Source organism: Gorilla gorilla, chromosome 8 (genome assembly GCF_029281585.2).
Source record: "Gorilla gorilla gorilla isolate KB3781 chromosome 8, NHGRI_mGorGor1-v2.1_pri, whole genome shotgun sequence".
NCBI classification, from domain to species: Eukaryota; Metazoa; Chordata; class Mammalia; order Primates; family Hominidae; genus Gorilla; species Gorilla gorilla.
In genome coordinates this window covers 17,567,931-17,640,019 of record NC_073232.2, presented here as the reverse complement: position 1 = coordinate 17,640,019, position 72,089 = coordinate 17,567,931, and the positions used below count along the sequence as shown (strand labels likewise).

The 72,089-nt window shown below is 38.9% G+C and overlaps 1 long non-coding RNA gene and 1 pseudogene across 1 annotated transcript; one reads left to right on the top strand and one right to left on the bottom strand.

Annotated features, from left to right (window-relative positions):
- Positions 1–19,201: 19,201 nt before the first annotated feature.
- LOC101138513 (MICOS complex subunit MIC19-like) lies at positions 19,202–20,378 on the bottom strand (annotated as a pseudogene).
- A 25,042-nt stretch (positions 20,379–45,420) lies between these two features.
- On the top strand, positions 45,421–67,141 carry LOC109028545 (uncharacterized). Its single transcript, XR_002007556.3, has 2 exons — positions 45,421–45,510; positions 66,488–67,141. It is a non-coding gene; the product is annotated as an uncharacterized lncRNA (long non-coding RNA).
- Positions 67,142–72,089: the final 4,948 nt, after the last annotated feature.

Here is a 72,089-nt window from a genome sequence, read left to right as displayed (position 1 = left end):
TGCCCAACGTGAGCTTGTCCGTTCAATACATTGTTTGGAGAAGACATAATTCATTGTTTCTTGCAGATGATTCCTCTGGAATTCTTTTCTTGGCTTCTAAGCCTCCATCACCTCATGACCTTAAATATTTCACTTAGCGCCTCGTTCCTTTGCCTTTGTGCCTTGCTCCTCTCTTCCATACATGGAGCTTCTGTTGATTGAAAAATGGAGCTATGCGGCCATTCAGACAATGACGACACTTCACCTGGATCTCTCTCACCAGAGCTAAGGTTCAAGCATCTATTTAGCACAAAGAAAGGTTTGCTCCTATAGTTAGGGACATGGTGTTCTGGCGATTTTTCTCTTGTGTTTGATCTCTTCCTGTACATTTGGAACCAGAGAGTCAAAAGTCCATCCGATGACTTATATGGGATTGGAATTTTGGCTTTCATACACTGCCTTGAGTTTCTGGGAAGTGGAGTTTAACACCGTAGAGGCTGAGCTGCTTGCTTGCTTGCTTGCCTGCCTGCCTGCCTGCCTGCCTGCTTGCTTTCTCCCTTTCTTTCTTTTTCTTTCTTCCTTTCTTTCTTTCTTTCTTTTTCTTTCTTTCTTTCTTTCTTTCTTTTTCTTTCTCTCTCTCTCTTTCTTTCTCTCTCTTTCTTTCTTTTCTTCTTTCTTTCTTTCTTTTTCAAAGCCTTGCCCTGTAGCCCAGGCTAGAGTGCAGTGGCATGATCTTAGCTCACTGCAGCCTTCTGCCTCCCATTTTCAGGTGATTCTCCTGCCTCAGCCTCCCAAGTAGCTGGAATTACAGGTCCGCACCACTGCACCTGCTAATTGTATTTTTTAGTAGAGACAAGGTTTCACCATGTTGGCCAAGATGGTCTTGAACTCCCGACCTCAGGTAATCCGCCCACCTTGGCCTCCCAAAGTGCTAGGATTATAGGAGTGAGCCACTGCACCCAGCCAAACTCTACTTTTCCTAGGTGAATTCCTAGCATGTGAAAAATAAAGGAAATATGAGAAGTTCGTGTGGGTGTCATGGAGGATGACCCAAGAAAATGATGTAAGAAATGATATAAAACTGTTCCTCTGAAAGAAACTGCCCAGCGTTCAGAAACACCTTTCTGCTTCCTGCAACTGGAGCCCTGCTCAACTGAAGGAACACCGTGCTGCTAGCCAGGAGATTTGAATGTTAGGCATGGCCGTTGACCGACTCTATTTCCTTTGGCAAATTGCTTCAGGTCTCTGATTCTCAACTGCCCCTTTTATAAAATAAGCAATTTGGAAAAGATGACTGCTGGGATCCCCTCTAACTCTAACAGTCCAGGAAAGCAGTAAAGTTCATTATGGTTCCCGAGAGTAAGGATTCTGCTCAAAAGATCTGTTTTGAATCCCAGCCTCTCTGTTCATAAGCTGTGTAAACTTGGCCTTGGGCAGGTTTATCACCTCTCTAAGCCCAAGTTTCCTCACCTAAGAAGTGGAGATAACCATAGTACCTTCCTCAAAGGGTTACTATGGGGATTAACTAGGATGACGCATGGTTGGTGCCTGGCACCTTGGTCATTTGCTTTACGATTATTCTGGGATCCTAGAAGCACCCTTTCAGATACTGTCAGTTGGGAGCAGTGCAGCAAGGGATTAGGAGCACAAATGATGAACAGTCTGCCTGGGCTGGCGTTCCATCAGTCACTGAGATGGCGACAAGGTGTCTGGTATTAAGTTGACAATGCCCATTCCCTATTATCAGTCTCTTATCACTAAAGATACACTTGTCTTTGGGAGGGGCAGGGTGGATTTGCAGAATTTTTCATTTCCATCTTTGCACTTTATATATTCCAAATTTTCTACAATTACTTTTAAAACAGAAAATAAGGCCCCTTTTGGTTGGCTTTAAATACCATAATCAACTAGATCAGGGCCCCATCACTAATGTATGCATAAACTTCTATCTTACAGACACTACTCATTTCTTTGATTGAAGTAAAAGTTTGCCTCCTCCTCATTCAAATTCTTATCATGAAAGCAAGTCTGGCTTCATGAATCATTGCAACAGAAATCAAACATCTGCTGTTTATGGAAATATTCTGAGGCCTCCAGGCCACACAGTATGTTTTCTCCCAGCAACATGAAATTTCTCCCCAGCGCTTAATTGCTGTGGGGTAAGAACTTGTCAGCATACGATGACAAATAAATTTCCCCGGAGAGTCCATGTGGGAATCTTAACAATTGTGAGTTCAGTTAGAGGCTCTAGGAGCAGGCACCATGGCCTGCAAAACAGGGACTCTCCTGTGTCTTCTGCCTGAGCTAATGACCAACTCTACTTGATACAGATGCAAGCTCATCTCCCTGCTAGAGGGTGAGATAAAGGGTCTTAAATAATACCTCTCAGCACTCCAGATTATTCTCTACAGTGGTTTTCCTTGTTTTTTTTTTTTTTTTTTAATTTTGGAGACATGGTCTCACTCCAGTCGCTGAGGCTGGAGGGCACTGGTCTGATCTCAGCTCACTGCAGCCTGGACCTCCCAGGCTTGGGCGATCATCCCACCTCAGCCTCTGGTAGCTGAAGTACAGGCATGTACCACCATTTTGTACTTTTAGTAGAGACGGGCTTTCACTATGTTGCCCAGTTTGTACAATAAAGGATTCTTAGAGAAGAAGGGAGAAAAAGATTCTAGGAAGAAAGCCAGAAAGAGGAAGTTTCCCAGAGCATAAGGGAAGAGATGCCAGTGGGTGGGAGTGTGGAGTGACAGAGCACAGCAGAAAGAAAGGGAGGAATTATTTACCCCAGGGAAGGACACTTTTCGTTAAAACTTTCCTATTAATTTATATACATACAACTTGACAGTTTATAAAAATGCTAACCTATATCAACATTTTTCCCCACCAAAGTGTTCCCAAGGGCAAAGGTAAGTGAATACATGTTTCCATGCTTGTGTCAGGGGCACACAGCAAGGGAAGGCAGAATGGGCATGGCCTAGATTAGATCCCAGAAGCCTTCAAATTCCTTATAAGACTTGGGAATGTATCTTAAAATAATATTTTTTTTATTATTTGATAATAAAAGAATGGAACCAAATCCTGCTTGTCTGATTCTTTGCCCAGTGCTCTTTCTTATGTCTAACACTGCCTCATCTTATGAATAACTCTGACATTACAGAGAAAGACTGTTGTTTGTTCAGTTCAACACTCAATTCCATAGGTGCTAGCAATTATGAAAAAGGCTGTTAGTATCCAGCGGAGAAAGCAAAGGATCCGTAGGTGGTAACACCCTACTGAGAGCAGAAGGGGATGAATGCATACAATTTTGCAGAAGCACGTTGGGAATTCCGCCATCTTCCCATAGCACCCCTGCAAGCTACGGCCGACAACCTGCCAGACTAATCAGACAATGATCACTACCCACCTCTGCTGATTCATGTAGGAACACATGATATGATCGTTAAAAATCTACCATGTATCTCTGGAGACTTTGATGCTCAGGTCAAGAAACAGAAACCTGGGGGCACAGGTAATGTCTGAATTCCTCTTTCATCATAAGACCTGACTTCAGAAAATATGTTAGAGTTGTTAACAATCAGTTCAGTCGATGGTAGAGTAATAATCACCATTTTTTTTCTAAATTAAGCCCTTGTGACTTATACTCAATGAAAAAAATACAATATATATAGGAAGAGAGATAATCCTTTCTCATGTTAGAGTTATGGTTTAATGGAAAGTATACTGACTGACAAGAGGAGTTTATTTTACAAAGAACACGTGGGAAATTTTTTGTCAGAGGCTCCGAGATGCCGTCAAAAAGAAAGGACACTGAATTCAAGGAACAGAGAGTAAGAAATCCAGAAAAAAAAAAAAAACAACTAAAGACAAATTGTATGGACAATATGACTGCAACAAAGTGGAAGAGCAGCTTCCAAAGAGGTGATTATCTTCGGAAATTTGTCAGGAACAATCTATGTATGCATATTAAAGACAAAGTAAATACAGAATTTAGGTTTCTAAAATGGGAAGTAAATATTACTATTTGTTTAAAAGAAAAAGATCTACTAGGAAGTAAAGCATAGTGGGTAGTAACATGATGAAGGTGTACACTTGTGCGGAATCTACCATTCTGAAAGTGAAAGACCATTGAGATTAAAATTAAAAATTAGAGAAACACTGTTATGGTGGGAGAATAAACCAGGCAGCCCAGATTTATGAAGGCCATGCATCATGCTTACTTTAATTTTATTCTAAAATATGAGATACCTGAAACATATGTAAGTGTATCTCACCCCAATAGGAGGCAGGGCTAAATTGGTCCTTCAGAGATGTCTTCAGCACGGACAAGAGGTCAGACCCTGTCATCTCACATATTGGAGACAGGCCACCTCAGGAAGGGAGGGTAACTTCAGGTAAGGCAGCTGTCTGCAGCTGAGAGACTCCTGCCTACAGCACTCTCAGCACCAGGAAGAGGGGATCCCTCTATCCTGAAGAGGGTCTGGGCAGTACATCACAGGGGCTGCTGCAATGGCTAAAATGTTTGCCAAGCATGATATATTTTCTCAACACTCCTATGGAGGAGTACTATGGTAAACGGTAATTTAGAAAGGGGAAACTGAGGCACAGAGTAATTTAGAAACTTACCTATCCAAGGTGACCCAGTCAATGGAGGTGGCAGCTCCAGGATTTGAATGGAGGCCATCTGACTCTGAGGCCTTTGCGCTTCTCTATACGTGATGGTGCCTTTGGTCATTGCCTGCTGTCATCATCAGTCCACACAGGAGCTGTTATTATTATTTTACTTTATTTATTGTTTATCCCAATCCCCATTCCTATTTTCTTCTTCTATACATGGTTCTGTGCTAGAGAGGTCACACTCTTCTTCTTCTTTTTTGAATTTGGCACTCTTTTTAACACCATTCCATGTTAACATATATGCCTCTACTTCATGGCTTCAAACTGCTTAATAATTCATCTCTTTCAAAAACGTTTATAGTCTCTTTCAGATTTGATTTTACTATGTCACGTTTTGGGGGTTAAGGGTAGTATTCTGATTTGTTGAATGTATAGACTTTTGATTGTGAGGAATTTGTTCCCGGCATCTCTTTAAATGTTGGATTGTGAGCTCATCTTCAGTGGGATTTTGTTCTGTGGTAAGTCCCAACTGCCTAGGTTGGGGGAAAGTCCCTCTGCAGCAACTTTGCGTGTGATGCTTCCAGATATCTCGGGAATAGCACCGGGTTTTGATCAAGTTTATGTTAATTTCTTAGCTAGAAATTCAGACTCCAAACCTACTTAAGGAACAAGACTTGGGTTGTGATTTCTTATAAGAAAATTTTGCTCTGCCTGGAAATCAGCAAGAAATAAGACCTTTTTTTTGTTGTCTCTCTCTGGTGGTGAGTAGATTTTTTTCTATTTTCCATTTGCTGAGTGTGTAGCCCCTGGCTGTAAGCTGGGGTTTCCGTAACAGCTCCCTCTTCACAAGGTCTTGTCTGCCATTTGTGCATAGTCAGTAGGAAAACAGTTTCTTGCTTTGTATCTTTGTATTGGAACCAACTTCTCGCCTCCCAATTTGTTCACCTACTTAAAGAGCACTTGTAGTTCCAATATCTGACACCTATAAAACCCATCTTTCACGTAGGCTTAGGTGGTGTCTTAAAATTTTTTTGCTATATTTTATTCAGTATTTCTAGATATAGTTGCTGGAATGTGTGTCTATTAGTTTAGACAATCACATTGCCAAAAGCAAAGTCCTCTCATCTGAATCATGCATTCTTACTCTATGGGTTCAATTGGGTGGGAATGGAAATGTTCACCTACCTGTGTGCCAATGGACTCTTGCTTTTAACAGCTTTATTGAGAAATATTTCACATACCATAAAATTTACCCTTTAGAGTAAATAATTTGATGGGTTTTAGCCCATTTATAGAGTTGTGCAACAATGACCGCAGTCAATTTTAGAACATTTTTATCACCACATAAAAGCCAAACCCATTAGTATTCACTGCCCCCTTACTCCTACCCAACCCAGCCTTAGGCAATCACTAATCTACTTTCTGTCTCTTTGAATTTGCCTATGTGGGACATTTCGTACAAATGGAATCATACAATATGTGCCCTTTCATGCCCAGCTTCTTTCACTTAGCACTGTTTCCAAGGTCCATCTATGTTGTAGAATATATCAGTACTTCATTCCCTTTTATTCTTGAATAATATTCCGGTGTATAGCTAGACCACATTTTGTTTATCCATGTTGATGGACATTTGCATTGCTTTCACTTTTTTATTATGAATAATGTTGCTATAAACATTTATGTACAAGACTTCATGTAAATACATGTTTTCATTTCTCTTGGGAATATATGAAAAAGGTAACTTTTAGATCATATAGCAACCCTATTTTAACTTTTCGAGGAACTGGCAAACTGTTTTCCAAAATAATGGCACCATTTTACATTCTCACCTGCCACGTAGTATGAAGGTTCCAGACCTTTCTTTTGATGCTAAGATGAAATGCATCCTATAGAATCTCATGTTAGGTTCGTTCTACAGAGTCTTGTGTTAGGTAGAACATAAGTGTTCTGATGCTTAGATCCTCCCCCTTACTGGATCATTCTCCTTGGATGTTCTACAAACACGTCACATCCAACAAGTTCTAATATCATTTCTCCCTTTCTCTAAATGTGCTTCTCTTGTATTCACTATCTCGCTCACTATAGAAATCTGGGAATTATTCTAGATGCCCAAATTTCACTCATGCCTTCACTTTTAACTAGTCAGTAATGCCTGCCTTTTCTTTCCCCAGAAAAGTTCACAAACTCATAATCCTTCTCTGTGTCACAGCCTCAGTTCTTTTTCTCACTTAAACCATTGCCATGGCCAGTGGCCTCCCGGCCACCCACCAACCAACCCACTGTGTGTGTGGTCATTGTACACTGCAGAATGCAAATCCAATCATATCTTTCCCCTGCTTAATCTTTCTCGTGCTTCCCTGTAAATTACAAGATAATAAGCAAACTCCACAGCAGAGTATCCAGAGCACTTTGAGATCTGGCCTGCTCCCTTCTCTCCAATTGTACAGCTTGCCATTCCCATCACACAACCTCTGCCCCTACCATGCCTAGCTCCTTCCACTCCCAAAGCTAACTCTGCTAACTCAAACTACAGTTTTTGGAGTACATTTATCCAATTTGATCACCGTATTTGAAGGATGGCCAACTTTTATTCTCATTTTATCAGTGATGAAACAGGCTTGATGAAGAGGTCTGCCCAAAGTTATACAAATGCTAAAGAAAAAAGCCTGGTGCTCATTTCCAGGTTTTCTGACTTTAAGGCACTTAGTGTTTCCCCACACTAAGCATAGAGCAATCACTGAGCTTTGCTCCCTCCTGAATCTCACTGTGTTCTCTCTTACCTGGGGTCCTTTAGCATGTCACCCTCATTCCCTCCACCTGTGCACTCTCTCTATTCCCTTGACTACCACATCATCAGACTTTACCATGCAAGTTCATTTTTAATTATATGTTACTTTGTGCTTTTTCATAGTCCTATGCCATGACCCCCATCTAGTTGAGGCCTGGCCTTCAGTTTGTGCCCAATGATAGGTCTTGGTAGGAACTCAATTACCATTGCTTGACTGATTGTTAGCTTTTTCCCTGAGCAGACTTCTAGACTTTAGCTATAAGGATTCCCTATAAAGCACAACACTATATATCATCTCACATTAGGACATTTTTACAGTTTCCACTCAACATATTACAATATACTAGTACTTTATATTACTAAATATGTTTAGGTTTTAGGCCTTAAAACATACTACTAATTATTATTTATTTACTGACATCAGGAAGTATTTATTGATTCTTAATGCACACAATTTTTTAAAGAATGTCAAGGAATTACAGTGACAATTAAAGTGGACTTTCACACTTTGAGTTCACACACCATTTTGCCAACCCCAGAAGCAGATGGTTCTTGATTTTCTTTAAAGAACTCTTGGCTTGGCATCCTCTGATAGTATCTTAAGTCTCACTGGAGTATAAGTCAGAGGTAAAACTTCTCATCAGTCACTGCTTTTCTATTGTCTTATATAGTACTTTTATTTGTGCCAAGTGCTTTAATATTTTGGGGCTTTGTTCTCTTTCCCAAAAGCTCTGTGAAATAGATAGCTCAGTTTATTGATGTGTTATAGAAAAGAAAAATAATAATCTATTCATCTACAATCAGACTGCAGATTAACACGGAGTCAGAATTAGAATCTGTAGCTCCCAAAACCTGTACATGGCCCAGTATGTTATAATTTTATGCTGTATATGTTTTCTCTTTTTTGATTTTTCTTGATGTTCATATCAAAGGTTTTAATCACCTCCCAGTTACTAAACTTTCTATTTAAAAAATGTAGGAACATTTATGAAAAAAGGTCACTGTTAAATCTCTAAAACAGGTACCAAATAAAAAGTTATATTGGATTGTTTATTATTAAACTTCCTGCAATTCTACAGAATATAACTGAATTGTAGCAGAATTTACTCATGGATATTCAAATGATGCAGAACAAAAGATCTTGACTAGTTTATTCTCTCCTTTGGAACAATTGCATGTTATAACCAGTATGTTATATAGAACCTTGAACAATGAAGTCTGTACTAACCTAAAATCATTGTCATAACTTACACATTCTTGCTCATAGTACAGGTCTGACATCATTTGATTGATTAGCACTCCAAATTTAGGTAGTATGCAATAATTGCATCAATGTTGAAAGTATGGTTCTAGTTAGCTGCTCAACCTCTTGGTTATCTATTAGTTGAAGAGACAAATAAATGTTAATTCAAAAGTTATTTCAGGCCACACGTGGTGTCTCATGCCTATAATCCTAGCATTTTTGGAGGCCAAGGCAAGAGGATTGCTTGAGCCCAGAAGTTTGAGACCAGTCTGGACAGCAAAGTGAGATCCCATCTCTATATTATACAATTAAACTTTTTTTTTTGAGGTGGAATCTTGCTGTGCCACCCAGGCTGGAGTGCAGTGGCATGATCTTGGCTCACTGCAACTTCTGCCTCCTGGGCTAAAGTGATCCTCCTGCCTCAGCCTCCCAAGTAGCTGGGATTACAGGTGCATGTCACAACACCCAGCTAATTTTTGTATTTTTGGTAGAGACAGGGTTTCACCATGTTGGCCAGACTGGTCTCGAACTCCTGACCTCATAATCCACCTGTCTCAGGCTTCGAAAGTGCTGGGATTACAGGAGTGAGCCACCACACCCAGCCTAAATATTTTTTTATAATTTTAAAATAATGCAATCTAAGTAGTAGATGACCAGCTAAATAAGTTGTCTGATTATTGAAATCCTAACTTTCAAACGCATCCTTAATTATTCCTCTTTGAGTCACTTTGAAAAATCCCTTTTAGCACCAAGACCTGTATGAAATCCCCTAATTTTTGATCTATGAAATATTTACAAGAATTGCTCAGAAACACCTGTGTTCTCTCTCCTTTCTCTCTATCTCTTTCCCCCTTTCTTTCGCACACACGGAATCCATCATTGTTTCATCATTACCTCCAAACAATCCTCTTGCTCATGAGCAAATGGCATCATGTCAGGTAGAACTCACATATTCAAGAAACAGAACTATGCTGCCTCCAGAACTTTAACTTTAAAAAAAGAAGTCTTTGTAATTAGGTACATATTCAACAACTGACATTGGGAAAATGGGAGGCAGTTTCACCAAAGAAGTCCGTTAGAGTAAGTTGTTTTGTTCCCTTCCAATGACAAGAATACAAATAATATTGACTTGTGATTATGGTGAAAAGGGTGTTTTGGTACTTGATCCAGCTATGATTGCTAACTTGAAACTTTGAGCTGTTGAATCAGATGATTTTGGTCAGTGCTATCCAATAGGAACTTAATGCAAGCTGCCAGTGCAAACCCCAAGTGTAATTTTAAATTTTATAATAGCCACATTTAATAAACCACCTATTATTAAGACACATGCATGCATATGTTTATTACAAAACTATTTACAATACCAAAGACTTGGAACCAACCCAAATGCCTATCAATGATACACTGGATAAATAAAATGTGGCACAAATACACCAGGGAATACCATGCAGCCATAAAAAAGGATAAGTTCACGTCCTTTGCAGGGACATAGATGAAGCTGGAAACCATGATCCTCAGCCAACTAACACAGGAACAGAAAACCAAACACTGCATGTTCTCACTCATAAGTGGGAATTGAGCAATGAGAACACATGGACGGAGGGAGGGGAACATCACACACTGGGGCCTGTCGAAGGGTAGGGGGCTAGGGGAAGGTGAGCATTAGAACAAATACCTAATGCATGTGGGGCTTAAAACATAGATGACAGGTTGACAGGTGCAGCAAACCATAGCACATGTATACCTATGTAACAAACCTGCACGTTCAGCACATGTATCCCAGAACTTAAAGTAAAATTTAAAACAATAATACATTTTAAAAAATAGGTGACACTGGTTTTAATAATACATTTTATTTAACAAAATATATCCAAAATATTGTCATTTCAACATGGAGTAAACATAAAACATATTGAGTTATCTTTCATTTGAAGTCTGTGAAATCTTGTGTGTAATTCGGACTTACAACACATTTCATTCGGACTAGCCACATTTCAAATGCTCAATAGTCACTTGTTGCTAGCAGCTACTGCACTGGACAGCACAAATATAGATCTTCTCTTGCCAGCCTTCTATGGAGTAGCAACCAAAAGCATTCCTTATTCAAGATTTGTAATGTATTTAATTTGTCCACAGTTCTCATTACAAAGAGATGCCCAGTCATAAATCAACCAGTTAGCAGCTGCAATAACAAACCAAAAAGAGGCCAGCATGGTGGCTCACGCCTGTAATCCCAGTACTTTGGGAGGCTGAGGTGGGCGGATCACAAGGTCAGGAGATTGAGACTATCTTGGTCAACATGGTGAAACCCCATCTCTACTAAAAATACAAATATTAGTTGGGCGTGGTGGTGCGCACCTGTAGTCCCAGCTACTCCAGAGGCTGAGGCAGGAGAATCTCTTGAACCCGGGAGGCGGAGGTTGCAGTGAGCCGAGATTCTGCCACTACCTCCAGCCTAGTGACAGAGCAAGACTCCGTTAAAAAAAAAAAAAGAAAGAAGAAAAAGAAAAAGAAAAAAAATTTGCTTGTCTCTCTCTTTTTGCTTCCAATAATAAGGTTTTATCCTCCATGCCAGCCAAAGTACTTAGCTAAAAGGATAACCATCAAATGACTCATTTCATCTGTTTTCCTCCTCTGAAGCAAACAAACAAAAACAATGGCAGAAACCAGTCTCTGCTGTCTTGCAACCACCACCTGGGTATCTCCCTTTTGTCATAGAGATGCATGTCAACAACTTGAATGACAGCCACGTAGGAGAAGTGGGGAAGAGTGGAGTGTGATTCACCAAGCTCAGCGCCCAGGGGCAAAGATTGAAAACCCATGATATGAGCTAGCACAGAAATCACATTGGAAGGTTGATTCCTTAAGTATGTTCCACGTTCCATCCTTCGTCCCATTCAGAAACGTTACTCCCAAAATACACCTAACTGTGCAATCCAATATTCTGTGGAGGGAAAAATACTTCCTGATTTCATGCTCTACCGCATTCAGATGGATAGGCCTGTAATTTTACCCAAAGTGGAGCAACCACAAATGCTCTCTTTTTTTTCCATATATAAATGTTTAATCCCTTCTAGAAACATGCTGTGCTGCAAACCAGAGTGATATCTCATCATCATGGGTTCCACAGGTTAATTACACACTGCTAAAAAAAAATAAAAAAGAAAGAAAAAAAAGCCTAATTTATTAAGTCATGAATATAAGACACTTCCAAGAAAAAATAAAAACTCTGTATTCCTATTGCTAAGTAAGGAGATAATAGAAAACTTAGATGTGTTTGGGTGGTTGTGATCAGACATAAATTTGGGGTGTGGTGCAATTTTCATATAAGTGGGTTGTTGTATCTGGTTTGAGTTAGTGTTAGGCAAGTCATTTATCTTCACTCATCATTCCAAACATATAAGAAAGACGAGGGAAGGAGGCATAGGAGAAATAAATTGTAAGAGAAACTTGTGAGTTAAAGAAATTGGCTGTACTGCGTTGAAATCTAATAGAATGGTGCAGTGGAATTTGGTTTGCTCTGCTTGCAAGTTATACTTGTATTGCTTTAGATATATAACCTATGAGCTACTCTGCTAATGTCAGTTTCCTTGAGTGGTAATACATCTATCTGTTGTCTATTCTGATTAAATGGGGAAGTATGGTCTCAAATTTTTTTTAGTAGTATAAAGGTGATCAGAATGCACTCATACTTTCTTGAACAATAAGTGCAATACACCAAATTTAAATGAAATTTTAGGGCCAGGTGTGGTGGCTCACACCTGTAATCCCAGCACTTTGGGAGGCCGAGGCAGGTGGATCACTTGAGTTCAGGAGTTCGAGACCAGCCTGGGCAACATGGTGAAACCCTTTCTCTAGTAAAAATACAAAAATTAGCTGGGTGTGGTGGTGCATGCCTGTAATCCCAGCTACTTGGGAGGCTGAGGTGAAAGAATTGCTTGAGCCCAGGAGGCGGAGGTTGCAGTGAGCTGAGACCACACTACCGTACTCCTGCCTGGGTGATAGAGCGAGACCCTGTCTCAAAAAAAATAAATAAATAAAGTAAAATAATGAAATGAAATGAAATTTTTGGTGGTTTTAATTATGTCAGAACTTGATCCTTTTCATCTTAATACAAGAGTTGAAAACAAAAACCAACTTTCATATAGAAAGATGTCTTAATGAGTCTGAACTCAGAATCAAGACACTTGGTATGACAAAGTATTAGTTTCTGATTAGTGAAAACAGAGATGAAATTGGGATTGCCCTAGAAATGATAATGGCAAACAGTTACATAAGCACATGCATCTGGCATTTACTATTATTCTAGGTGCTTTGCATTATATTAGCTTTAATTCTTACAACAGCCCTCTGATGTAGGTACTCTTTCTTTTTCCTTCGTTCTTTACATATGAGAAAATGTAGGCACAAAGAGGTTAAATAACTTTTTCAAGTCCACCCAGTTTTTAACTTGGAGCTGAGATTCAAAATCCAGGCTGGAACTTGAGGCTGGCCCTCAACTGCCTCTGTAACGTGTGGTCATTATGCCCATGAGTGGGCAGAATAGCATTTCTACAAAGTCCTTAGGTTGAAAGTTATATTGCTCTTTAGAATATCTTCTTCACTTTGCCCCAAATTTCTATTAGTAGGGTCCATCCTTCCAATAAACAACTACCAAGGATTCCCTAATTAAGTGCAAATGGTGTCAGACATTAATGTTTCTATAGCTTACACTGTAGCCCAAAATGTTTAGTAGCTATGACGACAATTTTTAAATATTTCTTAGCTATAAGGCATAAAATCCTGAGGAAGTTCAATACAGGAGAGATAAGTTTCTTGGATCAGAAGAAGGGGATCCAGAAAAGTATGGAATCAACCTGGGGATATCAGGAAAGAAAAGTATATGTAAGAAACAAAGCAAGAAAGCAAAAAAAATGATAATAATACATGACCCTGGTGTATCTATATTCAGCCGAAAGTGAACCCTGTCCAAAGCCCAATGAGGTATTAAAAAGTCCAACCCAATGAAGAGTAAACAAAAATTGACAGCTAGATGTTAATGTAAGCATCCCATTTTTACATTTCTCTATTAATTACTCTGCAGATATAATAATAATAATAATAGCAAATATATTTCAAACATATATGGACCAGGCTGTGTTCCAAACATTTTGCTAGGATTATTTTATTAAATGCTCATATAACCAACCCTGTACAAAAGTTAGTATTAGTTTCATCATTTTAAAGATGAGAATACTGATTTATTTATTTATTTATTTATTTCGAGATGGAGTCTCACTCTGTTGCCCAGGCTGGAGTGCAGTGGTGAGATGTCGTCTCGCTGCAACTTCTGCCTCCTGGGTTCAAGTGATTGTCATGTCTCAGCCTCCTGAGTAGCTGGGATTACAGGCACCCACCACCATACCCAGCTAATTTTTGTGTTTTTGGTAGAGACGGGGTTTCACCATGTTGGCCAAGCTGGTCTTGAACTGCTGACCTGAGGTGATCCACTTGCCTCAGGCTTCCAAAGTGCTGGGATTACAGATGTGAGCCACTGTGCCTGGCTTGAATTATAATATTATATTATATTATGATATGTATTGATTTTTAGCATAATCAAAATTCTATGTGGTATGCAAGATGACTAAAAGTGAAACAGCAGACTTAGTAAATAATAGGAAAAATGTTTAAGGGATCGTTAAGATTCCCCATTTCTCTTCAATATCTTTCTAATATTTGATCTCTTTACAAACAAGCCACTAGCCTGCACTTGTAACTATGGCATTACTTTTAAAATAAATAATCCTTTTATTGGAAAGCTTTATAGTGTAGAGAGAGGTAGAGGAAATTTGCATGTGTTATATATTTTCAGTATCCACCTTCTCTTTCCCCATCCTTAAACACTGATCAATAATCACAATGCATTTAAAAGTTTGTGCTTTAAAATTGAGTGTGAGAGTTAGCTCCAACTCAATATCCTGCAACTGGTTCATGTAGATGATCACAGAATGCAGCTCACAGATAGATGGTCCCCCAGGCTCAAAGGACAGAGGGTCATCTTGTAGTTCCTTCTAAATAACTTCTCCTGAAAAGGAATAACCTCCCCTTTTAAGTTTAGCTTCCTGTGGAAATTAACTCTGAGTCCCCTGGAAAAATACTACTACTGCAAAGCAGGATTAATTTTTTATATTCCAACATACTGGACCTTTACTTCAATGGTTCTTAATCTTTTTGGTATCATTCACTCCATGGAGAAATTCATACAAGCTGAGAAAGATCTCCTCCAAAAAAAGCACGTAGACTCATACACAAATTCCATAAACCCAATGAAGCCTTTATCTGCTGCAGCCTCTGTAAAAGGCCCAGATTAAGAACAATTGAGTTCAATCCAAAGGCTAAGAGATATTAAATGTGAGGAGTGGGGCGGGGGCATGTATCTTTGAAACATCTAAATTCATGGGACAAGAACATCCTTAGCTCCTACTTAGATGCTGGATTCTATCATGAGACACATTTATTTTAATAACCAACTAGAACAATGAATTATCTTTCAAGCACTTCACCATTGGCCTTCTCTTTATTTTATAGTGATGTGTCCTTTCGCAGTGAGTCTCTCTCTTAGGAATATATACAAGAGAATGAATCAAGTTCACCTGTAATATAAGGGGAAAGGGATGTTGTTAATTAACAGCAGGGCAATTCAAACTTCTTCTTAGCCCTCGGGAGGAATACCCAGGTGCGCTGAGACAGATATGCTTGGAGAAAGAAAAGAGATGCTCTATAGTCAAACACACAGCACCAGGCCTTCTTTCATGAATTGATTTTCCCACTGGGTGACATCCTGGCAATTTCTGTTACCCAACCAATGATGTAACTAAGTAGATGAAGCTGAAAGCTGGGTCAGATAAAAAAAGAATGTTTAATCTAACAAAAGCAGCCTCAGTTTTTGCCGTGAAGGGAAGCTGATTTAACAGGCAGTAGCAGATTAAATAGGAAGCAGAACCAGGGAGAAAAAATCATATTAAACCATTAAAAAATGAAGATAGAGGGATGTCACAATGCCAATTATTTGGAGAAAAAGCACAACATTACCATAGAACTTTCAACAATAAGATAAATGATATCTGCTTAAGATGTACAAAAATAGGTCTTTTGTTCGCAGTATATATTTTAAATTAAATGCTATTGTTTAATTAATAGACTGTAACTTTATGTATTAAAGAAAAGCATAAGGTCATATGACTATTTTAGGCCACAAAGTTACTTACTCTGAATCTCAAAAACAGGAATAGCCAATGTGTTTCAAATTATGGAACATTAGCCACCTATACTCAAATTATCAGGGGTATTTTTTTTTTTTAATTCAGATTCTTGGGCTCCACTGACCTATCCAAAACTGAATTAAAAACTTTATGGGTAAAGTTTGGGAATCTTCATTTTAGCAACTTCCCAGGTAAGAAATGTGCTAAAATATGAGACCCATTAATTTGTACCCTCATTTGGAAGGCTCCAGGAAACACCATCATAAGAAAGTAGTCTCCAGGCCGGATGTGGTGGCTCACGCCTGGAATCCCAGCACTTTGGGAGGCTGAGGCGGGCAGATCACCTGAGCTCAGGAGTTCAAGACCAGCCTGGCAAACACAGTAAAACTCTGTCTCTACTAACAATACAAAAATTAGCCAGGCATGTTGGCAGGCATTTGTAATCCCGGCTACTCAGGAGGCTGAGGCAGGAGAATTGCTTGAACCTGGGGGCAGAGGTTGCTGTGAGCTGAGATCACACCACTGCACTCCAGCCTGGGCAACAGAGCGAGACTTCATCTCAAGAAAAAAAAAAAAAAGGTAAGTAGTTCCCCGTAGGAACACCCTTTTTTCCCCCATTGCTATAGAATAGGATTCATCTCTCTTGTTCATTCTCCTTCCTCCCCACCACTAAAAGCTCCTTTATTATTTGGTAGGTCTCACCCATATCTTATTCTTCACCCTAGTGATAGCCCAGAATGGTTTCTGAAGGGCTCTTCACCTCCTCTACACTCTTATCTTTTCTTTACTGCTTCTAATTGGTGAGATATTTCTCTCTGGTTCACTCCATCACAGCTCCCAGGTTCCCATGGCAGAGCTCTATCTCATCCCCACTGTCAAAACAGCTGGCTTGATGACATTGAAATAAAAGGAATTTTACTTTCATCTTTTTTATTTCCAAAGACACACCCATCTTTCCCCCATGTATCTTTTACCTACTAAATCTAAGTGGAAAAATAAAAAGGGAAGGGGCAGGGTTGTAGAAATGAATCTTTTTTAAAAAAAATCTGTTCTGTTTATTATTAAGGCTATAGTCAAATTCCCAAGGATCAGAAAGAGATTGAAAGCAAAGGACATAACAAAGTCAAGGGAAAACAAGAGGTCAAATTCTTGTATCACTCAGAATAAAGAGGTAGCCAGAGATTGAATGCTGGACCAAGAATAGCCATTCAGGACTTCTGTTGGTAAGAGGTCCCTCACCTCCACATCCGACCCTCAATTTCTCGCTTCAGAGTCCCAGCCCTCAATTCCTGCTCAATCCGTCACACCATCACCCAACTCCAAGCTTCAGTTTGCAAGTTGACTTGGAAGAATTTGAAGCCATCCAACTCATTGCTCAATAGAGAATAGCAAGTTAGAGGTAGGAATAAGCCTTCTTTTGAGTAGAAATGCTCTATTATCACAAGATGAATGCTAAACCTTTTCCTATAGAGACTCTTCACTGACATTCTATAATTTCATTTGTAACATGTCACAGTCAGATTCAATCTAAGCTTAACAATCTTTTGTTAGTCAACTTGAAACATAACCATTGTTTATTCATTTAATCAATTAGATTCTATTTACAAAATTAAGACCAGTTCTCTGAATAATCACACTGTTTTATCATAACCAATTTGTATGTGTTCAGCTGCCTCTAAACATAGAAGCCAATTGTGGCTTCTTAAAAACCAATGGGCTGTGCGTTTAAATAAATCTTAGTTTAATTTAATCTCTGCCACCCATTCACTGCATAACTTGGAAGATGTTTTTCAGTCTTACTATGTTCAAGTTCCTACATCCATAAAGCCATAAAGTGAGGATGATAATATATCTCTTGAATAAGTTCTTGTGAAGATTTAATTGACAAATATTTATTGAATTTTTCTATATGTCAAACACTAATGACACATAGACCATGCCCTTAAGTAACATGAAGTCTGTCTGGGAAGACTCACAGGAAAGCAATCAATTCTATTACCCTGTGGTAAGTGCCCTGGAGATGGTGGAGGTGGTGGTGACTAAAGAGCAGAAACATCTTAGAACAAAACCTGAATTGTTCTTGGGGAGAAGAAATGTTCAGGGCAGGTGTTGTGGAGGTGATGACATCTAAAGAAGAAGCTGGTATTTGGAAAGAGGGATGGGACTGGGGGTGTGGTGGGAGGGTGGCTTGTCAACACAGAGAGGACATCAAGAGCAAGTCCGAGAGGCAAGCCAGACACCATATGCCAAAGATTTGCAAGCAGGCAGTCTGACCAGGGAGGAGAGGTGCAGTGAGAGTGTGAGGAGCAGGGAGGAAGAGTTCGACTCCAGACAGTGGACAGGTAGGAAGCCATCAGATCCAGAAGAACATTTCCTGTGCCAGGATGGGCTAGACTGCTAGACTCATGTCCCAAAGACATGGGCAGGATGGGCTAGACTCATGTCCCAAAGAATGGCATCAGGCAGGAAAATGATCATCCTCAGATTCTCTGCTTAGGAAGATCACTCTAACAAAAGTGAAGCTGAGCTGTCAGAGGCAGTATCTGGCACTTAGTGGGTTCCAATGGGGGACAGCTGGCACTGTTTATTAAATCATTTGCCTCTTGTTGATTGGGATAACACAATTGTTCTCTTTAGGGGGTACTTTTTTAAAATTTTTTTTTGTCAGAAAATATATTTATTATTGGTAGTGAGTGAAGTAAAGATGTCAGTATTCACGATAGACGTTATATAAGCCAAGGTTGCCTTTATATTGATAAAAATACCTTATTTCACTTCTAATCACACATATTAGTCCTGTAAAAGAGGTACATCATCTCTCCTTTTTGTTTCCTTGCTTTCATGATCACCAAAAGTTAAAATGAAATCACTCTTATGTAATCAAAGGTAAAAAGAAAAAGCAAGAAAACCAACATGCCACGGCCTAGACAATTCCACCCAGCACTGCTGCCCTGAGAGCTATGTTTTCTGGCGCTCTCCTCTCCACACTCCAATTACTTTAGCCCCACACCCCCACCTCACCCCATCACACTTTGTTACGGTGGAGGTTCACCAAATGATGGGGCTTGCTTAGAAGATAAACATTTTATGTTCAGTAGAATTTGAATAGAAAGTACCAAAAGGTGGAGAGGGCCGCCCTTCTCTTTTAGTCATCATAAGAGGGGTTTACTAATACTGAAGAGCATCCTTTGATGACTGATCCTGATCTAGGTTTTGGCCGCCCTTCAAATTGCGGCCAATGGAAATGTGGTATGATTCTGTTGGATCCATTGTCCGCTGTCTCTTTTGAGTGGTCTTCTCATTAGTGCTCGTCTCTTTAAATGGGTTATTTTCTTACTAGGAAAAAAAATATTCCCTCTCTGAAATTAACGTTGAAGGTGTTTTGCTTATTCTAAAAGTTGTTGATACTCTTTTCTCAAGCATGCTCTGTTTGGCATGATTGACATAGTGCATATACCGGCTGGCCAGAGTGGAGCATTTGAAGGTCTGGTGGGTGTTCTCGTAGTAACACTGAAGAATTTTGGCCTGGAGGTCAGCATAGACTGGATGAGACTCATACACTTGAACCGTGCCTCCACCTTTTCAGCAATTTTCTGATATTGTTCAGTGGTGATTTTGTAGAACTCTGAGCTCCTCTCCTCCAGTCTAGCCAGCTCCACTTTGCAGAATGCAACCTGCTTCTTTAGCACTCGGTCTTTCTCTTCCAGCCGCCTAGCCAGGTGCATTGCCTTAGCGCCTTCCTCCTGGCTTGATACCCTCTCTCGAGGGATGGCTCTGGTTAACTGCCCATTGGCAGCAGCCCTCTCTCTTTCCAGCTCTGTGGCTTGCTTTAGTTGTTTCTGATCTTCAGTTTGTTTCTTGGCTTGTTCCAATGTTAGCTCCTCAGCTACTCTTCTTTTCAATTCTTCATCAGAAACCAAGGCATCATAAGCATCAGAATACCACTGAGACTTTGAACCAGATGGAGAGGATTCCTTCATTCAATCAATCACATTTTCTGAAAGCTCAATGCCCTTCACCACAGTGATGGGTGATGTTCTCATTCTTGTCCACCTCGAAGGTGACCCGATGAGTGCTCAAGGTCCCACCCGTGGCTCCTGTTCCTGCCCCCACAGAGATCTAGTACAGAAACACAAGCACTTCAGTTCCCCCGTGCCCACACTCGCGTGGAGGGGCCTGGATTCTTTTCCCCCAGAGCAGGAGCAAGGCCATGACCTAGGGGATACTCTTCAAGTGAGCTTTGTCTTCCTGAGGCAGTGTGTACATTGTGTAATGCATTGTAAATTATGTTATTGGCATTCTACTCATCCAATTCTGAATAATGTCAGAATTTAACATCTGAGAAACAGCTCATGACCATTGATGTTGCTATAAACACACCTGGGGTTAAGGCACTGTGGGTCTGGTTCCTTGCTAAGTCTATGGTGGTGAGGACTGCCTGCAATTCAGATTGGCATTTTAAGTACTCGACTGTTTTTAGGAAGAGGGAAGACAGTTGACTGATCGCCGTCATTACTCATTATGGTAACCTAAACTTGTCACCTTCCTCCTGCCAGTCACAGGAGTAACACCTGAGGCACAGGCCTGAAGCAGAACAAACCCACACAGACCCAACTCCAGGTGGAAGCCGAGGGCCTAGAAATGCCAAAGTTATTTTCTTGTCTCCTGGTGACGCTACGCAGCTTTGCTTTGCTGTTAATAAAAAAAATTGCTTTTGGTTGTCACTTTTTAAAATTTTAAGACTAAAATTGAATGCCATCTGCCAGAGCTTTGCTTATCGTACAGGAGAGAGGAGAATGGTAAGGTCATTTATTTTTCCTAATGTTCATGAGACATGAGTTTGCAGCATTGAGCATCTTGATCACCAATTAGCTTGAAAACATTCATCATATTTTACCAATAATCTCTCCAAGAGAGACATGTACTCTGATCCATAGATGAGTCACTGGCCATCTCTAATACACAAATGAGAAAGTCAAATATGAATGCTACCTGTTTCCTTGTGAATCACTCCACAATCAAGTAACTGCCAGTGTGAAAAAACCACAACAGTCGAGATCCTTCCACCCATGATGTAAGATTTATTTGTACAAGTCTGCTTAATTTTTATATTCTATCCATGCCTTAATATTCATGAGATTATTTTGAAAGTTCTCATTTTCTGGTCTTTGTTTCTTTTTTCTCTTTTTTTTTCTTACTTTGGTTATCATTTAAAAGTGGCCACATTTATTCAGAGGCATTCTGCAAATGTGTGTCAAGTGCTTTTTAAAATATTTTAGCACCGTGATAAGTGTTATAAATGTAGCAAATAAATGCAAAATGTTTAATGAAAAAAGATACCTATGCATGTTGAAAAGATCCAAAGAGATGTGAAAAGATCTGTATGTGCTTTTTTTTGCTCATTCTATTATTATTATTATATAGTTGTCCGTGCTGTTTATTAATGAGTACTACTACTAATGATAATATTTATTCAATGCTTCCAGTGTCCTATAAATGTACAAATACCTTACATCTATTATGTTGTTTAATATTCCCAACAAATCTATGAAGTACTGAGTATTATTAGCCACAGTTTACAGATAAGGAAACTACAATGTAAAGAAACGATATGACTTGTTCATGACCACATAATTCCGATGTGGTAGAGCCTCTGATTCACGGACTCCATGTTCTGTTCACTTACCCCTTTTGTGCTGCCACAATGAATACGAAAATAAATGAAATATATATGCTGACATCAAGAAAAGAAAATTCCAATTGCAGAGAGAAAACTATACATGCATAAAATACTGAATTGTGATATGAGAAAATATAAGGGCTGCCATTAAGCCACTGCCAGTTGAATAGAGCAGAGTCAATAAAAATTCAAAGGTGGGTACGATTCCACAGACTGGAGAGGCCCAAGAATCTTGATGGCTTTGGAGATTTTGAATTGGTTATACATGGGTATAAAAGGATGGAGAATCCTGCAGGCCCTGGGAGGAAGAGGGCATACCATGGGAATGTCTATGAAGAGCATTGAGAGAGTGAGTCAGCCAGTTTGGCTGGGGAAAGTGGGAAAGGATTGAGAGACACAGGTCAGTTTGCAAAAGGTCTCTCATGTTAGGGCATTTGCCTTCAGCCAATGGGAAAACCAAATGGACACAGAAAGAGGCTTTCTGATGTCACTGAATGGGCAAGGGTTTCAGAGCCAAAAAGGCATAGACCCAATCCCATACTCTAGGTGTGACCTCAGGCAAATGACTTACTCTCGCGACACTTCAGTTTCTATAAAATAGAAATTAAAATTAAAATACTTACCTTGCAGGGTATTTTGTGGATTAGAGATCATTTGCATGCAGTACATAACACTATGCTTGGCACATAGTAATTTGTCAGTAAATAGCAGCTCTCTCACTCATTTTATTAACACAATTGTCACATTGATTCCATTGTTTAAAATACTTTTGATCTTCTCACTGATAATTTCCCTCAGGCAGAGACTATGTATTCATTGCAAAAGAAAATCTGATTTGTTATTTTTTTAAATGTGAATTTACTTTTTCCTACTATAAATGTACCAAAAATTCATTCATAATCCAAGCACCCTAACATTAGCATTTGGTAAGTTTTCTTTCATTCGCTTTGCAATGGGTATTACACGTTGTTTTAATACCCGTGATCATAGTATTTCAATCATCAATACTCATCAATACATATTTCATGTATATCATACATACAAATCAATACATATTTCTTGTCATTAATTTTTATTGATCTATTGATTTTGTTAGATAATATTACAAAGATTGATAATGTATTTTACCAGATTCAATTCCAAATGGGCTTTTTAATTGTTACAAAATGTCAGATTTAACTCAGAAGTTAGAGATTTTTCATGTGAATGCAAAATAACCCACATATTTAAAAAAAATTCCTATAAAGCACAAGTCACTGTTCTAGTCCTCAAAGGGAGTTTCTAAACTAATAAGGTACAGTTCCTGCCTTCACTCTCACAGAGCTTCCTACAGAAGATAAAATAAAGTTATAAATAAAGTTAAAAATAGTATAAAATGATGTCCTAAGGGACCTGAATACAATTTCAAGATGTTTCCAAAGCTGTTATTTCACCATTTTGCACATTATTGAATATCTTGTAGACCATCCCAAAGTTATCTTAACTGAGGGGGTCATAATTAATTGACTGTATAAATCCAAGCGGATATGCTAGAAACCTGTTACTTTATTTTATAATCATTCTCCCTCCATCTGGAATGAGAACATATATGCACTTCCCCACACATCCACTTTGCCTGTCATTTCTGGCCACTCCGTGAACATTTTGTAACCTGTGAGAGAAAGAAGGCTTTGAAAAACAGGACCAGGTTCTTTTTTTTAGGGATATACAATGTTGACAGAAATATACTCCAGAGGAATTTAATGCAGCTTTTTTTGGTTCCGGGCACAGCTCCTTTAGTGCATCAGTAAATGAAAAATGAGCACGGGAAGCTCCTGACAGTAGGAGAGGACCGCAGAGAGCCCTCGCCTCCAAACCAACGACTGGATTCTACTGTACAAACAGAGAAATGTCTGTGAACTCCTCACCTTTGAAAGGTAAACACTGAGAAGGAAATACTCCTCCCACGTGCTTTGAAGCATTCACCTTGTAAAAGGAAAAAGGACTTCTTTAAAGAGTTCTTCATGCAGAGAAAAGAGGAAGTTCTTTGAAGTCCAGGCTAATTTTGGGTCACCATGAAACCAGCCATCCTTCTATCTACAAGTTCCCCTGACCCTTTGGACCGAAACAATAGAAACACAACCAGGTTATTTCATCAGTGTGAACAAAAACTAAAAATAAAAATCTCCAGGAAACGTACAAAAACCGTAATCCCCAAGAGGCAGCTCTCTTTCACCCTTTTCTCTTCCCTTCTCATTCCTTAGCTAAAAGGTAAGCCATCCATTGGGGACAGAGTAATAAATAGATTTGTATGATAGGAGAGGTATACCTGTGCCATGTACAGTGGCTCACCCCTGTAATCCCAGCACTTTGGGAGGCCAAGATGGAGGATCACTTGAGCCCAGGAGTTTGAGATCACCCTGGGCAATATAAGGAGACCCTGTCTCTACAAAAACTAGGAAAGACAAAAATAGGCCAGGCGCAGTGGCTCACGCCTGTAATCCCAGCACTTTGGGAGGCTAAGGCAGGCTGATCACGAAGTCAGGAGTTTGAGACCAGCCTGACCAACATGGTGAAACCGCATCTCTACTAAAAACACGAAAATTAGCTGGGTGTGGTGACATGTGCCTGTAATTCCAGCTACTTGGGAGGCTGAGGCGGGAGAATCACTTGAACCCAGGAGGCGGAGGTTGCAGTGAGCTGAGATCGTGCCACTGCACTCCAGCCTGGGCAACAGAACCAGACTCCATCTCAAAAATAAATAAATAAATAAAAAAGATATATCTTCGTCAGTGTAAGAGATCCAGATAATGTAACATCTCTTTGTTTTTGATTAATTCAGTACTCACAGCCAGGATCCAAGCTTTAAGTAGCCCTCTGATTTAACTTCAAATAATAAATTAAATAGCTATATTGAAGGCTCTCTGGGAAGAGCTCCAGGGAGACAACTGTGAATTTCTCAGAAGAATGGGCCACTTGGAATGTCCTGCTGATTCCTCGATTTCTCTGATTGGCGCACCAGACCCCAGCCCAATAGCTTCTGAGCTAATTCAATCCCTGCTGTTATATCTCCTGCAGAGATGCTGAGCTACAATACTGTTACATTCTTCTGCGTAGTTGCAGCAAGGAGGAAAGGACCTTAGGCCATCTCCATGACCAATGAATAGGTGTTGAATAGGTGTAGGTTATTTGCACCAGGAACTTTGAAATCAAAGTTTTGGAGGAATATAAAAGCTAAACATTTTTATTTTGTGACATCTAGTTATGCAATTGCCACGCTTGCTAGAAAGGATACGTTTATTGTGACAAATAGGGTATCGGTGTGGCTCCCTCCCCTGCTTTTCTATGTCTATGGCAAAACCAGTTGGTCAGGCTGGCATGGAGCTACCGAGGACAAGGTCGTGGAACTGTTTGCCATGTGGGCCCCCAGCTGTGACTCCCGCCAAATGACTGGCAATACCCAGCATACCCCGTAAGTCACGGCTAGGAAGCTCTCAGTGCACAGAAATCTGGGCAAATAGAATTGAAAACTGGCATGATTTTTATTAGTTTGTAGAGACTTAGGCTGTATAGTCCATGATAAGTTAATATCTCTTTCTAAAAAAAAATACCAAATGCTATATATAAATAATTAATTAGCTACATCATAGGTTGCCTCAAGCTTGAGAACTTGAAAGAAAAATTCTCAAAACTTTCTTCAATGTTTAGCATGGTTTCAAATTTTGTAGGTCATCTTCCCTATATTCTAAATCTAGGAAAAACACTCTGAATATACACAATATAGTTATAGGACAAATAAAAGTACACACTTTAGGTAGCAGATAGGGAGGGTGTATACAGATCATTCCATCTCAAGATGTGGTTCAGATTGTAGAAAGGTTCAAGTAGAGTTAAACAAATTCAACAAACATTTTGTTCTTGATTAAATGCCAGACACTTATCTCTGCCTTTGTGGAAATTACAGGGGAGGAGTTCGGATGAAAATATACATATCAAGTCACAAAGGCTGCCAAAAGGTAAGTACAGAGTACTCCGTGGATGTTTTCTGAGTCTTTAAGAATAACAGAAAGGGATTTGATTATAAGGCAGTTGCTCAGAACACTTCCCGTTTGAGGAATGCCAGCTAACCACAGCAATGACTTAGTCCTGTATGACATTCTCATTTGTCTGTCTTAATCTCTTACATCTAATTTTATTTTTGCTGTTGTGAATTTGAAATCTTGATTTCACATATTTATTTGACGTTTTATATCATTTTCACCCCATAACATCTATTGGAGATAGGTATTTTTACCCAGATTTTACAACTTAGGAATCTGGTTTCATAATTTTCTCTCAGTAAAGTAACTAAAAATGAGTAGAACCAAAACCTGAGCCTGGTTAGTCAGAATCGAAGTCCTGTCAATTCTCCTGTATATCATACCGGTCGCTGTATAGGCATTCCCAAAATGACAAATAGATCATATTCACATATTTTACTTTGAAATCTGAATTTAATCCCTACAGAAGTCACTTTTAAATGACGGTTGAGTTCCTGACTAGTTTAGGAAGGGTGATTTAACCCATAATGTAAAGGAATTACTGTAGACTTGTTAGACAGAACTCTGGAATAGGGGAACAAGAGATTTGTGATGACAGCCATTCAAACAACCAGAGGCATTTGCCTTTTTACGAAAGGTGATTAGCGTGCAGAATGAAGCTATAATTGGTGAAATTGCACGTTATATTTCAGAAGGAAGTAGAAAGAAACAGCCAGTGTAGGGAGAAGATCCTTTAGGATGGGAAGTCAGCCTTACCTAGAAATCTACCACTGAGGTCACTTCCACCTGAGACACTTTTGATTTTCATAGCTTCTTTTCTCCCTCCACCTAAAAAAAAAAAAAAAAAAAAAAAAAAAAGTGAAAAATAATGCATGTATAATAAAGTATACAACATATCAATATAGAATTCAGTGAATTACCATAAACTGAAAACCAGTGTAAACACCTCAGTGTTCAAGAAATAAAACAGTGGTGGTGATCTACAGTACTTCCTTTCTGCTGCATCTCACTCGAAATTCCTGCTGACCTGTACTGGAAAAAATACTCTGCCTATTTTTGTAGTATTCACTCCCTTGCTCTTCTTTATAGCTTCACTACCTATGCATATATCCCTAAATTCTTTAATAAAGTTTTGCCTATTTGTTAAATTTTCTATAAATAGGATCACATAATAAGCATTTTTTAAAAGTCTAGCTTCTTTCACTCAACGTTGTTTGTGACATTCAACTATGTTGTTGAGCAGAGCGTTGATTCATTTGTTTTCATAACAATATAAATGTCACTGGACAAGCACATCTACTATCATGTTGATGGTTTGGGGGTCATTTTCAGTTTTGGACAAGGAAAAATAATCCTGAAGTGATCATTCTTGTTTATGACAGTCACACATTTTCCTTGGGTATACACCAAGAAATGGAATTGCAGATCACAATGCTTGATTTAAATGCTTAATTTAAATTACTATAATATAACAAATTTACATTGATTAATGTAAATGTTTAATTTAAATAGATGAGGCCAAAATGCTTTTTAGTGTGCTTGTACCAATTTTTACTCCCACAAGCAATGTGTTAGAGAGTTAATTCCAGTGTTTCTATCATTGGCAACACTTGGTACTTGCTGTTTTCACTATAGCTATTCTGGTGAAAGAGTAGTGTTATATCACTGTGGTTTTAAACAGGATTTCCCTGGTTCCTAATAATATTATAAAATGGATAAGTTTACTGCCCAGTTGGGTAGCCTCATTATAAAAGTGCCAATTAAAGCTTTTTAGCTATTGGATCCTATGTCTTTTACATTCTTGATTTTTTGGAGCTCATTATATTTTGGATATTTGTCAGTTACATGTGCTGCAAAATCTTTCTGCTCTGTGGCTTGCATGTTTACTTTCTTGTGTCTTTCAATGAGCAGAAGTTTTTACATTTAATGTAACCTAAATTCTCAATCTTTTCCTTTATTGATAATAATTTTCATTATAGTTTAAGAAATCTGTATATAACATAAAAATATTTTTCATATATGATCTTCCAGAATTTATAGCTTAATACAATTCACCTGCCATCAATATTTGCATATGGTGAAAGATTGGGGTCAATTGTGATTTTTTTTATTGACACAGTATCATTTATCAAAAAGACCGCCACTGCTCTACTACTCAACGTTGCCAAGAACAAGTGTCCAAATACTCATACGTTTATTTCTGAGCTCTCTATTCTGTTCCAATGGTATAGCCTTTATATGGTTTGGCTGTGTCCCCAGGCAAATCTCATCTTGGATTGTAGCTCCCATAATTCCCACGTATTGTGGGAGAGACCCAGTGGGAGTTAATTGAATCATGGGGGCAGGTCTTTCCCATGCTGTTCTTGCAGTAGTGAATAAGTCTCATGAGATCTGATGGTCTTAAAAATGGAAATTTTCCTGCACAAGCTCTCTCTCTTTGCCTGTTGCCATCCATGTAAGATGTGACTTGCTCCTCCTTGCCTTCCACCATGACTGTGAGGCCTCCCCAGCTACATGGAACTATAAGTCCATTAAATGTCTTTCTTTTGTAAATTGCCCAGTCTCAGGTATGTCTTTATTAGCAGCATGAAAACAAACTAATACAAGCCTTGTGACAATACTTGACTGTCTTAGCTACTGTGTCTTTACAAATATGTCTTGATATTTACTAGAGCAAATCCTCCCATCTGGCACTTCTTCAGATAGTTCAATTTTTGATCTTTCTTTTATTTTTACAATTCATTTAGAATCTCTCTCTCTCTTTCTCTCTCACACACACACACTCATAAACACAGAGTTTGTGGTTTGATTAAAATTGGAGACAGTTGACATTTTTGACATCTTTTGATGATATGTACCAGTATGTATTAGATCTTTAATTTTTCTCAATAGATTTTTTAAAGTTTCCAGCAAGAACTTTCACATATTGGGTCAAACTTACTTTGATATATTTCATGTTATTTAATGCTATTGTAAACTTTATATTTTTAAAATTTTATATTCCATTTCTCATATATTGACTTTTAACAGCTTTATTAAAGTGTATTTTACATAAAGTACACATATACTTATACATTTTAAATATACACATATTTAAAATGTATATTTAAAATGTATAAAATTTGATAAGTATTGACATACATATACACCCAAGAGACCATCACAAAATCAAGATAGTGAACACATCCATCACACCCAAAAGTTTCCTTGTGACCTTTTGTAACCCTCCAACCTTTCCCCATGACCCTCTGCCCCCAGTCAAGTACTGAACTGCTTTTTGAACTACAGATTAGTTTTCATTTTCTAGAATTCTATTATTAATGGAGTCATACAGTATGTACATTTTTGTCTGACTTCTTTCACTTGCCATCATTATTTTGAGATTCTTCCATGTTGTTGCATGTGTTAAAGATTATTCATTTTGTCATTAAGGGGTATTCTGTTGTCTGGATATATCACAATTTCACTATCCATTATCTGTTGATATGCATTTGAGTTGTTTCCAGTTTGAGAGTATTACAAATAAAGCTGCTATGAACATTTGTGGACAGTCTTTGTTTGGACATGTGATTTAATTTTTTCATGTATAAACACCTATAAGTGGAATGGCTAGAGTACATGGTAGGTATATGTTTAACTTTTTAAAAAAAATCATCATACTGTTTTTGCATATTAGTATCATTTTGTATTTCCACAAGCAGTGCACGGGAGTTTTCATTGATTCAAGTTCATCCCCTGTCTTTTCTTTTATTTATTTATTTTTAAGACGGTGTCTCTCTGTCATCCAGTCTGGAGTACAGTGGTATAATCACAGCTCACTGCAGCCTCAACCTCCCAGGCCCAAGTGATCCTCCTACTTCAGTCTCCTGAGTAGTTGGGACCACAGGCATGCACCACCACACCTAATTAGGAATCCCTATATCTAGGGATGGTCCTCAAGCTCCTGGGCTCAAGCAATTCTCCTGCCTCAGCTTTGAGTTTGCTGGGATTACAGGCATGAGCTACTGTTCCTAGCCAATTTTAGATACCGTAATAGGTCTAATCAGCGGAATTGTATCTATTAATAATTGTGGCTTTAATTTGTAATTCTCTAATAATTAATAATGTGGAGCATCCTTTCCTTTTTCTTATTTCCCATCTGTATATCTTCTTTGGTGAAATAGCTGTTCAAGTCATTTGCCTATTTTGTTTTATTGGATGTTTTAGTTTCTTATTGTTGAAATTTGATAGTTTTTTATATATGCTAAATATAAGTCTTTTATCAGAAATATGATTTGAAAAATCCCTTTTTCCAATCTGTGGCTTGTTTTTTCTTTTTTTAAATTTTTTAAAATTATGCTTTAAGTTCTGGAATACATGTGCAGAACATGCAGGTTTGTTACATAGGTATACACGTGTCACGGTGGTTTGCTGCACCCATCAACCCATCGTCTACATTAGGTATTTCTCCTAATTCTATCCCTCCCCCACCCCCCATCCCCTGACAGGCCCTGGTGTGTGATGTTCCCCTCCCTGTGTCCATGTGTTCCCATTGTTCAACTCCCACTTATGAGTGAGAACATGTGGTGTTTGGTTTGGTTTTCTGTTTTTGTTTTAGTTTGCCGAGAATGATGGTTTCCAGCTTCATCCATGTCCATGCAAAGGATAAGAACTCATCCTTTTTTATGGCTGCATAGTATTCCCTGGTGTATATGTGCCACATTTTCTTTATCCAGTCTATCATTGATAGGTATCTGGGTTGGTTCCAAGTCTTTGCTATTGTGAACAGTGCCTCAATAAACATAAGTGTGCATGTGTCTTTATAGTAGAATGATTTACAATCCTTTGGGTATATAACCAGTAATGGAACTGCTGGGTCAAATGGTATTTCTGGTTCTAGATCCTTGATAGTTTATGGTTTATTATTTTTTAATATATCATGCTCTTGGCATTGTAGCTAATACATTTTGTCTAACCCTAGGTGCTATGGACTGAATTGTGTCTCTCCCCAAACCCCACCAAATTTATGTGCTGAAACTCTAACTCCAAATGTGACTATATTTGCAGGTAATTAAGGTTAAATGAGGTCATACAGGTGGCATCCTGATCCAATAAAAGTAGTGCCCTTATAAGACCAGTCACTGGAGTCCTCTCTGTTTCTCTCTCTACCAAAGGAATGCCTTTCCCTTTTCTTGCCTATTGCATTGACTAGAACCTCCATTACGATGTTGAATCAAAATGTTAAGAATAGAAGTCTTTGCCTTGCTTAATCTTTGGGGGAAACAAAATCAGTGTTTTACCACTAAGCATGATGTTGTCCATAGGATTTTTAAAGGTGAAGATTTTTTAATGACAAATTCAATTTATTTAACCAATAAAGGCATATACAGATTATATATCTCTTTATTAGCGAGCTTTGGTAGTTTATGTCTTGTAAGGATTTGTTTCTTTCATCGAAGAGGTCAAAATTAATGACTTAAGATGTTTCATAAGGTTTTCTTATTTTTCTTTTAATATACGTAGAACCTAAAGAGATGTCATTTTTCTTATTCATTATATTGATATTTTGTGTCTTCTCTTGTTATTTCCTAATCAGTACAAATAGAGGTTTATGTAAGTGTTATTAATCTTCTCAAAGGACCAGCATTTGGTTTTATTTATTTTTCTCTGCTGTTTTTTTTCCTATTTTTTTTTGTTTCATTGATTTATTTCTGATTTTGAGCTTACTTTAAGTTTTATTTCCTTTTCCTTTTCTAGTTTCTTAATTTAGAAGCTAAGGTCACTGATCTGTGATCTTTCCTCTTTTCTAATGTGTTGCTCAATGCTATAAATTTCCCTCTAAATTATGCTTTGGTGGCATCCCACAAATTTTTATATCTTGCATTGTCATTTTAATTAAAGTAAAGGTTTCTTCTATTTCTTTTTTGATTTTCTATTTGACCCAAGAGTAATTTAGGAGTGTATTCTTTGGTTTCTTAATACTTGAGAATTTTCCAAGGATCTTTCTGTTCATTTTTAGTTTCAATGCTGTCAGAAAATATAATTTGTATGACTGCAATCCTTGTACACTTTTAAAAGTGTGTTTATTCCCAGCATATGATCTCTTCAGTAAATATGTTCTAGGCCCCTTGAAAAAACAGTGTGTATTCTCTTGTTATTTGGTGGAGTTTTCTGAAACTGTCACTAGGTTGATTCGTTGACTGTAGAAATATAGTCGACTTTATATAAATATAAAGTAGATTGGTTGACTGTGAAAGTGGATCCTTAGTACTGTTAAAGTCCTCAATTTTACTCATTTTTTCCACTTATTCTCTCAATAATTGATATATCTGACTAAAATTTATGAACTTATCTATTTATTTTTGCAGGTTTATTTATTTGTACTTTATATAGTTTGAAGTGGTTTCAATAGGTTCAAAAAATGTTTATAATGTTATATCTTCATAAATTGATCCTTATGTCATTATAAAATTATTCTTTAAATCTTTAGTATTTATTCTGGATTTTGTTCTTTCTGATATTAACATAATCATTTTCATTTTCTTCTGACTAATGTTAATGTTGAATTTTTTCCATTACTTTACTTTTAGCTTATTTGTGTTTTTATGTTAAAAGTTGGCTTTACATAGGCAGAATACAGTTGAGTCTCGCTTTTTAAAATCTTACTTAATAGTCACTGCCTTTTAATTGGGGTATTTATAACATTTACATTTCATGTGGTTATTGCTATGGGAAGATTAAGTCTCCTGTTTTTTAATTTGTTTTCTACTTGTATCATCTATTCTTTGTTTTCCTTTTTCTTTTTTTTTTATTTTGCCTTTTTTTGTTTTTTGGTTTTTGTTTTTCAGACGGAGTCTTGCTTTGTCACCCAGGCTGGAGTGCAACGACGTGAATTTGGCTCACTGCAACCTCCACCTCCCAGGTTCAAGCGATTCTCCTGACTGAGCCTCCCAAGTAGCTGGGATTACAGGCATGCACCACCATGCCCGGCTAATTTTTTTTTTTGGGGGGAGATGGAATCGCCCAGGCTGGAGTGTAGTGACTTGATCACAGCTCACCTCAAATTCTCGGGTTTAGGTTATCCTCCCACCTCAGCATCCCAAGTAGTTTGAATTACAGGCACATGCCACCACCCAGCTAATTTTTTATTTTTTTGTTGAGATGGAGTCTTGCTATGTAGCCCAGGCTAGTCTTGAACTCCTGACCTCAAATGGTCTTCCTGCCTCCGCTTCCCAAAGTTCTGGGATTACAGGTGTGAGTCACTATGCTCAGCCTGCCTTCTTTTAGATTGAATACTTTTAATTATTCAATTTTATTATCTTTCTTGACTAATTAGCTAAAACTCTTTGATGTTTTGTTTTTGTGATTGCACTACAATGTATAGCATGGCTCTTTAGCTTATCACAGTCTAAATTCAAGTAATACTATACTGCTGCCCTTTAAAATACAAGAACATTACAAGTGTCCTCTTACTTGTTTCTTTGTACCCTTTTTACTGTTGTTGCCATTTGTTTTACTTCTACATATGCTATCAATCATACAACACATTTTTATTTCTTCCTTGATCAATTATATCTTAAAGACATTAAAATAACAGGAAAACATTTTTAAATTTATCCTCATAGTTAACATTTCTGGTGCTTATTATTTGTGTGTGTGTGTGAGATACAGATCCAGATTTTTGACTGGTATCATTTTCCTTTTGCTTGAAGGATTACTTTTAGCATTCACCATAGTACAGATCTGATAGTAATAAAGTCTTACAGATTTTCTATGTCTGGAAGAAAACTTAATTTTGCCTTTGTTTTTGAAGTATAATTTTGCTGAACATGGAATTCTAAAATGGCAGATTTTTATTAATTTGAAGTTGTTACTCCACTGTCTTCTCACTTGGATTGTTTCTAAGCAGAAATTTGTCATCATTCTTATCATAGATTCTCTGTAACTATATTTTTTTCCTCTGGTCACTTTTAAGATTTTCTTTTTACCAGTGGTTTCCAGCAACTTGAATGTGATGTGATTAGAGGTTGTTTTCTTAATGTTTCTCATAATTAGGATTTCTTACACTTCTTAAGTTTCTGGGTTTATAGTTTTTATCAAATTAGAAAAATTTTCTACTTTTATATTTCAAATAGTTTTCCCGCACTCTCTTCATCTTCATAAGAGACTCTGATTGCATGTATATTAGCATATTTTAACTGTCCCACTGACTATTGGTCCTTTATGCTTTCTTTTTCAGCTTTGTCTCTGTGTTTTATTTTTGATCGTTTCCATTGCTGTGTTTTCAAGTTTACCAAGATATACTGTCTTTTACACATCTTCTGTTGGTTACATTAAACATTCTACTATGCATGCTTGACTTATCAAAGTCTGACAGAATTGATATTTTTACAATTCTTTCTAGACAATGCAGTGACCTGAAAACCTTTTAACTTTATCACCTCCCCAACTTATATGACATTGTTGTCATGTATTTGATTTCTACATACATTTTAATACTCATGAGACATAACTATCATTTCAATCAGCCAATGTTGAATATATACTCCCATTGACTCCCTTGTTTTCTCTCTGTTTCTTTCTTAATTTCTGACCTCACTGTAGAGTCAATTTCCATCTAATTAGAGAAAAATGTTTAGTATTTTCATTACTGCTGGTCAACAAATAATGAATTATTATCATTTTTGTCTTAAAATATATTTCATTCCTAAAGGATACTTTCACTAGGTATAAAAGTCTGGATTGTCAGGGTTTTTTGCAGCAATTTAAATATATTATTCTATTGTCTTCTGGCTTTCTTTTCTATTGAGAATTCAGTCATTAGCCCATTATTACTCCTTTAAAAGCAGTATGCCTTTTTCCCCCCTTCTGGCTTCTGGTGGTAAGATTTTTTATAATATACTTAAGTGTGGTTTTCTTTTTAGTTATACTGCTTGGAGTTCATAGGGCTTCTTGATTCATAATCTTTTTAATCTTTTTTTTAGCTGCATCTTATCTTCTATTTAACCTGAATCTAATTTGCTATTAAAACCATGTATACACATTTTCAATTACTTTATTTCAATTCTAGAATTTTCATGTGAGTTCTTGTTAGACTTTCTAGTTCTCTAATGAAGTTATTAATTATCTTTCATCTTCCTGATTATAGAACATAGGGGAGCTCCTTTGTTGTTTATGTTTGAATGTTCCAGTATCTGGGGATCCTACGGGTCTTTTTCTGCAAGTTATTGGGTCTTTTTGGATCTTTCTGCAAGTTTTTCTTCATATTATCTTGCTTCCTAATATTATGATTATTCTAGACAAAATTTAAGACCAAGATCTATTTTATCTTCCTTCAGAAAGGTTCTATATTTCTTGAGTGTGCAAGATACCTGGAAGCGCTAATACTGCAGGAAACCCTTACTCTAATATTAAGTGTTGCAATGGTACAAAGCTGAGCTTCCCTAGTTGTAAGGCCTACTGTTTGTTTATTCATATTCTTAGGACACAACCCTCAGAGTCTCAACTAAAGTAAGCATGGTTCACCCATACCTATAGCTTGAGCGAGCCCTGCTAATCAATACCTGTTGCCTTGGCCCTGAAAGATTGTCAAAAGTGCCACTCAATCTCTCCATACTTGGAAGGGAAGAGAAAAAAACATCAGGGTTAAAGGAAAACCCCCAGATATTCTAGTTATTGCCCTAAACATTCATCCTCCTCAAGATCCTGGTCTAGTAATTTATCTCTAATTTGTCATCTCTTCAATAGATTCAAACAGACTTTTTAGAATATTTTTCCAGCTAGTCTAATTTTTCTCAGCCAGGGGGTTGGTTTGAGCTATTTAATGTGTCATTTTCAAAAAAAAAGAAGTAACTTTTTTTCACTTGCCTTCAGTTTTAAAATCATTGCTACGGCAATGAGGACTAAGAATATTGGCAAAGTTTGTGGCTGGTAGTGAACAATCGTTGGAATATGGGGTCATTTATAATTTGAGTGTATGTTGTTTTGATTCTACCCAAGTGATTAAACCCAGAGATGTTTCTTACTTCGTCATTAATTTAATTGACATAGATAAATGCAACCTCAAAGACTGGTCTCTCTGAACTTCCAGAAACTCTTCTCTGAAAGACTTATTTGGCCTTTAGCCGAAATACTTATATTGCAATTCCATTGTTTTATGTCTGTAAGTTCTCACTCCTTGAGTAGTTTGCAAGGCACTTTGGGGTTAAGAATATATCCTAAATTTCTTTATATCTTCTGATCCTTAAGGTAATCTATCTCATTAAAATGATAGATACTAAACAAAAAATTCACTGAATGAGGTTTGAATACCTCCAATACATTCAAGACGAAGCCCAAGCTTATTTTGTTGGCATTGAAGATCTTCATGAGCAGCCGCTGCCATATTCTCCAGCTCTATTACAGGCCTGCCTACCCAGTGTCTGACATAAGAAGTCTCTCTCTAGTCCTGCTGAACTGCCATGCTGTCCCCTAACCCATGTCACTCTCATAGCTATACCTTTGTTGATGCTGTTCTCTCTGCTTGAAATGGCTTACTTGCTGTCCTGCGCTCTCTCTCCACCACTTTCCATATCTGGCTTCTGCTAACTTGTACTTAGCCATGAAAACTCAGTTTAGACATCACCTCCTCTAGGAAGCCTTCCCTGATGTACTCAAGATTGGGGTAAATACCTGTTCTAGGTGTTCCATCTTACTCACCCCATTACAGTCCTTTCAACACTGTATCATAGTCATCTCTTTAATTTGTATGTCTCCCACACTTAACTATTAGTTTCGCAAGAGACTTACTAATTCATTGTTTATCTGATCATTGTTTTCCCAGCTCCTAGGTCCTCAATAAATGTTGACTAAGTGACTAAATAGAGGGGTAGATGAAATGAATGAAAACAGGCTAAAATAAGTCAATTTTTGAAAATTAATCAAATAACAGATTATAAAAATTTGCAAATGAATTTTTTGGAACATAGCATCAGACCTCAAACAATTATAATAAGAAATAAAAAAGTCATGCACATCAGGGAAAATCCTTAAAGAAGAGGAAAAATAGTAAATACAATGTCAATCTTTAAAAGAAAGGAAAAGAAATATTGGTCAGCCTAAAACACAGTGCCAGGGAAGTTACGAAGATAAGTCATCAAAATGATCAATTTGCAGTCACCCAGAAGAACATAACAGACTGGGTAGCAACCAACATGGCTTTTAGAGGAACAAATCATGCCAGACCAATTTAATTTCCTTCTATGATAGAGTGACAGGCCTTGTAGATAAAAAGGATGCAATAGATGTAATCTCTCTAGACTTCTGTAAGCCTTTGATTCTGTCCTACCTGACATTCTCATCAACAAACTGGGGAGATCTAATCTAAACCACACAACTATTCAGGGGATGCACAGCCAACCAGACAGAGGCATCCAGAGAGCACTTGTCAATGGCTTAGCATTTACCCAGGAGAACATTACTGGGAATAGCCTTGTCGTGGTGCCTAGGATCAATTGACTCTTTTACAGTCAAATGAAAGGTTAAAGTATAAATAGAGGTGTGTATATAATAAGCGATATGTTTACACAGCAACATCTGCAAATTTATTTGAAGTTCGAGTAGTGTTTCTGCATAGAACTACTTGGCATACAACAAATGGATCAGTAAACAAATATGTGCTTTGAGAGTGACTTATGTTCATACTGAAGAGACTGTTTTACCTAAAAATTGCAGCCCTAAGTCCATAATAGTACCCTGGGAAGCACTGTAACACCACCACCAGCAGCTCTGCCTATACTGTTTTCTTGAGTGAAGTCTCTGCTCATCAATACTCTGATATCTCCTTCTATCATGTTTGTTCTGCATCATGTGGATTGCTGTTCCATCTTCTGCCGTCCTCTTCCCAGCATCCTCCACTGTCCAAATGATAATTTCAGCCTGACCTTCCCCCTTCCCATTCTATCTCACAGTATCTACCTTCGCCCGTAACATCTGACCATCCATTCTTACCCATGTTTTCTTCCCCTGCTCAATATCCTGTAGGTACGGGTAGATGAGATAGAATGAAGGGAAACTCAAGCTAATAAAAAAGTTAATAAAATTTAGAGATGAGATAGACCAGAGACCATCAGGGTTACACAGGATTTTTTTTTTTTTTTTGAGACAGAGTCTCACTCTGTTGCCCAGGCTGGAGTGCAGTGGCACAGTCTCGGCTCACTGCAACCTCTGCCTCTCCGGTTCAAGTGATTCAAGTGATTCTCCTGCCTCAGCCTCCCTAGTAGCTGGGATTACCGGCATGCACCACCACACCCAGCTAATTTTTGTATTTTTAGTAGAGATGGGGTTTCACCGTGTTGGCCAGGCTGGTCTCGAACTCCTGACCTCAGGTGATCCACCTGCCTTGGCCTCCCAAAGTGCTGGGATTACAGGCGTGAGCCACTGCGCCCGGCTGGGGTTATTATTATTTTTTAAATTAAAAAGTAAACTTTAATGTCGAAAATTCAAACTTGGGGAGGGCAGAAAGATCACACACAAGGCTGTCACTTCACACTTGGAGAGTTGCACAGCCATTACTTTCAATGGCAAAAACTGCAATTACTTTTGCACCAACCTAATACAAGAAGCATGACGCCAGCATCTGATTGGCTTTTGGGAGGGCCTCAGACTGCTTCTGCACAGGGCAGAAAGTAGAAGAGGAGTGGGCATGTACAGAGATGACCTCTCAAGAGAGAGAAACTGAGGAAGCCAGACTCTTTAACAACATGCTCTCAAAAACTAATCCATTCTCAGGGAAGGGAGAACTCACCCCAAAGGAGAGCACTAATTTATTCACGAGAATCCTGTCCCCATGACCTCCCTCTAGGCCACACCTCCCAACACTGCCACATTGGGAAACAAATTTCAACATCAGTTTTGGCAGAGACACCACATCCAAGCCATAGTGCACAGTGAAATAAAGCAGTATTTGGCTGTTAGATGATACTGTGATTATCACTATTGTACAGAGATGACTTCCCTTTAGGGGTCATAAAAGGCCTCAGAGAAGCGGTACTGCTGCGATTTTATGATTTTGTGTAACTCGTGGACTAAAGATAAAGCAAGGGCTGCTCTGCCCTCTGGGGAAAGAATCTTAACTCTAAAAGGGCCAATTAGATTAAACATCCTTTCTTGAAAGAATAAACTAACAACTAAATGGAATTTGTATTTTGTAAAGAAAAGCAAGTTAGGTTTTGCTTAAGATGAACTTAGAATCCATTTCCAGGTCTTTTTCTTCATAGAAACCATTAAGCTAGACTCTAGAAGTAAATATAACAGGTGGTAATAGTGTATATGAGGTAAAATAGAGAATTGTGGTTTTATTGAGAAAATACAAGCCAGAAATAGTTCTAAAGCACTTCTTCATTCTAGACATCTAATCAAAATTTCAGATGGCGGAATGACAGAAAAAAATCCTTTCATATCTTCAATTTGTTTTGTGTATGTAGATTATAACAGGTGATCATAATAATACCTATCATAGTCTTACTGATTTCTAAGTTGCAAAGTTTCATCCACATACTTTATCTCCTTGGATTCACAGTATTTCTGAAAAGTAAATAGAAAACATTATTCTCATTTCGCAGGTGAGGTTAGTGGGATAATAGATACAAAGTCACATAATTGAATACTGGTTGAACTTGTACCCAAACCAAGACCTTTGATTTCTAGGAGATGATTATTTATTATAATTTTTATACAGCTGTTGGTATATTTTGAATACATACTCTCCGTCAAGGTTGTGAGTATCACTCTCATGAGGCTGTTTGCAAATTCTAAGAGTTCATTTGTAATGAATTGGATATTTATTTGTACTTAATAAAATAAATTTGAGGGTGTGGAAACAGTGGTTTTCTGCCATTCAATTAGATGACTCAACCAGCCCGTTGCTAGTGAATTCTGAGCAAATGAGGTCTTGAGATGACAAAAGGATGAGTCAAAGATGGAGGCTGAAAAGGTGTCTGCAAAGTCCAGGACCTGAAATTATCAACTATGAATTAACGTGCTTTGGAGGAAGAGTTATAGTTCATGTTGTAAATATGCTGATGCTTTTATTCTAAGTATATTTTAAGCAATTCACTTGAATTCAATGAGGAAGCCAGGGCACAGAGAGTGATATGGTTTGGCTGTGTCCCCACCCAAATCTCATCTTGAATTATAACTCCCATAATTCCCACATGTCATGGGAGGGACCTGGTGAGAGGTAATTGAATCGTGGGGACGGGCCTTTCCTGTGCTGTTCTCGTGATAGTGAATAAGTCTTATGAGATCGGATGGTTTTATAAAGCGCAGTTCTCCTGCACATGCCCTCTTGCCTGTGTCATGTAAGATGTTCCTTTTCTCTTCCTTTGTCTTCCACCATGATGGTGAGGTATCCCCAGCCTCGCAGTGGAACTGTGAGTTCATTTAACCTCTTTCCTTTGTAAATTACCCAGTCTTGGGTATGTCTTTATTACCAGCATGAGAACAGACTAATACAGGGGGTTAGGTTGCCCATAGCCTCCCAGCTAGTAAATGGATGAACCAGGATTCCAACCCTGGCTGAAGAACCCAGGCCCTTAAAACGGTTTCAACAATAATACCAACCTCACAAAGTTTCTATAAACATCAAAATGAGTTGATAGATGTAAAATGCCCAGCACTGTACCTGGCACATAGTAAGCATTTAATAAATATTTAAGAAATATTTTATTACTAATAATATTATAGTCTGCTATCTCTCAAAACGTAAAATATGAAGCCAGTGACAAATAAAATCAGAACAATCCATGTTCCAGAAAAATTGCATTAAAAGAGAATGAGGAACATTTACTAAAATGGGGGATTTTCAAGGATAAATCAACTCAGAATTGAGCACCAAAGAGTTTTAATGCTCAGAAGAAATGCATACAAGATACTGGGGCATAAAATGTAAAAGAATGATTAACCAGAAGAAAACTAAACTGACTACGGACTAGCACAGTAGGAAAACCAACATATCCAAGTTGGTGTGTGTGGTCGCGTGCGGAAAGCAAAGCAACGCAGCACGTTCGTGGTCCTTCTCTCCCCATAACTCCCCAGTATCCTCATCTTGTCTTCCGAGTTCCCAGGTATGCAGACAACCAGAAGACCTTTGTTCTCTTTTGACCCTATTTTTATTTTTATTTATTCATTTGTTTTCTGAGACAAGCTCTTGCTTGGGGACCCAGGCCGGAGTGAAGTGTCACAATCTTGGCTCACTGCAGCCTCTACCTCCCGAGCTCAAGCGATTCTCCCACCTCAGCCTCCCAAGAAGCTGGGACTACAGGCAAATACCACCAGGCGCAGCTAATTTTTGTATCTTTTGTAGAGACGGGGTCTCGCCATGTTGCCCGGGCTGGTCTCAAACTCTTGGGCTCAAGGAATCTGCCCGCCTCGGTCTCCTAAAGTGCTGGGATTACAGGTATGAGCCACCGCATATGGCCTTGACCCTATTATTATTATTATTATTAAGAAAGAGTTTTGCTCTTGTTGCCCAGGGTGGAGTACAATGGCACAATCTCAGCTCACTGCAATCTCCACCTCCCGGGTTCAAGCGATCCTCCTGACTCAGCCTCCCGAGTAGCTGGGATTACAGGCGCTGGCTACCACGCCTGGCTAATTTTTTTGTATTTTTAGTAGAGACGCGGTTTCACCATGTTGACCAGGCTGGTCTTGAACTCCTGACCTCAGATGATCTGCCCGCCTCGGCCTCCCAAAGTGCAGGAATTACAGGCATGAGCCACAGTGCCTGACCGGCCTTGATCCTATTATTAACAAAGAGGAAAAATCAAGCCATCCAGTGCAGAAAACCTACAGGATGAGCAGGAAGGTCAAATCAGCTGGGTCCCTGCTCAAGTTCCTGCTGGCGTATGTGAGTGTAGATGTATCCTTCCTGATGAATATCAGTTTTATATTCCTGGTTTGGATTTCCAGCAGGATGAAGGATAGGCGATCTCTCAGCCCAAGCATCACAGAGCAGAGAACTCGTGTTTGATCTTTTGACCTTGCTTTGTTGTCAGGGATGGAATTGTGTTGACAGCAAGGCTGGATGTGTGAGCTTGAAACCTGTGCAGAACCAGCAGACCCCCAGGCTCAGAGGATCTTGCACTTGATATAGTGCTCTGCTCTCACTGTCTTGAAACTCTTAATAATTTTGTCTTTTTCTGATGTTTTATAAGTCACATCCAGTAACACAATGGGGAATAGGCATGAGCAGCAAAAATACACACAACATATGCTTCCTCTGTTCCTTGTCGCCTTATTCATGTCAAACATTTGTGTTGCCCCATGACCCACAGAGTGTAGGAATTCAGAGAGACTCGATGAGAGCACAAGATCAGTGTGTTGTGTTGCTAGAAGGGGCATGTATCAAGAAGTGAAATTGTAATCCCAGCACTTTGGGAGGCCAAGGTGGGTGGATCATGAAGTCAGGAGATCGAGACCATCCTGGCCAACATAGTGAAACCCCGTCTCTACTAAAAATAAAAAAATTAGCCAGGTGTTGTGGCACGTGCCTGTAATCCCAGCTTCTCGGGAGGCTGAGGCAGGAGAATCACTTGAACCCGGGAGGGGGAGGTTGCAGTGAGCCTAGATCGCGCCACTGCACTCCAGCCTGGGTGACAGAGTGAGACTCCGTCTCAAAAAAAAAAAAAAACAAAAATATATATATATATGAGTTAGTTCTGTGCAGTGCTTCCTCTGTTCTGGTAACAATAACCGCATATGCATACATGAGCTACAAAACATGCATTGTGTAATTTCAGCCATTTTGCATACTAGTTAAATGCTCTTATAATTTCATGCAAAACTAGCATCATACAATATTAAAATGAGTGGTGAAATCCATACTAGTAATTGACATTTTTAAATTTTCTTTACCAAGAATGGTATTAAACAGCAAATAGGAAACACCATGACTCTCGAGAGAGGGTGAGTTCCTGGAGGAAAAGAAAAAGCTTTGTCTTATAATGCCTTTCACAGAACTTTTCTCCTGCTTTTTTGAACAAGAGGCTTTGCATTTTTGTTTTGCTCTGGGTCTGCAAATCATGTGGCCATCCCTGGTTGGCACATTCTATGTGCCTATGAGCAATGTGTTTCTGAGATACCCCTTTCTTGTTGGAGTTTATTCCTGCATGTCATGAGTCACTGCTTGGCACAGGGGACTTATGTGTTTGGGAAGCCAGGCCACTTATATTCCCACTGTGCTAGAGCCTCGGATCTATCATACCTGTTACCTCATTCCCTAGACATCCCACACCTTGGCTGGGCTAAGTCTGCTTCCTCTGTGTTCGCCAAGATCTCGGTGAGCTTCCCTAAAAAGCACTCTTTATTCCATTTGGCTTCGTTCCTACATTTTCTCTTTCTCACTGCACTATTAAGTAGCTCTTGGATGATGAAGACAAGGAACTGTGTCCTTCATCTTATGTCCAGACCCTGAACACAGGCCCCTGCAGATGACAGTCACTCACAGACTAAATGACATCTCATCCTCCCAGTGCCCACCTCCTTCCACCCTTCATACACCTCCTCACGCGTGTACAATAAATAAAACCCTTTTCCCCCTAGTGTCTAATTGTAGAAGATAGAACTGTTTTGTTGTCTCTTCATTATCCCACTGGACTAAATACAAGGGCAAATAATCTAATTCTACCTAACATGCCCTGGCAACCGACAAGCCTCTTCTTCCTTCTCATAGTGCATTTCTCAAAGGGAAATGCAGCATATAAAAGACTGTGTCAAGTTTTACAGAACTGAATCTGAGTCCCAGTTTGGCTTCTAACAAATGCCTCCAGCCAAACCATTCAAGTTATCTGAGCTTTAATTCCTTCATTTTATTAAACATGTGTAATAATAGCACCCCGATGTGAAATATGCATGCCATTTCTGTAACATCTTCCACACAGTTTGTTGATTCATAATACATAACTGACTTTATCATTGTTATCCCTGCCTTCAGGGAGGTTAATATATTTTAGGTTCTACATTGGTGTTACATCTTCTGAATGAATAGATTAGAAGCAACAAAGACCAGAGAAGGTTGTGAAGCACCAGTTCCTGAACCTGAGCCAAGGAAATCAGTGGGTCAAAGCACTATTATGATGCACCCTGCTTCTCGGATTCAGAAGAGTCCATGGATGAGCTGGACCCTGAAATAAGTAAATAACTGCTAGTCTTTTATGAGAAGTAAGGGGTAGGCATTCCAGGCTACAAGGAAAGCATAAGCAAGAGTGTGCACATGACTGTGTTTATCCATCCCTATGACAGTCTATGCACAAGGGCAGGCAGTGAGCAAAGGGGGCAAAGGGATAGGTGACCCAGGAACTTGTATTAAGTGCCAGCTTTGAGAGCACATGGTTCCTATACTTTTGGAGTTGAACAAAACAGTCACTACTAACCCTTGGCCTGCTAACTGTGCATATGTGTCAGTAGAGAATGTCCAGTATATTTGCTTAGACTCTGTGGTCTGAATCTGAGCACAGGTCACTTACAGGTAGAGACTTCACCTCCTTTAGGCCAGGTTTCCTTTTATAGATCAGGCCAAAAGCCACTTGCTTAATTGCGTCAAAGACTAATAAACATCAGTGTCCAGTGAGACCCTGATCTCCAGGCACTCAGCCTCTCTTAGTTGAAAATAATAGTTCTCAGAGAAGGGCATTTTTAGGAGGGATCTTTTCTTCCTCAATATTTAGTGGACACCAACTTTGAGGGCAAAGGACAAGCAAGGCATCGTCCCTGCCCCTAAGAAGACTCAACTCACCGTCTTTCACATAATATCAGAACAAGACACCAATTTTATTCACCAGCTAGAGAGTGGACTTCTTAAACTCAACACTGGGACTTATGTTACCAAAGTAAGGGCCGTGTGTGTGTGTGTGCACGTGTGTGTATGCACGCGTGTGCAGATGAGAGCAGATGAGGGAAGAATGATCAGAGTTTGGGCAGAGATGAAGAAACAATGACAGCTAATGAATCAACACGTGGCTGGTGGTGGCAATAGCTTCAAGGACTGAACACAGAAGCAGAAACTATTTTTAGGTTATACCTTTTATTGCTGATGCTTTGCAAAAAAACATAGATTGCCTTCATACATCACTGGCCTTTTTCTCTGGCTTTTCTCTTCCTTATCTGTGAGTAATCTTTGGAACAACAAATATTTAAGACCCATCTCAAAGTTTTTCCAAGATTGAGCTTTGATGTGATTGGCTGCTACTTACAAACACAAGGAAGCTCCTTATTTTATCAGCCATTTATTTGATCTTCTTTCTTAGCCCTCTCCAGGACAGCACTCATAAGGAGACAGTATTCCTGAAGGCCGTTTATGGCCATGTGAAGAGAAACTTCTCTGCAGACTCAGTTCGCGTACACACGTAGTTCCTGAAATGGAATGCCAGCAATGTTGCCTAAAGCAACCCGACACACACAACAATATGTGTATTCATTGGAACATTAAACAGTGAGACAATCCTACAGCACAATCCTACAGGCTTTCAATCTGTAGATTACCAGCCCTTAGAGCCTAGCTTCGGCCCGCTCCGCACATCACCCTCTGCCCCCAGAAAATGCATTTTACTGCACATTTTGTGGCAAAGCTTATGACAATTATCACCCAAATCCATAATTAGCAAGTGGTAACATATAGGCAGATAGATCCACTTAAGGTGACATCTCTGACAGATTGACATCCCCCCCACCCACTCACCTTCAAAAACCCCTGCAAGGCTCTTCATTTTAAATGTGACCATGCTCAAACACAATGCTGGCAAGCCTAGTCTCGTGTTCGTGGAGGGGGGAGGGGGTTATAAAAGCGACATGTTCACACAAGCATGGCAGAGCCCATGCATAAACCATTTGGTTTTGCAATTAAAAACAGGTTTGACTTCCTTCTGCAACAGTAAGACAACGTCAAAGCAACAATCATCCCGAAAATTTTCCCTTGTGAATTCAAATGAACTGTGAGTCTTGGGGTTCTCTTTGTTTGCATGTGCATGCCTTGAGAATGAGTTTCTGGAAGGGTTCAACATGTTTCTTTCTGGGGTAGTGCCGTTGAGGTGTGTGTTGAATCACTGCTACCAGATGGGTCTCGGTTACACTCACCATTCCGGGTTCCTTAGGTACAGGGTTAGCGCGTTTTGGATTTGTCCCATCGGGCTTATTACTGCAGGTAAACTAACTCTCCAAGACCCATCCCTTTGCCCTAGAAAATAATCACTCGTCTTGAAGATCTGCCTGCAATCCACCCTTATAGACTGGACCTGAGTTTCAAAGGGACTAAAAACACAAATGTGCTCCCTACTAGGAAGTGTAGTAAATTTGACTACAATGACGGCTAATTATATCTTTATTGTTGTCATTCTTGAATGATGGATTGAACGATTAGATCCTATGATATTGGGAGAAATCTCTACCTTAAAGCTAAAATCCTGCACTGTACAAGGAAGGGCTGAGGGGGATGCTATAAAAGCCGATCCTAGTTCCAGGGAACTCACCCATTTTCTACAAGGTCGAAGATTACTTCCATTTTTCTTTCTCTCATTCTTTCTCCATTCAATGCAATGTAAAGAAATATTGCCCATTATTTCAGTGTTTAGTGTTAAAATATGAGTTCGAATTTTCTGCCATATTAAAAAAAAATGCAAAGTAACTGGTCCTTATCCATGCATCAAAACTGTCAGAGCCTGGGCGACTCTGCGTTTGAAGAGATCGGAGGAACAGAATTGGTTGACAGCACCCTCGGCCCATCCTTTGATGTACAAGGAAAGTTCTGTGAAAAGACAACATATTAGCAATGTCAAATTTTGAATGATGATGATGATAATTAATATTAATTAAAAGAGAGACAAAAAAGAACAATTAATCTCAGTACAGTATACTTGATCTAAAAGTTATCGTGGAATGAATTTGCCTCTATTTACTTTATTAAAGCCTCACCAACTTCCTCTTAAGAAAGTTTAGTTTATTGGTGTTTCTCTGGAATTATCTTATCTTAAAATATCACCATCAAAAGTTATTCAGTAAAATAATTTCTAAAATGTAGGTCAACTTTTATTGCATCATTCTGAAATTCATAATTTGAGATAAATATAAAACCTTCACAATGTGTGAACTAAGTAAAAATATTATTGACACAAAGTAAGTAAGATACACTAATATATATGAATAATATGTGTAATTGCATTTAAAAATTCAAAAATTCCTTTAACCTATTTTGTCCTATATTTTACCTTTATATAAAAGCATAATTCATACACATAATTGTATATTTCCCCAAAATACATGTTTTGCTTGCTTTTGACCTATGGACTAGATGAATAGGAAAAGAGAAATGAAATTTTTCTAAATATGAATTTTTATTTTTGCTCTGATAAAAATTCATTTTCTCAACAAATTATTAACAATAAATAAAAATATTTTCAATATTTATTAATTATACATATTGGAAATTTTTAATTGATGTTGGACTCTCATTTGCTGGACTGTTTGTTTTCTAACCTTATACATAAAAAACAAAGCATAAAAAGCAGTTGTAAATTTAGTTTAACTAAGGCAAAAATAAATTCAACTTTTAACATCACAAAAATAACACAATTTTGTAACAAAGTCAGACTCCTAAAAATAAATATGTGATAATGAAAATAATTTTATAAAGCTTTATGTAATTTGAATTTTCCCCTCCATTTATCAAAACACTGCTTCTTACTGAAAACATTTTTTAATGAGCAAAAAACTACTACCACTTAATTCAAATATTGATTGGAGAAGACAGACTATCTGTGCTTTCTACAAGCTTATAAATTTTACTAGAAGAGCTACTTATTTAGGTTTTTTTAAACTAATTTAGAGTTAATAGCTCTGTTTCCTAACAGCAATGTATCTGAAGTGTTGTAAAAGAAAGAAGGGAATTAAGGGGTTATTAGGTCTTTAAACTCAAGTTTTCAAATGCCCAATAAATGATGCAATTGTGAATAAAGAAAGTTTTAAGTTGGAGATGGTTAAATAAAGAAATATTCAGAACTCACATAGAATTGTGATAAATAGTTTTTGTGAGAGCTTAAATAGGCCAAACATAAAGGATTGCTTCTAGGAAGGGGGCTGAAGAATCAGAAAGTTAGTAACGAAAATTCTTAGATCTTAATCACGAGCTTGTATTTCAGTAAATTGAACACCTTTTGTGTAAAGGATAGACGTACAGAAGTCATTATATCATTACGCTAATTTGTCACCTATCTGCACTGAAAAATCATATTGTGGGATTTATTCCCAACAACCAGAATTACATGGTAGTTTTTTAAAGTTTGGAATTGTTTAGTTTAGGTTGTAAGCAATACATTCATCCTTATGAGCTGGAGAATCGACTTTCCCAAACTTATCATAAATTGCATTTCTGAGGAGGTTTTTTAATAGAAACAGAATGAAATGAAAGCACCTGCTCATTGAAACCACATCACTGAAGCTGCTTATAGCACATCAAACATGAAGAAGCAGGCAAGTCCTCCCTTTTCTCCCTGTGGGTTAAAGTAAGGCACTCAGTTTATAAATGGGATCTGTCTCTCCTCTTTGCATTTCTGCTCGTACACGTCCCATAAAAACATGACTGAGAGCACAGACCTACTCCACAGGTGTGTCGTGGAAGCCGCTAGTAAAAAATGATTTTAAAACATTTGGAAACTGCCAAGCTCTTGAGCAAATGCTTATTAAAGACCAATAAAATTGTGAAAATTGAGAAGAAAACATACAGTAAACTTTTTTGGTGTGCTTTAAAGAAGGCAGTTTCATCTCCAGTCACGTGGGCTTGGCTGTGGTAAACCCAGGCAAGAAAAACAAGCTTGTCCATGATTTCCTAATGAAGGGCTAAAGAGAGTTGAGAACAACAGTTCCATATTCACTAAGTCACCCATGTAGATATAAGCCATTTTCACCCGTAGCCACCATAACCCAGAATTTTACAAGTGATTGAAAATTCTGCAAACACTCCCAGACAGTGTCCATATTATCAGTAATAAATGAAGTATGAGTACCGTCAACTGAAATTCAAAATGGTCATTGGGTCTCTTTCTGCCAGACACCTGGACCATGAGGCAGGTGTAAGAGAGAATTTGGTCATTTTAACAGCCAGTCTGGGATTGTTTCATCGATAGCTACTGTAAGGAGAATCAACGTTGCATGGTCTCATAGTTCCTAATACTGCAGATTGATGATATGCTCCTGAAAAGCTACAGTTCTGCAAGGACCAAAAGGAAAGATGAATTTTCTTCCAGTTTTATAGCATTTGTGTAGAATGTTTCATTCTTTATTTTAAAAATTATTTTTCCCAACTCAGTTGATTAGTACATTCTTGGAAATGAGATCGTCATACAGAATTAGCTGATTCTGGACTTTCCTTAATGACACTATTTTCAAATCTGCTTGATCCTAAGAATCTCCCGTGCACTGCCTAGACCTAAAGAACAAACTCTGTAATGAAAATTCTGAACATAGGTGTTTTTTAAGCACTCCATTTTTTAAAGACACCCCAGGTGAGGATCAAACAAGTTTGGGAAATCCAGTTTAAGTTTAATTGGAACAAATTTAATGCTGACAACACAAAATACCCAAGAAGAATAGAGAAAGGAGTCTTCATTGCATAGCTCCAAGAAGCATGGTGATCTTTCTCCTTAGAGACTTTCTGAGTTCTGTTATGTAGATATAGATTAGTACAATAACCAGTAGATGGTGTGCCATTTAAACACTCAAGTACTATAAAAACTTTTTTTTTTGAGATGGAGTCTTACTCTGTCACCAAGGCTGGAATGTAATGGCATGATCTCGGCTCACTGCAACTTCCATCTCCTGGGTTCAAGTGATTCTCCTGCCTCAGTCTCCCGAGTAGCAGGGACTACAGGTGTGTGCCACCATGCCCGGCTAATTTTTATATTTTTAGTAGAGACAAGATTTTACCATGTTGGCCAGGCTGCTCTCAAACTCCTGACCTCAAATGATCCACCTGCCTCGGCCTCCCAAAGTGCTGGGATTACAGGCATGAGCCACCGTACCTGGTTCACAAACATTTTCAAAAGCCATCTCAAAAGCTTTAGAGGAGTATCTATGTTAAAAATTGTAACTCAAGAACTTCAAACATAGCAGTCAAAAAATTGTTAAATAATATTAAGCTAAAGGAAAAAAATTATCTTCTGATGATATGTAATTATCCAATAGCTATTTGACATTTTTTAGTGTCAATCCCAACATAATGAATTGAATATGTCATATGGATTTGAGTCTAAGCAAAGTGTATTCTTGTAGAATAGCCTTGCAAGAATGCCACTTCTAAAGATAAGAGCTTGTAACATAGATTGCTTTGAGGGAGATGAAATAGCACAGTCACAAAAATATACTGCTTTTTTTTCGAATTATTATTTTTATATTGAAAATACTATTCATTATAGAGCCAAAAATGCCTACAAAAATAGCATATAAAAATTATTTTGTTTCACCCTTTGACTGAGAAAACTGCAACCAACTACACCACACACCTCGGTGATTAATAACTCTGATTTATTATAGAGAACGTGAAATCATCCAAGCCTTCTATCCACTAGTTTGCATAATAAACAAGTTTAAAAAACAGCATCAGTACAAGTAGGAGGTCAGTTCATAAAAATTTCATGTAATACAAGTTTCTCTAAACTAATAGGTCTCATAAGTCAAACGCGGCTTCTCATTCCCCATCTCTACCAAATATGCATAAAGTGGAGGTAGTGGGGTGTAGATGAACAGATTTTTCTCTCAATATGGAATTAATATTCTAGATATTTTGCCCAGAGAAGTCTTCTGAATAAATTTTTACTAGCATTCCTCATAGTAATTCTCTGTTTTTATGAATCAAAAAGATAGTAATATTTAATAAATCGATAGTTTCACATCACCTTCTTCCAAATGGAGAAACTGAGGCCCAGGGAGCTGACTATGGTCACAGGAGCTGTCAGGTATTTTCAGATGAGTGAAGCTGATCAATATCTCAGAAAGACCTAGTAACGATTATGCAGAGAATAGAAATTACTAGAGTTTTATCTGCGTATCTGAATAAATAGTTGCCATTTTCATAAAACTTCACAAGGGAAAAGCCATTATGAATGATTTAATGCCAAAGAAATGAAATAAAATTTTCATCTCCAGAAATGTTAGTGATTTGACTGCAGTGGTATCCTGTGCAGTAGATCATTTCTTGTCCTTTTACTTAGGTTAAATGCCCCAGAGGAGATCCTAAGAGCTATACGATATTTCACTTTGGAATCAGATCTATTTGCTTTGGAATCAGATACTTGGAATGGTTAGCAGGTGACCTGAAAACTCCGTGATAAAGTCAACCTTGGCCATTTGCTTGTATGTCACCTGTATGTCATCACTGAACATTTCCAAACACTGGCTTTAAAATTTAGAGTCTGGAAAAACGTACACATGATATTCATGGGTTGAAGTCAATTGCATTGATTTAACTCTGTTTCCAAATGGGGAATAAAAGAAGACATAGCTGTCTCTCCAATTTTTTCCCCTCTCTCTAGACAGAGGGGTACATTTTTAGACCTCCCGAGAGCCTCATTCATTGTGAACATAAATTTTCACCCTCGAGTTATGCCTGCCTCTTTCTCCTTTGCCAGGATTTGGCTATGGGAGAGAGGGAAGAGAGACCAGAACCACAATCCAAGAATCTTCTTCTTCTTCTCTTCTCATCTTTCTAGCCTCAGCCCTACCATGCCCTAGTGTGAACAAGGTCATGTGTAACTCTGGTGAGAATTTACAGACAAGAATGTCGTTTCCCCTGGGTTCACAAGGAAAACAAACCTAGGATTGCTCCTCCTGTGAATTTGTGAATAGCCCAGTTTATGACACATCACATTATTAACACAACAGGAGGGCTGAATCCCAAATGGGGCCCAGCATCGCCTCCTCCTTTTGTTGACAGAAAAAAAGTTTAGTTACTAGCAACCACCCAGCCCCTGCCAATGAGAAGCTGTCCTGCTGTTGCTGGGTACAAACTCACGTGAGAAAGAGGTCAAGGCATACACCACCCATCAGGCTGCAGAGACCTATTGAGAAGCCTATTATTATAAGTAGGAGACTGCTGCAAGGAGAAACATCAGCATAAGATACAGTCCAGACTTCTCATCTCACCAGTAAATGAGATTTACACATGAGAAAATCTTTGCCCCAAAAGAAAAAAACCTGACGTGCGAGGGTTATACGTCTTAAGTAATAACTGAAGCAATAAATACATCCTATGTGATTGCTCAGAAAAGTAAGATCACAAGTTCCTAAGATGACTGGGATAGAAATAAATCAGATTTTGAGTAGTTCAACATCTGAGGGAGTTCGGAGGTGGATAAATAATTACTTCTGATGTAAGAATTTGCTCTGACATCTCGTTTGTGACTCTCCTTAATTCATTTAAAATAAGTTCTAACCAAGGAAAAACTGAGAGGTGAGATCATCATAGAGGAAAAGGCAATAGAAACAAACATTAAAACATACTTTCTTGCGTTAGGTTTTTAAATTTTGTTTGGTTTGATTTATTTCTTCCCTGTCAGAATGTTCGATGTTGAATTTGCTGACTTCTATAGAAAAAAATGAAGCAGGATGTCTCAGAAGTCTCTGAGTGCACTGAATAATTACACTCTGTTTTTCTTACTATACCATTCCAATATTACAGCAATGGTAATTCTAACAAGTCAGTACAGATTCATCAAAACAAAGTTAATGAAGAAGTGGAGACTATATTCAACTTGTCATTTTTTTTATGTTTCTTTGTTATGTGTAGCCATTTTAGGCCAAACTTTCTCCACTATTATCTGCATGTTACTTACATTGATTTAATGCATTTAGACAATTTATCTACCATACATTTTCACAATTCAGGGCTGACAGGAATTGTCAGGTTAAAGCTGACAATTGAAAAGTTAAAGCTCGCAGATGAAAACCTACACTTTTGCCGCTGCCTATAACGCATGTGTTGCCAAAGTCATTTCGATGGCTATTTATTTTAAGAAAATAGAAGAGCTGATTACCCAAAATTCAAAAGAGGAGTGGAGGAAATGAAGAAGTGAAGAAAGAAGGAATGGGAAGAGGGGGGAGGGAAGAAGGGAGAGAAGAGGGAGAAATGGAAAGAGAGCGATGAATAAAGACAGGAAGGAAGGAAGAAAGAAGAGAGAGAAAGAGAAAGAAGGAGAAAAAGAGAAAGGAAAGAAAGACAAAGAAAGAAAAAGAAAGAAGAAAGAAAGAAACAAACAAAGAAAGAAAGAAAGAAAGAAAGAAAGAAAGAAAGAAAGAAAGAAAGAAAGAAAAAGAGGGAGAGGGAGAGGGAAGGAAGGAAGGAAAGAAGGAGGCAGGGAGGGAGGGAGGGAGGAAGGAAGAAAGGAGAAAGAATGAAAGAGAAAGAATGAACGAACAGAACAGTAAGTGTCTATTGTTGCAGAGCTCTGTCTTGGCTTGTCATGGAGATATTTCACTTGACTGAAATAAGAGTGCAATAAAGTTATAGCATCAGTTACCTCAACGACAAGCCTGCCACCCACACAACCTTGCCATTCAAATGTCTTGCTCATTTTTCTCGTTACATTATTATGATCAGCCTCTTAGTCAAGTCTCAGTTTGACTAACCTATTGCCATGGGCTACTAGTTGGTCAATTTTCATCGTATTTAACAAGAGCAATGAAATGGCCCAGGACACTCCTGTTGTTTCCATTCCTCTCACAACCTTGATGAGATAATCCATCTTATCAGCTGTGTCTGAGATTGAGAGGCCCTTTAGGACCACAGGCTCTTTTTCTTTAGTACTTCCTTTCATAACGAAGGGATATGTTCTCAATGGCAACTGAACATTCAAAATGCAACAACGCATGTATTAAAGAATGTGTTTTTCCTTGTTCACATTTACATTTGGAAGAGGGACATTCCAGTAGCTTGGAAGGAACGGTGAATTAAAGTAAAAAATAACCTACCTAACATGTTGCTTACCATATACCAAATGCAGTTCTGAGAACGTGGCTCACGTGGACTCGTTTCGCCTTCATCACAGTTCAGTGAGGAGGGTGCTAGCCATAATTACCCATTTTACAGACCAGAACAGGAAAGCACAGAGAAACCAGTTGCTGTGCCCAAGGTCACAGAGCAGGGAAGTGGCATGGTCAGAGTTGAAAGCCAGGAAGTTTGATTCTAGATCCACACTCTTAACCCCATGCTCCACTGAAAAAAATAAAGGTACATTGTTTAGTAAAATTGTAAAATCGGATCCAATAGAAACTTTAAATACAAAAGAGTTATGGGAAAAAACAAAGTCGAGGAATGATTTTCCAAAATCCACATTAAACTCTGAGAATCTGAACCCATGTATCAAATTTTCTATGTCTAAAGCCTCCTTTGAAAAAAATATGGGCCAGGTGCAGTGGCTCACGCCTGTAATCCCAGCACATTGGGAGGCCAAGGCAGGTGGATCATCCGAGGTCAGGAGTTTGAGACCAGCCTGGCCAACATGGTGAAACCCAATCTCTACTGAAAATACAAAAATTAGCCAGGCGCGGTGGAGCGCTCCTGTAATCCCAGCTACTCAGGAGGCTGAATGGGGAGAATAGCTTGAATCTGGGAGGCAGAGTTTGCAGTAAGCCGAGATCGCGCCACTGCACTCCAGCCTGGGCAACAGAGTGAGACTCTGTCTCAAAAAAAAAAAAAAAAAAAAAAGAAAAAGAAAAAGAAAAGAAAACAAAAAATATGTTTCATAGCCAAGAAGGATTGAGTCCCGGTTTCCTCATTCATATAGGGGAAACGACACAGCCCTCGTTATACAGTCTTTGGTATGATTATGATAATGTATGCAAAGCCTATGGCACAGAGTTTGATGTATGTTCGATGATCGATAAATAGCAGCTACTATTTATAACTGTTATTGGGCCTTTTCCCCCTGTGTTCCCCTGATACATCCTATCAGATGTATCTTGCATTTAGGTGCCTCCTCTCACTTCACAAAGCACATAAATGTTCCCACTTTCCCACCAAAACAAACCGCAATGCTATGAAATGCTATATTGAACAGAACTCCAATTGGGAAATAGCAAATATATCAGCTAGTACTCCATGGACTTAATAATCAGGTTTCAAAGTGAGCACTTGTATGTGATGGTGAAAGTTATTTTAGAAAGATCTGTTAGAGCAGATACAGAGATGGAAACTTGGATAGGCACATTGGCTGAAAGAAGACAGTTACACTCATGTAGTTATAATTAGATAAGGCGCCTCCAAATACATGCATGAATCAGCCACTGAACTCCTTAAGGTTGGGAACCATTGAAGCATGTGTCTACAGAGGATTCCTCTCTTGCAGACTGATTCTCTCTCTCTCTCCTGCCTTCAGAGAAGGAGAGCAGGTAAACAAAGCACGTGAAGGAATGCGGTTCCCAGACTTGCACAGGAAGTGGCCTGGACTGGTCTAAGTGCTCCTGTACCCAAGTATTTGTCCCATTACCCTGGCCAGGACTTCCTGTTCCACTTTGTTAACAGATTTGGAGTCCCACTGTCAGGAGTCACAGAGCAGAAGCCCTAGATTTCAAGGAACAATCAGACAGGGTGTTTTACATACTGTTGATGCATAGACTATAAAATTAATTACAGTGCAAATGGCAAATGGTTACACATAACCTAATTCACACATCCTGACTTCTGTTTACTACTACCATTTACCAAAACTGAGACAGAGATAATTTTTATGTAAATAGCCAGTGACCAACAGAGATCTAATACAGTGGGCACACATGTATGTGTTTGTAAAGACATGTACAAATTCAGACACATGCATTCATACATGTGGGCACACACATATACGTATGTATGCATACATGATCAAATAAATGCTCTACTGGAAATCTTTGCAAAATTATAACACTAATAAATGAAGTGTAAAGAAATATGCATTACTGATGCAAAATGTTGATTTGCCAAAATGAAACCTTGCAGAGTTGCAAACTTAAATGAAATTTTTATCAACAGCAATAATTATCCTGTGCAGTAGAGATCTTCTGAGCTATTCATAAAAGCTTCTGAGGAATTTTTTTTGAAATAGACCTTACTCAGAGCAGTTTTGGGGTCACAGCAAAATTGAACAGAGGGTATGGAGATTTCCCATATGCTCCCTGCTCCCCTACACCCACAGCCTCCCCAATTAACAATATCTCCCACTAGAGTGGTCCATTTGTTACATGGATGAACCGACATTGACATACCATCATCATCCAGAGTCCAGAGTGAACATGAGGGCTCACTCTTCATGGTATACATTCTGTAAGTTTGGGCAAATGTACAATGACATGTGTCCATCACTGTAGTATCATACAGAGTAGTTTCTCTACCTTAAAGTCCCCTGTGCTCCACCTGTTCCTCCCTTCCTCCTCCAACCCCTGGCAACCACTTATCTTTTTACTGTCTCCATAATTTTGCCTTTCCCAACATGTCATATAGAATGCAACCTTTTCAGATGCATTTCTTTTAGTTAGTAATATGCACTTAAGGTTTTTCAGTGTCTTTTGGTGGCTTGATAGCTTATTTCTTCATAGCACTTAATAATATCCTGTTGTATGGATGGATCACTGTTTATTTATCCACTCATCTACTGAAGGGTATCTTGATTGCTTCCAAGTTTTGTCAATTATGAATAAAACTTCTGCGAACATCTATGTGCGGTTTTTTTGTGGACATAATTTTTCAACTCCTTTGGACAAATACCAAGGTGCGTGAGTCCTGGATCCATGGTAAGAATATCCCTATAATCCCAGCACTTTGGGAGGTTGAGGTGGGAGGATTGCTTGAGCCCAGGAGTTTGAGACCAGCATGGGCAACAAAGTGAGACATCATCTCAAAAAAATTTTCTTAATTGGCTGGGTGCAGAAGTGCACACCTGTAGTTCCAACTATTCAGGAGGCTGAAGCGGGAGGATTGGTTCAGCCCAGGAGGTCAAGGCTGCAATGAGTCATGATTACACCACTGCACTCCAGCCTAGGCAACAGAGCATGGCCCTGTCTCTAAAAAAATTAAAATAAAAAAATTAAAAAAAAAAAGTAGAGGGCTGGGCACAGTGGCTCATGACTGTAATCTCAGCACTTTGGATTGCTTGAGCCCAGGAGTTCGAGACCAGCCTGGGCAACAAAGCAAGACCCTATCTCTAAAAAAAAAAAAAAAAAAAATTAAGAATATGTGTAGTCTTGTAAGAAACCACCAAACTGTCTTCCAAAGTGGCTGCAAATGGACCATTTTACCTTTCCATCCGCAGTGAATGAGGGCTCAGTGTTCTGGATTTTAGCATCTCTAATAGGTGTGTAGTGGTTTATCATGGTTGTTTTAATTTGCATTTCCCTGATGACAGATGATATGGACCATTTTTTATATGCTTATTTGCCGTCTGTAGATCTTTGGTGAGGTGTCTGTTCAGAACTTCAGCCAATACCATTTACTTTATCTCTGACAAATAAGTGTATAGAATTGACACAATAAACCAGCAGACACTTAAGACAACCCTGCTGAGACAACCTCAGAAGAGGGAGAAGTCCTGATACAAATCCTGCCTTTACTTTTTGAAATTTGATTTAAAAAAAAATAAGGTAGTAATTCGAGGGATCTCCAATCACAAGGCTTTGGAAAGGACTGGAAAGTCTTAATTGGCTGCTGATAAATGTTTGATTAGAAATATCCTCTTTAAAATGTTTAAATTTACTCACCTGATGAAAACTTTCACACATTGATTTTGGCTTCTCATTATGAAGCTAATACTGAGGACAGTTTTTCCCGGTATTTTATTTCTCAAATTTTCACTGGTCATTTTTCTCAGGGCAATTTGCCAAGAGCAGAATTCTAAACAGCCAAAATCCCATCTAATCCTTTACTCACTAGTAGTAAAAAGTACTATAATGTGGTATAAAGAGAGAGTGGGTTGGTGGGGGAATTAGGTGATTTGAAAGATAACTTTGGAAAGTTTGTAAACCAGCATGATTGTGTGGTGTGTGTGTGTGTGTGTGTGTGTGTGTGTTTGTGTGTAGTTAACACTGGATTTAGACATCAAGGCACAGTTTACAACTCCTAGGCTGATAATCTCATCTGGCCTGAATTCTCATCTTTACACTTCACTGATTTCTGATTTCCTGATTGGCCTCAGGCAAGTCACTTCCAGTTGCCCACAGTGGTTACAATGGCCCTGCTCAACCAGTCTGTGTGGATTTGAGCTCTCTCTCAACTGCTTATGAACCGTGTAACTTTGGGCAAGTTACTTAACCTTCTTGTGCCTCTGTTTTCTCATCTGTGAAATGAGCGTAACAGTTTCTAGTCCACAGAGCTGTGACGGGGGGCAGGAGGGAGTGAATGAGATCGTGCGTGTACAGTATTGCTTGGACCATCATAAGTACTCAATACATATTGGCCCATTGTTATTAGCTGAGTCATAGTTTCCTCATATACTGCATGAGAGGGTCGGACCAAGTGACCTCATGAATTCTTTGGATCAGTCTTAAGGAAAACCCTATCATATGGAATGTAGCTACCCAATCTTCCAAAATCTCTGCAGCCACAGAGCCCTCATCACCACACTGCTGGTTGCGCAGGCTTCACTGATTCCTATTTTACACGCAATTCTAACAACTGCCTTTATTCAATTTCTCAGACGACAGCAAATCAGATGCCCAAATTAGGAAGGAGAAAGAATGCCGAAAGAAAAACGCCTTGGGAGCCAGAGTGATTGCAAATTGTCTGGCATTAGGGAAAGACAGACTAAACAATTGTTACCACAGAATAATGTGCCTGTGCACTACCATGACACCAACGGCACTAAAAACTTTTGAATTACATTTAGTATATTGCTTACGGCAGTGATCAATTTTAAAGCTATTTATATCAAAAATTATTAGCATGTTATAGGTTTGGGGATTATCAGTTTCTGGTTGTTTTTCTTAAGGAAAAATGTCCCTGGTTGCTGTTTAGGTCTCTCCCAGACTTGCTGGCCCTCTCTGGTCTCTCCTGGTGGGGCCTCCCTGCACCACACCGACTGGGTAGGGCTGTGCACAACAGTTCTCTCCCAACAGGAAGGTTGACATGGGATTAGAGAATAACAACCCAGGTAGCCAGCACTGATACAGCAGTGCTGTTGTGTGTATGTTTGACTTCAAACTCCAGCCACATTCATGCTTACACCTCAGTAATAAGCGAGAGTTTACCATTAGAGTTTACTATCTATTAGTGCCATTGAGTAACAACTCCTTACTATCTGTTGGTGTTATCAGAGAGTAACAACCCAGGTAGCCAGCAATGATTACAGCAGGGCTGTCCTGTGTACATTTGACTTCAAACCCCAGCCACACTCGCGCTTACACCTCAATAATAGTGATCTCTTTCCTTGGCCCTCACATCACCTGCTTCTTTTCCAACCTAGGAGGTAATGTGTTCAATTAAGACTTTAGTAGACCTAGATAAAGGTCTGAATCCTGTCTCAATCACTTGCCTACTATGCAACTTTGGGCAAGACATTTGTATTTTGCACATCATTTTCTCATCTATAAGATGTGGATAGTAATGCCGTACCTCCCAAGGCTCTCGAGGGGAGTCAATGAGACTGTGGAGGTCAAGCACAGAGCCGGGAGACAGGAGGTGTTCAAGGGGGAGTAGCAATTCCTGGTGCCCATTTTAATTGCGTCTAGGATTTTGACAGGCCTTCCCAACCACAGCTCATCACACTACGTAGGACGCAGAGTGGGTGAAGTATAGGTTTGGAGTCAGATAGACCCAGATTGGAATGCCCATTCTATTGGTTGCCATCTGGGTGGCCATGGGCAAAGTATTTAGGCTTTTTGAGGCTCAGTTTCTCCCACTTGTATACTGGGGATATCACCACTCTCCTGCAAGATTTGTTGTGATAATTTCATCAGAAACATATTTAAGAGGAGTCTCATAGGAGTGGGTGATTAACATTTAAAATATCTATATTGAGGCCGGGCGCGGTAGCTTATGCCTCTAATCCCAGCACTTTGGGAGGCCGAGGTGGGTGGATCACAAGGTCAGGAGATCAAGACCATCCTGGCTTGATCTCTACTAAAGTGAAACCCCATCTCTACTAAAAAAATACAAAAAAAATTAGTTGGGCATGGTGGTGGACGCCTGTAGTCCCAGCTACTCGGGAGGCTGAGGCAGGAGAATGGCATGAACCCAGGAGTCAGAGCTTACAGTGAGCCGAGATCATGCCACTGAGCTCCAGCCTGGGCAACAGAGCCAGACTCCATCTCAAAAATATATACATATATGTAAATATATTTATTATATATATTTTATACATATAAGATATATATATATATATACACACATATAGAGAGAGAGAGAGAGAGAGAGCCTGTACTCTTCAAAGCAGTTTCACTGACATTATCTTATTTTATTCTTACAGAAACCCTGTAAGGTAGTTGGGGCAGGTATTTTCTGCCCATTTAAAGAGAAAGAAAGAAGCTAAGTGATGCTAAGTGTTTAATCCAACATCACATAGCCCATAAATGTGCCAGGGTCCAAACTAGAGTCCAGGCTTCTGCCTCCCACACTAATGATTTTCTACATAGTTAAGATCATTTCTGCACTGCAGATTTCCATTGTAAACATAGAGGAGAAGGCAAAACACGTGAACACATCTTTCCTCACACTCTTCTAGCAGCTTTAGAATGTCTGCAATGACCTTTTCAGCAGCAGGTGATAGAAAGCCCCATCACCAACTAGCTTAAATAGCAAGGAAATGTACTATTTCACATAACTGCAAATTGAGAGAATGAAAGGAGAGCTCCAGGCTCAGTATGATCATCAGCACAATCATGTCAACGAAGACTGTGTTTCTTTCTGTCTTACCTCCCTGCAGGCATCAATTTCACCTTAAGGTTGGTCACCCTCACGGTCATCAGGTGGCTGCCCATGGCAATTAGAACTACAAAGTTCTCTTGTTCATGTCTGGCAGGACCAAGAGAGAAAGCTCTCCCTCAAGCACTGGGTGTAAGTGCCCCCATCAGTCTGTTGGGTCTACTACTATAGACCTACCCCTGGGCCAGTAAGAGAAAACAGATAAATGCCTGCACTTACTGCCCCAGATTAAGCATGATCTGCTCCCACAGTGGAGAACGAAGTCATCTGCTCCTTAGTCATCAGAGGGAGGGGTGAATGCATAAGTAATTAGGTTCTTAATTAATGAGTACAGGGGCACAGGTGTTGGGTGGATAACCAACAGTATCCACAATGTGGGGCAATAATAAAATTCATTACCGAATTATTGCAACACATTTCCATTTTTAGTCCACCTGCATTCTTCTTCACCAAAACATTGATTTCAGGTGATTATTGAAATAAAAATTGTGAAGACAGCAGGCAAAGACATTTGCTCACAAATTAGTTTTATGTCTTTTATGACTTTATTATCTTAACTTAAAATCAAGCATGAAGCCCTTTCAACATTTTGTATGAAATAGAAGAAAGGCGATGAGCATTTTTATAAACCCAAGTTTTATTGAGAGAAATCAACCTGGAACAAAGACAGATTTGATATTTCTAAAAATAAAATTTAATGGTACAGAGCCGTTTGATTGAGAAGAAATATATAAAATAAAATTGGGAGCATGATATGATGGGGAAAATTTAAGGCTAAAAATTAGGGGAACCTCTGTTTTTGATCCACCTCTGTCACCGACAATTATATGTCCATGAGTAACTCACTAAGAATAAAACTAAATCAGTGGTTGCAAACTGGCAGCCCACAGGTCAAATCTGGTCCAAGACATGATTTTTCTTTCTTTCTTTTCTTTTTTAGCCAGCACTTAAGATTCAGTTGTATCTCAGATAACCCTATTGTTAGTAGCATAAGAAAATTTCTGAAAGTAAACACAGCCACCAAAACTCTAGAGACCAGATGCCAAAGGTTCAGTCACTTACAATGAAAAATATACATACAAGTTATCCCAGAGCCAGTAAAAATGCATCATATTATCAAGATATCAAGAAATAAATATCTTCACTCAGAATTACTGTTGGTCCATTGTGGTTGAAAGATTGTTTACGTAGTTCAAGTCAAAATCTTTATATTGCCTGTATTATAGGACCCAGGTCTGTTAGAAGAAGAAGAAGAAGAAAAAAAAAAATAGTGTTTTAAAAAGACGGTTCCCCAAATTGGTTACTCTGGAGGATTTAATTTAACTTCATGCTGAAGTAGAATGAAGTCGATCCTGCCGAAGAGTTCACGTGTTCTGAATGTGGAAATTAGCTCTTCCGTGGAATCAGAAGGATTCGCAATTTGTATAAATGAATGTTTCTTTTACTCAGTTTACTTGCAAAACAGTGCCTGACTCAGTTTCACCAAGTAATAGTGAAACCTTTGTCGAGTTGGAAAGTACTCGCCTTTCAAAGAAGAACCACAGAGCTCTTTTGAGACCATGAAATGTGTTTCCTGATGAGCGTCTCAGAATCTATGCTAACATAGGTAATGCATTTTTCTTTTCACCGCCCAGAACTCATTTATCCTGATTAGAAGTTTTTGGCACACCTTGAATATTACATAATCAGACATCAGTACAGAAGCTTTTAGCCTCTTGTCACTGTTCAGGCTAAGCCATCGCCAATGTTGTAACATCATTGATATCTCCAGAAGATAACTCAAAGTTGTCTACTGGCTATATAATTTGTCAGACATTAATAGTGACTAGGGCTATCAGTAAACATACAGTATTTTTTGTCATCTTTTCCTGATAGTGGTTTTGATAAGCTTTAAAGTAGCCTCAGCTTTAGCTTCCTTAAGTACTGGGATGTGTGTGTGTTTTAAACAGGTGGCTTAAAATGTCGGATGCCATCATCTTCTCTAACTGTAAGCCAAAGAATTGCCACATTTTCTGACTTCTTTTGTCAGTTTTTGACATTTGCTTTCCCTTGTTGGAAAAAGTTGTCTTTTCAATGTGTTAGTGCTTGATCCATTGAATGTAATGAAAGCTAACCTCAAGGAAATTCTCAGGAAAGTCCCCAAAGAAGGGAGGTTCTCCATTAGCAGGTAAAACATTCTCCAAAGATCCTCAGCAGGTTGCTTTTTGAAAACCTCAGCAATTTAGTAGAAAATAGCACATAAATTATATGTTAAACTTTTATTACTTAAATGCAGTTGATTTCTAATGGAGGAGGGGGGAAGATTTTCCCTAACTGTGGTTAGGAAGCTGAACAACGAAATGAGATTAATTTTTAACAAACGAATCAATCGGTACAGTGAAATTTCAGAAATCTTCCACTGAATTAACCCATGTGATCTTTTAAAAACTAATCTTGGCCAAGTGTGGTGGCTTACGCCTGTAACCCCAGCACTTTGGGAGGCCAAGGCAGGCAGATCTCTTGAGGTCAGGATTTCGAGACCAGCCTGGCCAATATGATGAAACCTCATCTCTACTGAAAAATTAAAAAAAATTAGCTGAGTGTGGTGGTGCCCACTTGTAATCCTAGCTGCTCTGGAGGCTGAGGCATGAGAATCGCTTGAGCCTGGGAGACAGAGGTTGCAGTGAGCTGAGATCATGCCACTGCACTTCAGCCTGGGCGACAGAGCAAGACTCTGTCTCAAAAAAATAAATACATAAAAAATAAACAAAAACAAACAAACAAACAAATGAATCTGATAAAATAACACAGGTTTTAAAAAAAAACTTTACTAACCCTCTTAGATTAATATTTCAAAGCTCTTTAACATCTGCCCACTTTACCTCTACAGAATTTTCAACATAACATCTTTGCATAAAACATCCATTCCAACCAACCGGTTCTACTCCCTGCCAAGCAATCTTGACTGTTCCTTCTCATTGCCACTGTGCCCTGTGTGTGTTTCCTGGCCTTAGCTGCTTTCATTTTTCTCTCTGATTATCTCCTAGGCTAAATTCAAGTCATGTTTCCTCCACGAAGTTTGTGCAAATGACTTTCTCTCTGAATCTCTAGAGTACTGATGGTCCATCCTCAACAATTTAAGATCTCTTAGATTATTGCTATCATTTTATGTCTCTATTACTATTTCCAATTGACCAGGCACTTTTATTTTATGTGCTTCAAGGAGATTTTCAGTTCCCAAAGATGTCTTGTACTTGTCATTGTGTCTCTCCAATACCTTACCCAATGGCTTGCACAAGGCTGACTGTCTCATGCATTCTCTAATCTGTATAGTCCAGCTGATCTAGTTAAATCATTTAACCTGAATCAAAAGACTAAGTGATGGACTGTTATGGAATAGTGGTAAAAATTTTAATCATATTTGTAGTCCAGATGCCTTTAATAGATAGATTTCCAGATCTGCCACTTACTAGATAGTGACTTATCTTGGACAAGTCATTTCACCTTTTATAGCCCCAGTTTTCTTCATCTGTAAAATTGAAAGAATAATAATGACTCTCTTGCCTATTTCACTAGATTACTGAGAGAAGCAAATGATGTAATGTCTTTGAAGGTGTTTATACAAAGTCAAGTACCTTACAAATATGAATGATCCTAGTTGGGCAAATGAAACACTATTTTTAGAAATCCCATATGAAATGCAGTGAGGAACTCCTAAACTGATCAAGACTGGTGGTCAAGATCATTTTAAGGCATATTATGATCAATTTTAAACAGTGCTGTGCGTCAGATTGCTATCCTTGCCTTACAGGTGGAAGTTTGATGTTATCTAGAAGCAAATGGTTTAAGTAAAATCACTGACAGCACCAATATGAGATGTCTTTACTGTTCCAGTTGGTAGCTTTCAGTCTATTTAGCACCACTGCTTCCTCCTAAACTTTTCTTTAAGCCTCATTAAAGTTCTGATTCTTAGGGATTAATATAAGCAGACACTGATAATATCAAGCTCTCCTCTCTATAATTCCAAGAACCCTTGGAATTAGCATAAATTACATTCCTGAATCCATCATTTGGTTCCATATCTCTTCAAAGTCTTTTCTGACGCTTCTCATCACCCTCAAATCCATGTCCCTTTCTCATAAGCTCAGTTCTTTGCCATTCCATCATTACTAACTTCCTGTAAGACATCTCCACTTGGATGTCTCACAAAAATCTTGAATTTAAGAAAATCAAGGGGCTAAGGCAAGCAGACTGCTTGAGGTCAGAAGTTCAGGATCAACCTGGCAAAATGGTGAAACCCCGTGTCTACAAAAAATACAAAATTTAACCAGGCATGGTGGTAAGCACCTGTAGTCCCAGCTACTTGGGCGGCTGAGACAGGAGGATCACTTGAGCTGGGGAGGTCAAGGCTGTAGTGAACGTATTCAGGCCACTGAACTCAAGCCTGGGTGACACAACAAGCCTCTGTCTCCAAAAAAAAAAAAAAAAAGAAAGAAAGAAAAGTACGTAAAAGAAAAGAAAAACTAAACAAGAAAAGAAAAGCTAAACTTGTTGCCTGTTCCTGTCTCACCCCTCCTGTTCTGAAACCCACAACTCTTTCTGTGTTGTCCAGCTCAGGACACGCAGTGTCATCCATCCCATGGCTAAAACCCAAAACCTGGGAGTTAGTCTTGCCTCACTCTTTTTCAAGCCTTACTCACTGCTGCGATTCTGTCTCCTGTCCATCTCATTAATTCGCACACACTCCTGTGTCTCCAATGAGACCTTGGCTTGGCTCATTGATTGCTTAGATTACCGCCTGCACCGCAACAGTCTTCGAACTATCCTCACCTTCAGTTTGTCTCTCTCCAATCCATTGTCACTTCTGTAACCAGAGTAACCCCTTTAAGATGCAAACTTAATCCTATCAATTCCTGGCTTAGGATCTTTCACTGGGTCCCCATTTCCCTCTGTAAGGGGGCCGTAAGATGAAATGTACATCCAGACTTCTCCACATGACAGCCAGAGTCTCCCGTACCCAGGTCATCTCTCCCCTTCCTTTAAGCCTTAACTTAGTTACCAATGTCTCCTAGAAGATTTTTCTATAAAGTCACATCCAATAATCAACTGGTTAGTGCCCTACAATTGCCCAAATGAACATTCTCCCACTCTTATAATTGAGTTCAACTTGCCTAAGCACCCTGTAAGCTTGAAACCTCCTTCATGACAGGACCATTCCTTTCACCAACTTATCTCAGTTACTCTTTATCCCTAAACACCATCTCCAGGGTTAGGTGCATGATATACTCTCAGTAAATAAGAAAGACAATGTACTCTCCCTTCCTCTTGCATATTTCCCTTTATTTCCAAATATTCTACCTCTTCTGCTCTGTTAGATTTCATGAATCACTGCCAGCCATGGTGGCTAACTCCTGTAATCTCAGCACTTTGGGAAGCCGAGGCAGGCAGATCACCTGGGGTCACGAGTTCAAGACCAGCCTGGCCAACATGGTGAAACCCCATCTCTACTAAAAAGACAAAAAAAAAAAAAATTAGCCAGGCGTGGTGGCAGGTGCCTGTAATCCCAGCTACTTGGGAGGCTGAGGCACGAGAATTGCTGGAACCCAGGAGGCAGAGGTTGCAGTGAGCTAAGATCACGCCACTGTACTCCAGCCAGGGCGACAGAGGAAGACTCCACCTCAAATAAAAGAAAAAAAAAAAGATTTTGTGAATCATGTTTATTTCAGGAAATCTTCCTAATGCCGTCTGCTCCAGTCAGCCCTTATTCTGCCTCGCCTTTGAATGTATTCATCGAATGCGTCTCATGTAGCACTTTTTGGAATGCTTTAGAAGAAGATTGTGAGGTTCAGGTCTTGGTATGTAGTGTGTCCTAACATCAATGATAAGCTGCATGGGTAAGCAATCAGGGGTAATCTTCAGTTACCCCTGATCTCCTACCTTCGTAGCAGTCATTTAATGCTTATTCAAGGCTATTTAGAATGTGCCATCACCCCTTCCAGTGTTCACATCCCGACCTCCTGTGATTCATGGTTCATTATGCATCTTTCTCTCTTCACTCTCAGGTAACACCAAAGGATGGTTCATTACTTTGCCCCATTGCAGAGATCCAGAGTGCTCATGGACAGGGCCAGAAAGTCTGAGTGGATGTGCCCTACTGAGAGCCAGCCTTGACTTTAAGAGCAAAGATGTGCTTTCTCGGAGATCTAGGGCTCTTGCTTTTATATTCGACAAGTTGTTTTCAACACTTCAGTCTTTTCAGCTGTTGGGAGAAGGACTGTAAGATTCCTGCCAACTCTACACAAGAAATATTACAAAAGTGCTCATCACCAAAACAAATGACTGATGTGACTGTTGATCTATGAGTGTCAAAATTAACTTACCACAAGAGAGAAAAACGTCTTTAATATGTTTAAAACATGTTCTGAAAGGCGACAGAAAGGATGGAGCCCGAGCACCTAATATTGTCATTTCACTGTCACACAGCCTGTGCCCGCAGCATGAATTTTCCTAGGAAATGTCATTCTGATGCCTTTTATGTAGAAGAAACTTGAATTGTCAAATACTCACCAAACTAGCACAGTCTTCCAAAAACCAGGAAGACCTGGAACCAAACAGAAAATGAATATTCAGCCAAGCATGAAACTTTCAAAGAAAATAAACTGCATCTATCCCTATTAAACTCTTTGTTCATTCTAAATAAAAACAATTTAATTAATTCACTTAGGCAATTCCACACCAAATATCTAGTAATTGAGGGAAACCTACATATGAGAAAAGAGGGAGTAAACAGTTAAGGAGAGTGGCCTGAAAAACCTGTAAAGTTGATTCCATTCAATTTTAATTGTATACAGATAGTCACTGCCTCAGCCACAATATCAGATGGTGTGGTCTGTGTTTTAGATATTCTTTTGTTCCAGCATGACTATCTACATAACATCAGAATTGCCATCTGATTGAGCAACTACAACTGCCACAGAGAGATTTCTTTTTATCTTACTTTAGTAACAATACTCTGTGTGTGTGTGTGTGTGTGTGTGTGTAATTTGGAGTAATGACTCTTCGAGATATATTTTACAAATTTTAAAAATTAATAGAAACTGGCCGGGCGCGGTGGCTCACGCCTGTAATCCCAGCACTTTGGGAGGCCGAGGCGGGTGGATCACGAGGTCAGGAGATTGAGACCATCCTGGCTAACACGGTGAAACCCCGTCTCTACTAAAAAATACTAAAAATTAGCCGGGTGTGGTGGCGGGCGCCTGTAGTCCCAGCTACTCGGGAGGCTGAGGCAGGAGAATGGCGTGAACCCAGGAGGCGGCGCTTGCAGTGAGCCGAGATCGCGCCACTGCAGTCCAGCCTGGGCGACAGAGCGAGACTCCGTCTAAAAAAAAAAAAAAAAAAAAAAAAAAAAAAAAATTAATAGAAACTTACCAATCCTAATTTCTTATTTTCATGTATTTGCACATTACATCAGTCATGTTATTCTCACTTTTAATCTACATAGTAGATTTATGCTGCAATATGTAGTTACCTTCCATATTTCCTAATTTGGAAGTGTTTGAATTGCTTAAAACGTGAGACTTTACAAATGGTTCTGCTATATATATATCTTTATTCAGATTTCTCTTTTGCATACCTTCCTAATAATTGAATGAATGGATCTAGGTCTAGAAGAGTGTCTAGCTCCTTTTACATCATTGCAGGTTTGTGTCTAGCAAAATTAAACCAATTTATAAATGCATAAATTCCACCAATGGCAGTCATATATGAATGTATGTCCCCTAGATCCTCGCCTTCAGTGATTTTTTTAAAAAAATTGTCTATTGTTTTGCTAGCTTAATTGGCATACAAAGATACCTAAAATTTGAATAACTTTCATTTATTTTACTATTAATGAGTGTGTATATTGTGTTTGCCATGGTCCCTTACTACTTCATTTCTATGATGGAAATCTACAGACCACAACCGTGCATGAAGTGCTGTGTCAAGATCCTAAAGGTGACCAGGGCATCACTGGTACCCTCAAAGGGCACATAGTATAAATGAAGGATACAAACATAAAAGGAAAACCACAACAAAAAATAAGTTACGCCGAAAAAAATGAAATACTATATAGCAATAAAAAGGAATGAGCTGCTGACACGTGCAACATCAGATAAGAACTTCAGAAGCATGAAGCTAGGTAAAAGAAGGAAGACTCAAAAAGCCATATACAGCACGATGCCACTTATATAACATTCTGGAAAAGTCAAAACTATGTTAACAAAAAACACAGGAGCAATTGCCAGGGACTGGGAGAGGGGAAGGGGGCTGACTAGGAGTGGGTGATAGAATATTCTGTATCTTGATTATGGCATGATGTCAAAATGTGTAGAGCTGTACACCTTAAAAGGATGGATTTTACTAAATATGATTGATATCTCTACAAACCTGATGTTAAAAAGGGAGAAGTGAAATGGTTGACGGTATCTGCTGAGAATGAAGATTCTCAGATCAGGCTGCTGGAATTTGTATCTCTTTCCTATCCCTTACTGACTATGTGGGTCTACACAATTATTTAACCTCTCTGTGCATCAACTTGTTCATCTTTGAAACGGGTATAATAGTGCCTACTTCATGGTATTATTAGGAGAGATAATCAGTGCAACATATCTGGAATATGATAACAGCTCAATAGATTTTGTTTCTTTTTTTCTTTTTTCCAAGTGCTACAACGGAATTTTTTGTTTGTTTGTTTGTTTGTTTGTTTTTTATAGAGGGAGTCTCGCTCTGTCACCCAGGCTGGAGTGCAATGGCACAATCTCCACTCACTGCAACCTCCACCTCCTGGGTTCAAGAGATTATCCTGTCTCAGCTTCCCGAGTAGCTGGAACTACAGGTGCCCACCACCACACCTGGCTAATTTTTGTATTTTTAGTAGAGATAGGGTTTCACCATATTGGTCAGGTTGGTCTCAAACCCTCAACCTCAGGAGATCCACCAACCTCGGCCTCCCAAAGTGCTGGGATTACAGGCTTCAGCCACTGTGCCCAGCCTACAATAGAGTATTACACAATGAACAATGAAATATGGTAACATTGGGGCAGGGTGCAGTGGTTCATGCCTGTAATGCCAGCACATTGGGAGGCCAAGGCAGGAGAATCACTTGAGGACAGGAGTTCAAGACCTGCCTGGGCAACAAACGAAGACCTTGCCCTATAAAAAAATAAAAATAAAAGAATTAGCTGGTGGTGCATGCCTGTAGTCCCAGATACTCAGGAGACTGATGTGGGAGGATTGCTTGAGCCCAGGAGTTCCAGGCTGCAGTGAGCTATGATGGCACCACTGCACTACAACCTGGGCAACAGAGTGGGACCCCAGCTCTCAAAGAGAAAAGTAAATGGGCAAATGGTCAGAAAAGCCAATTCATAGAAGAAGGAATACAGATACCCACAAGTAACAGAAAGATAACTTTAGCCTAACTACTAATCAGAAAAATCTATATTAAATATAAACAGCACTTTTGTTTACAAAATAAGCAAAACTTTTCTTTTCCTTTCTTTTTTTTTTTTTTTAATTGAGAATGAGACCCAGGGTGGAGACAGATCCAACACTGAAAGATAAACCTTTATAGAAAACTACATGGCATGTGTACCAAGGGCAGGAAAGTATTAAAACTCTTTATTCTTATCATTTTTTAAATTTTTTTCCTAGAAAAGCATCAGCAAAAATCAGAGGGATCTATGTGTGAGCGCAATTATTGTGTTATATTTATAGGAGAGAAAAAACTGGCAACTCCCTAAATATTAGAGGAAAGGTTAAATAAATTTTGATATATGCATACTGTATTGTAACAAATATATATCTGTTTTTTGGAAATTACTAAATGGGCACAGGAAGATAGACAACCAAAACACAATCTTTTTGAAGTGGCAGAATCTGCCTCTTGAAGGAAAATAGAAGTTTCCCAGGTGCAGAAAAATGAGGACTTGGATTCCAGGCAGAAGAAGATTCTGTGCAATAGAGGTCAAAAAGCTAAGGACTCTCATGGCCTGGGAAGGTCACCTAATCCAAAGCAGTTAGAGTATAGAGGTCCCAGGAGGAAGCAACAAGATGCAAAGTGAAAAAACTAGGCAGCCCCAGGTAGTAAAAGCCTGTACAGGCTGGGCGCAGTCGCTCATGCCTGTAATCCCAGCACTTTGGGAGGCCAAGGCAGGCGGATCACCTGAGGTCAGGAGTTCAAGACCAGCCTGGCCAACATGGTGAAACTCCTTCTTTACTAAAAATACAAAAATTAGCTGGGCATGGTGGTGCGTGCCTGTAATCCCAGCTACTCGGGAGGCTGAGGCAGAAGAATCACTTGAACAATCCGGGAGGTAGAGGTTGCCATGAGCTGAGACCACAACATTGCACTCCAGCCTGGGCAACAAGAGCTATATCAAAAAAAAAAAAAAAAAAAAGCTTGTACATCAGGCTAATATGTCTGAACTCCTTTTGCAATCACAAACCTTTAGAGCTCGTAAGAAGAGGCTTAACACAATTGTTTGACTTTAGAAAGGCACCTTCAGCAGGTAGGAAAGTCTCGTTTTCCTCCTTTGGACATTTAACAAATGGAATTAGATATTTTTAAAAGAAGCTTAAAAATGAATAGCGGGGGTTATCTACCAAGCTCAGTATACTAAGAAGGTGGTTACAAATGCAGCGAGAGGCACAGTGATTTAAAACACCTCCTCGGGAACTCACAAATATTTGTTGAATCCACTGTTTTCAAAGAAAGGCAATTCCATTATTGCCAAAACCCATGTTTGTTGTTTGGTTTGGATGATTTTCTAACAAAGACTTGCTTCCCCTACTTTGATCTGTTTTTCTCCCCTTCTTGGCTGTTCTGTCCCACTTTTCGAGCCTAGTTTCACCTCTGGTATTTCTCAGTCGTATTTCTTTATTCTCGATAGGTTAATCAGCTAACACCTCTGCCGTGTGGTATCCCAAAACAGCAACCCAGTTAAGCTGAGCCTTTCCCCTTTACTTTCCAATCTTTGAATCATCATTTTGCAAAATGGCAGTCACTGCTTCTAAACAGTGATCAAGGCTTGGGGTGGTTACACCCTGGGCGAAATACAAGTCTCCTTGGCCAAACTTTTATCAGAAGGCGTTGCAGAAACTCATTAAGGCACTTGAGTCAAACATCCAGGTGAATCATTCTAAACCTCCACCCAGTTCAACTTTCCCTCTGGTAACAATTAATTACATTTTTCCCCTCTCCCATTCCCACCTCCACCAGCACTCAATCACATGTTCCACCGGGCCACACACTCAGTCTGAGTTGCAAACTCACCTGAGGTTCACTTGCTTGGCACTTACAGGAGACAGATAAGAAAGAAAATGTCTATGGCTTGTCTACATCGTGCCTGGCAGTAGGAAAAAAAAGTCTCAAAACCTAGCCCTAAGAGTCATGCAGCTTGATCTTAAACAGCACATGCTATTCAGCTTCACAGTTTAATGCTCTAATAAGGAGAATGTAAGGAAAATACTTCACCTGAAAATATTCAAGTGATAGTGTGCTACCTTATTAATTATTCAAATACTTGTTCTAACTTGCATTATTAGGCCCAGTCTGAATACAGAATTGATGGATCTTAGAAGTGAAAGTATTCACAGAATGTGCATGGGCTCTCCAATTAATGAGAC